Genomic DNA, 72089 nt, shown 5'->3' on the forward strand with positions numbered 1-72089 from the left:
AAAACATTTCTTTTTTGAAAATGGAGAGATTTTATTCAGAGAAAGAACAATATCTTACAAATGAGGTCTACTTGCAATGAGAGACTATAGGGATTCCCCGTTTTTATTGAGTGTCAGCCACAAGTAGGCTGATCTCAGTACATGAGACCAATTACAATTGATATTAGATATAAATCAAAATTTCATGATAACAAGGCCAAAGTTTCCAAGGCGAAGGCTGAGCTCTCGAGCACCACCCAATAACTGATGAGGAGTTGCCTTCAATCTAGATTAGAGTGAGCACCACCCAATAACTGGAAGAGGAGTTGCCTTCAATCAAGATTGGCCCACCAATGGAATCCTGGAAATGTTAAACCCTGACGAAGGCTGAATAACTCGGGTGTGGTGGAATGAATCAGCAACACTGATCAGTCTAGAGTAGGAGGCAATAGTCTCCCTCCATAATTCCACGAATTCTAGCCAGCCCCATGCACCCCGAAGCATTTCCATCACAATTTAGCTAGATGGAACCTCTAGGGGGAGGCATCCACTCCACCAAGTTAATGGGCTTGGGAACCGACATTTGTCCATAATCCTCCAATCTCTCTGCAAAATTCCACCATTCAGTGCCCAGGGCTGAATAAAACATGCCAGCACCCTTGCATATTCCAAAACAACACTATTTGACCTTGCTCTATCTCACCTTCCAATCTGTCCTGCATCTTAAAATGATTTTTCGCTCTGTTAAAAATAATAAATACATAATATTTCAAAGCATAACTGCATAATCCTGGGATGATATATATATCTCCAACAAAAGCATGTAATTTAAATGATGCCAACTAAGAGTGACGTAAGGGCCCATGACCTCACTCTTTAAACCAACATCTGTTCAGTTACCTCAACTTACAGCCTCATATAACCTTAACGCCAGAATCTCATTTTCATCAACAAGAAAAATGCATTTCATGAGCATTGTCATTTGTAGCAGCAAACATAGATATTATATAACTTTCTTGAGTTCCTTTGTGTACCATTCAGAAGTCTTGACAAAACCAAAAGTCCTAACACAAACAATGTCATCTCTTCTGAATCTTGTCATAACTTGGTTCTCATGAAACTATTAAACATAGAATTGGTTCAACTTGCAGATTTGGCCTTTGGCTCAATGGCCACATGGGGAGTTTCTAGTGTAAAGTCATATGCTCAGAACTCACCAGGAGAAGGGATATTGTACGGGCAAGCTTTCATACTCAAAAAAAAAAAGCAAAAACTAAAACAGGATCAACTCTTCAACACTCACAGCCTGCAAGCCCTTCCTCTCTTTATGCCAATAACTGTTTTTAGCTAAACAGACTTCCTTAGCTTTAAATTAGGTCATAACAATGTCATTTCTTTTGCATTTGGTCATAACCAGCTTTCCATGAATTTTTCACATAGGATTGGATCAACTTATCACTCTGTAAACCTGGAAACCTCTCCTCTGTTGATGCCAATACCAACTGTTGACAGAGTTAAATTAGATCGTTTTGTATTCAACAAAGTTCATGCTCAAAGACATGTTCTCAAGAATCTTTTTCCAAATTCCCATTCTTGGTATAAAGCCTTGTTGCACCATCTGCTTCAGGACCCAATCCACCTCATTCAATGGAGCTTGTCTACAAAGCCCATCAATAACCATTTTGTAAGAAAGAAAACTTGGATAAATACCTTTGGAAACCATTTGGACCATAAAATCTTTTGCTTCAACGAATTTTCCACAGTTAAGCAAACCATAAAGTAGAGCCTGATAAGACCCAGAGTTTGGAGCACACCCCTTTAGCTGCATCTTGTTGAGGAGCACCTTAGCTTCATCAATCCTCGCATGTTTACAAAGGCCTGATATTAAAATGTTGAATGTAACTGAATCAGGATAGCAGCCCTCGATCTCCATTCTGTCAAAAAGATCAAATGCTTCATCCAATTTATTGTGCTTGCAGAGGCCATGCATTATGGTTGAATATGTGGTAGCATTAGGCCTAACACCTTGTTTAGGAAGTTCCCCAAGTAATGCAAATGCCGAATCCAACTTTCCAACTTGGCACAAACCTTTTAAAAGGATGTTAAAGCTACAAGTATCAACCTTAACACCCAATTGAGAAGCACTTAGATATATCTCATGGATAACATCATACTGCTTTTCACAGACAAGCATGTTTAGAACACAATTAAACGTTTTCACAGATGGCCAACACTGGAAATCAGGCATTCCTAGAAGAGTTTTCATTGCTTGTTCAGGATGTTTAAATATGTTGTTATAAATCTTTATCAACCTATAAAAAAATTCATCAGAAAGCCTACAATTTTCACTTTTAGCTAGATTTAAGATATCTTCTATGGCATCAAGCATTCGTGCACCAGCAAGCTTCTCAATTATTATGCTATAGAGTGCTTCAGTAGGCTTGTAGTCCTTACGCTGAGATACTTTCCTTAAAGCAGAGAGAACCAATTTAGGCTCACTAATATTTATAAATAATTTTAAGACCTCGTTAGGTGCAAGCCAATCCTTTTGATCTAACCTACTCAGCACATCCTTGTCCTTTTGAAAACCATGGGATGTTGAAGACTTTGAAGGAACAGAAGAAATCTTGTGGCTTGAAACTTTGACTACACAGAGATGGAGTTTTTTCAAACGCCAAACAAGTCGAGGTATTCTACAAACAACATGTCCCACCATATCCCTGTGCAAAAAAAACCAATCAGCTAATACAAAACTTTCCCTTCTTTGAGCTCATAAAAAAAAAACACACTATGTGAGTTAAGAAAGAAATATGAAATAAAAATCAGCAAGCCCCTCGTGGTGCACAAAGATTTTGATTCCTGAAAGTGAAGCCTGACTTTACAACACTATCACCTCGAACTTAGATTCTTCTATTAGTGTGCATCGCCAAAAATTAGTTATTAGCAATATGCTGCTCAGTTAAAACTTTAAAAGTTAAATATATTCAAATGAATGTTTTTGTTACCCTTTAATGCCATAGATGTATTTATCAAGACAAAGAGAATGGCTGCTTAACCTATTCATTTTCATTTAAATCTCTTCTTTGGTGCTGTTAAATCTGATAGTGGTAATATGTAAGAACCAGTCACCAAAAGAACTGTGCAGATAAGGAAGGAAAACATTTTAAACTGAAACCAGGATCAGGATTTGACGTATAAGACCTTCATACCTTTTTCATCATTCTCTAATTTATGCTTTCCGGTAAATGGGGATATTCCAATACTGTTGCAGAGGCATGGGAAGCTTATTTGACTATTGTGTTTGCCCATTGTTTTGAATTTGAAGCAGGTCCACCAGTGGGGAGATCCCAGAATTATTACCCGATACCTTAACAAGAGATGTTCAGACCCATCGGCAATTTCTCATCAAATCTACGATTTGATCAAATCTACGATTGCAGAGCACTACGAGGAATGCATAGATGGTCAGCAGAGCATGTGTTAAGCTAGGAGAATCCAATCTTTTGCTCTTCAATATCATCATAATCAACAAAGATTTAATCCAATACTGAGAACAGTTATCGATGCTTAAAGAATGGTTTTTAAGGTAGCACGTCCATCTAAGAAGGGGATGCCGGGTCATGGCTCAAAAGGAGCCTGCTTGACTTCTTTCAAACACTTCTCCCGCAAGTTTACTCAAGGCCTTAATTAACTGCTCGAAAAATTACATCGTTTCAAAAAAATAGAATTTTGAAGCATGTTTTATGCTATTCAATAATCAACTAAAGGAATATTTGAAACTGCGACATAGCTTTGATGATTCAGTCCACTCTTCAACCTGTCATAACTGTGCAACGTCTGTGCCACTAATCTTTAATTTTTTGACTTCTCTTTCCATTAGAAAAGAAATAACTAATTTCAATCCTATATCCTCGTCTAAGAAAAAAAAAACAACATAAAATTAAAAAGAGATCATCCTGGGCATCAAAGGAAAAATATGACTTTTCACACAATTGGACCATACGACAATTTTAAAAATCAAGGTTAGAAGGACAAAGAAGATGAATAAACAGAGAGAAGAAGGCGGGGGAGAAGTTTGTACCGTTGTTGAAAGCGTTGGTACAGATTGAAGAGGACGGACAAGCGAGCAGGATTTTGCTGTTCAAAACAAAGAGTGTACAAGAACGACAAGTCTCTCAGACGGAGTCCAGGGACGGTAAGAGGGCAGGCGTGGGAAAACCCTTCCCTGCTCGCCCTATCTTTCCTTCTCGAGCGATATTTTTTTATTAATTGAACTTTTAAGTAAAAACAATTTTAGTCACCACTGGATTGCTCCATGCAGCCCACCTCTACTCCAAAACAAATGTACCTCTTCCCCCCTATAACTAGTGTAATTTTAAATAGAGGGATTATATTTGATTTAAGTTTAAAGAAACTTAATTAACATTGTCAATTTTTTCTACTTTAACATGTATATGAACATTGGTCCTACATGGATAAACCTAGAGGGGTGGTGATGGTGTAGAGTGAATAGGTCTGTCAAATTTTAATGGCTATTTTTATCTAAACTTCTATCACAATGCAATCAAGCAAGCAATAAGATCTAACAAACGGTCAACCACAATGAACACCAAGATTTATAACAATTTATAATCACTATTTTAGGTTGCTACTCTAATTCCTAGGAATCTCTTTCCCTGGAGTTAAAAGACACCACAAATTAGCAAAAAACTATAATTTACAATACCATGCCTCAAAGATCGAATTTATAGCACCGGTCCAACACTTGGACTCATAGCCAGCAACAACTAAGTACATGCACCTAGATCCTCATCTGTAACAACCACCCATCAGTTTATCTATTTTGATTAGTTTTATAACTGATCAAGGTTCACTTTCTTTTTAATTATGCACAAGATCTCTTATAAAGCATATTTTTGCAACCAAAGGCACAAATAACAATACACCAATTCCTATGTGAAAAATACTATAATAATAAGCAACTCAACTAAAATCTCGACTATGAATTTCAAAGTATAAGCGCATTGAGAATTGAAAAGCTCACTGCAGATGCTAAATTCTTGAGTGTCATACTTGAGGGAGGTTGTAGCAGAGAAGAGAAGAAAGAAGGAATGAGGAAGAAAGACGAAGGAGGGCAAAAATTAAGGGAGAAGACAATGAGGTGTGAAAGAGAAGAGAAGTTAGCAAGTTGGAATGGTAACTCACCCTTGCCTAAGGGGACAAGCTGCTCAACTTCTACTATTCATAATGACTTGCAATATAACAAAGGACTAAAATATCCTTATACATCTCAATATGAGTCAAGGTTGAAATAAATCGTAATTGTAAGCTATACCATTACATCAATATGTTCTATTTTCTTCAACACTCCCCTCTTGTTGGTGTAAAAAATAAAATATTTTGAGCATGGAGCATGGGGAGGCGAGAGGACCAACTACTATCGCCTTGGTAAATATATCTGCTCATTGATTCTTTGATGGAATGTAATATATAGATAAAACACTAACTTGTAGCTTCTCTTGAACAAAGTGTCAATCTATCTCGATGTGCTTAGTTCATTAATGAAATACAAGATCAATAGCAACATAAATAGTTGATTGGTTGTCACAATAACTTTTTATGAGCCAATTTGTAGGAAAATCAAGCTCAAATAGTAAATATTTAAGGCAACAACTCGCTTACAGAGTATATCCATGGCATGGTATTCAACTTCAACTCTTGACCTTGCCTCTATACTTTGTTTTTTATTTCTCCAATAACCAAATTTACTCCAACCATCGCATAATAGCTAGAGGTAGATTTCTTACAACCAATCAACATTTGTAAACCCTTTAATATTATCCATGACATTTATATAGTAGTCCTTGTCCTAGTTTTTTCTTCAAGTATTGAAGGATTCATTCTAAAGCCAACCTATTAAAATACCATTTTAGGTGTATTTTGATCATTTTGCATATTCTAATTTGTCTTAGCATATAGTTTTAGTTAGATAATTACATTAAACTATAAGGTTTCAAGTTTCATTCAAAATAGAGTTGTAGACTATGAGTTATATGAGTTTTTGTAACTAAGGGTATTTTTATCCTTTTGTAATTATCACATAAACGCTTAATAAAAGAGGGAGCTTGTGTTGCAACTATGGTTTCTTCTTCCCTTCCTCTTCTCTCAAATCTTCTCTTCCTTTTTTCTCCCTCAAGTCTCTTTCTTTACATAGTATCAGAGCAGTGAACGCAGTCTTGGGCGGATCTTCTTCAGTTTTGTAACTTCTTCCTCTTCATTCAACAACCCTATTGAAGGTTCTTCTATAACTTTTGGACTAGTAGGGTAAAAATTCAATCTTTTCTCTTTTATTCTTGCTATAATCTATTGGTTGCTGACTTCTACTCTCAATGCAGTGACTACTATCATTTGAAGCCCTTTAAGGGACCTACTTGAAGCCCTAGCTTCGTTATTGCCTGTAGCCTACCTTGGACCTATGTCATCCCTTGTCATCTTCCCTATTGCTTGCATCATCCATTATTTGTGCAATTAAGCCTCTTTTTACTCAATTTACTATCTCAATTGCAAAGTGCAACTGCTATCTATTGTTGGTTAGGTACATTGAGTCAAATCGTGCCCTAATTTCTTTGATTATGGGGCTCGCTTGCCTACACAAGATAAATTGAATCAGGGAAAGTGATCCTTTGTGTAGTTACATACATAATGCATTTAATTGTGATTTTTTTTGGGAAAATCAAATGGCTTAATCTAGCACACAAATTTTTGTTCGAAAGACAATTGAGCGTTCAAATGGCGAAACTCTCAACCTATTCAAATAACAATTATTAGATTGAATGGGTAAAACAATGTGAATTGGTCAAGGTTTGTTTTGATATTTTTGAAGGCTAGAAGGATGGTTAAATATATTACAGATAATCCCCCTATACTAGTTACTAAGGATAGGGAAGTAGGGGACAATCAAATTATGACATAGTTGGTAAACAATTTGGAGTCAAGATTTAGTGACCATATTTTGAATTGTCAGACAACTAACGAGATGTGGACTACCTTGGCTTCTATTTTATATCAAGAGAGTAATTTGTCTCAGATTTATGAGCTATATGTCATGTATTTTAATATGAAGTGAAGACATCGATGAGCAATAGATTATTTCACTGAAATGAGAGGGGTGTTACAAGAAATCAACACCTTTCCATCCTTTTACTACAAATATTGAGGGCATATATAAGAAAGAGAATCAGATTCAGATTGTCTGGTTCCTAGATGGTTTGGGATAAAAATAGGATGCTATTCAGGCTCAATTATTGGCCAATAAAGATGTAACTACTCTTGCCATGCCTTCAACGGAGTTCTTCAGGCAAAAGGTGAGGCGGTGAATAAAATTGAAAAAGATGTAAGACGATCAAATGTCATTTCACTTAATCTTTAGTTTAGGGTTTAGGGGTTAGGGGCCCACTTACCTTCCTGAATAAATCTTACAGCTAGGTTGGATGAGAGCACAGAGGGAGCAACAAAGGTAATTTGGCCTTATAGATAATATTGCAGGTGTAGTAACGAAGCCAATTGGATCCTTGATTCAGGCAGTCAAAAAAATCATAGAGTAGATTAGACCCCAGTTAAGGATCCACAACTGCTATTCCAGCTATGTTACAGAGCTAAAGTCGACACAAACTTGAACTTTGGATTCTCAGGGGCCAATCTCAGGCTGGCGCTATTAAAAACATTCATCGAGGTAAACTTATCAACTAGACCGAGACCGAGTGAGACCAATTATCAGCCAGACCAACCAGCCAACCAGGCTACGTGAGACCTAGAGAGATTAGCAGTAACATACTACATGATCATTAGAGAATACACTCAGGCCATGCTGAAGCGGAAGCAAAAATTGCAAAGTAAGGATCAACCACCTTGTTATCGTACCTGACAGGATATGTTATAAGCGAGTTTGACCTCTAAGGCATTACAACTCTTCTGTTGTGAATAAAACGGGTCTTCAAACCTAGTCTTCAACATATCTTGAACTCAAGTCTCTAATGAAAGTATCGAGACATTAGTGTACTAATCAGAGCATGAAAGTTGTTTGTCTCTAAAATCAATAACACCGAATTTTCATATGATGGCAGGGTCCTTCAGTTTTCAGCCTCTAAAAAACTGAAATGGTTTTCATAAACCTTAAGCCTTGACTGATGCAAGGACTCCCAAGCAAAGTAGCAAGCATACCAGCACATGAGTAGTAATTAATGGTACTGAAGGGAAGTATGAAATATCAACTACTTTCGAACAAAGAACAAGAGATAAACTTATCTTTGTCATGCAATTCCTCCATGCCGAAAGGCATGATTAGATGAGAAAGGTTTACTTGTTTTCACTTCAACTCAATTTAAATGCCTCTTAAATAGAAAAAAAAAATATGATTCAAGTATAACAAATAGGCACACCAATCCTAAGTACCTATCCAATGTAAATAGCAATTCAAAGGTCCTTAATTGACTAAATTTCAAAAGTCAAGTTCGATCAAATGGACTAGATTTACAATTGGTGAGACAATCCATGTAGCTCGTTCCAATATGATTTCATAATTTGAGGACACTAGTTAGAGAATTGAATTTTCTTATTCAGATTGGTTAGACCAAGTTCAATTAAAATATTTCCAAATATGGGAGCAAGAAAACTTGGATGTTGAAAAAGTCCTCTAATCAATCAATTATATGTAACAACCCATTTTTAAATGCCCTAGTCAATTAAAACTTCAAAACGACCACTTCAAATTATCTTGCTAAAAATGATCCGAGAGTAATAAGGCATGAATAGTAGCAATTATTAGGCTCAGCAAAAAAGATTTTATAATAAAACCACAATAAGTACTTTGTTATGTAGCTTTTTAAATCATAAATCAAAATCCTCCAAAATTGATTTTAAAGTATGGGAGTCTTTTGCATGTCATTTTTTCTCCTAAGAGTTGAGAGAGGAAAATTTTGGGCTATAAACAAGTTCTCAACATTTAAAGATTGAATCATTAAGCTTAGAAAGGGATGTTTTGTCCTTTTTGAAATCTTGATTAAACTAAATTAAAAAATTCCAAAAAATACTTAAAGTCTTTATAATGAATTATAATCACATAGATAGATCACTTGCAAATTTTGGTACCTATCTTGCTTAATAGAAGGATCCAATCTCATTTCACAACTTTTCTAAAATGCATCCTTCGGTCGACTCTTACTTGATTAATTGATTTTCTTTGGGCTTTTTTTTCTCATTCGGTTTCATTTGAATTGGACATCCTGTTGTGTGCACAAACAACTTCGATCAAACACTTTTCAGTCTCAACTTGTCTATTGTTTCTAAATCATTTGATTGACTTTCTTTAGTGTACCTTCTTATTCACGTCTTCATGTACTTTACTCATCCAATCATCATGTTGTACAACTTGTAACAATATTTTCTCTCTCCAATCATTTGGATGACTTACAATTGAATGATCAACTTTCTATATCTTCTTCTCCAACATTTGCATGCAACATGCGATTGATTTGATTTAGATGGTCAAATTTCTTCCTCATTCAACTCTTATTTTCTGGGCTGTTTTGCATAGGTCATCCGATTGACTAGGACCCTTTTGTGTGCCTTGCTTCTTTTCTCCTTTTTTTTCTCCTTCATTTTGGGTCTTGCTTACTTATTGTGCTTGAACTTTCTTGCTTTGGAAATGGTGTTGGTGGGGCATTTGATAATGTACTTTATGGCATGAGCTACCTTTTTCCCTCTTTAATGAGTTGTTCGATTGAATGAATGTGTTACTAGAAATTTTCTTTATTTTTGAGTTTCAAATAAATCTTGATGCATTTCATTAATAACTTGAGTATTTGTTATCATCTGTTGATTTTTTGGAAAAAAGAAATACTTCACTAACTTGTTGTAATTTGAGCACTTAAGCCTCTATTTATACTAGAAGAAACAAGTAAAATCTAATTACAATTAAATTACTTTTATCCTAGTTACACCAAAAGTTAAACACTACAAGATAAGTCCTAAAATAATTGAACAACTACACATAAATAGAAGCCTAACATAACTAAAACACTTTTAACTGAGAGTCTTCTATGAGACCTCATCTTGTGAGACTTTTGTAAGACTCCACCATAATAATGTTGGCTCTATGAGACTTTTTGCTATGAGAATTATGTGAGACTCTCTAATACCCACTCTTCAGCATTCCCTCTCAAGCTGGAGTTTATAACCTCAACTTGCAAGAGAAAAAGTTTTTTGGTCTTCAATCTTCTTTTGCTGATAAAATTCTTCATCTAACTCTCCCTCCCTCGAATATTTTGTCCACATAAAAATTACAACAACATGTGGAATAAATTACCTATTTCTTATACTTCTTTTTTTTCTTCCCCCCCCTCAAGCTAGGGATAAAAAGGACACAGAGGTTCAGTTGGGTCAAAACACAATATGAGAGAAGAAAATCACTCCTAATCTTATGACAAAGCTCCAAACATGAGTCAAAATGGTCATAGTCTAAAACACACTCTGCTCAATTTTAAAGGTGGAAAAATGACCTAACTTTAAGGGTAGCTCAAACACAAATCACCTTTTGGGTGAAGAATAAGATATTTTACTCAAGGTGGATGTTGGGCACACTCTTATACTTTTTAGGTAGTAGAGTTAGGCGTTGCTTTGAAGTGATGAAAATACAAGAAGATAAACTCAAAAAATACTAGAGGAAAACAACTTTAATTGGAAGGAGGCGACTATGCAATACTAATACTTCCAAATGAATCTAGAATATGATTTCTTTTTTTTAAAAACAACTAGGAGAGACTATAACTATAGAGCTTAATAAATTTGACCAAGTATAAATTTTTTGTTGTGACCCCAAGTTTTCGAAGTTAATTATACAAAAGATACACAACCAAGTACCAAAAATATAAAACTCGAAAACACATCGAAGCAAAATATTATATACCTTGAATGAACACATAATGAAGTGATTAAATCTAACAAAAACTATCTTATTAGATGAGAAATTTGGCTAAAAAGTCAAATTTTAGGAGAAAAGAAAACTCAATTCATGTCAATACAAGAAGTGATAATAAGAGAGAAAATAGAAAAAAAAGGAGATTTTTGACAAAACTGACTTTTGACACTTTTGATATCGATATCTCAAAAAATATAACTTAGAATCATGAAAAGTTTATTTCTTAAGAAACTAGACTCAAAGAGATTTAAATTGATATCCAATTTGACATAAAAAGAATCATTTTTGAATATTTTATGACCTCTTGATTTTCTTCGTTTTGTAGTTTAACCCAAATGAGTGAAATCAATACTAGCTCCCTTGTCATGATTTTTGTGGTTTTTTTTTTTTTTTCTAGGTAAGACTGGTTCACATGACCCATCAAGTCTTATGATTTAGCGGTTTACTCGCATAACTTGGCTAAGTCATCCAAGTTTAAGCTTCCCCCAAGTTTACCACTTAGTTCAACCAACTAATGTAGTCCATATTTTATAACATTGGAATCCGCCTTAAAATTCAAATTTATAATGATTTTATTTATAAAATTAATAATTAATTTATACAGAAGATGGAACAAGAAACAACTTTATAACTTCAATTCTTAATTCTCAATTATTTTATTGATATATCGTGGCCTGTGACGCGTATTTATGCTTTAAGAAATCTGAAAATATATTCTTCCTAGTCCGAACCCTTCACTCTCCCCCGTGCAGCGTGCTCTAAACGGGCCTAGAGCGAAACTTTCCCTACGCACCGACGGGACCGAAGTTCCCTACAGACTGGTGAATCGGCCTTGCAAAAACAAAAATACCGCGCGCCTTTTCAAAATCATTCGCCACCGAACACGGGACGAGGAGAAGCATCATAGAGTTGTCTTCCTTTGCAGTCGAAGATGATTCTGAGGACACCTCCCAGAAAACGGAAGTCGGAGTCTTTGGTGGAGATGGAAGAACCCGCTCAGGATATGCCGCTGGTTATATACGAAGACCCTGGCCCTGTATCGTTTCATGAATCTTCCGATCAGATGATGTGCACTTACCAGTGCCGTCAAATGGTAAATACTGAATGTTGTTTATTTATTTAGTTCTGTTTATCTCTACAGATTTTCCGTGATCAATTTTACTTGAACGATTTTTTCCTGAGAATCCTTGCTGTTGGAGGTGCTGAGTCGTGAGTTTCCTAATCACATGACTGTATATTGCTATTTAGAAAACTGGCATTCCTGATTTTTGGTTTCCGTTTCTGGATATTCGCGTGTTATTTTGGTTACTTTGTTTCATTTATTTTCTTAAAATCACGTTATTTATCAAAGGAGCCTCACTAATAACTTGTTCTAGGTGAAATCTGAGTTTCTGGATGCATTTGATACTGCTGGGAAACAAGTGCTGGAGTACCGCACGAAGCTGGAGGAACTTAATGCACAACTGTGCACGAGCGGTGGGATTGTTAAAATTTTGTCTAGCCTTAGATATCATTGTCTGTTCTTGGGAATGTGTCTTTTCACATTTTATTATTTTGTGATTGGTTTTCTTTTGTTGCAGAATCAGAAAAGAAAGAATTTAAGGATCGATTATGCATTTTCGAACAAGAACTTGCTGCTGCCAAAGGGCGCGAACAGGCACTACAAGAGCAGCTTATGAAAGAGGTCCATGACTCTCAGGAGCGATACCATGCACTTTTAAATCGTTATGGTGAACTCGAGGTATTTTTTGTTTGAACTATAAAATGAAAAGATTGTCCTTGAAGAGATTTACCGCAGTGTACAATTGTAAGAGATGAAAGTTTTGTCAATCAAAGTATTTTCATGGCAAAATGATTTTGTATATATCTTAAATGGGTTCATGGTATGGCCCCAAGCTTTTGGGATTTTTGATAAACTCAGGTTTGATATATATATATATATATTAAATAACAAACTCAGGTTTGATATATGTTCTCCTGTATTCAGTTTTATGCAAGATTCTGCTTTTTTTAGTTATTTGTTAAAGGAAGTTATATTTTTATGGTTATATACTGAAACTTGGGAAACGTTGATTGGAGTAGATGTTATTAAGTGAACTTATGGATGGAAAATTTACTATTCAATCCAACTTTTAGGCTAAACAAAGGGGTTATTGGGCCAGTCTGTGTAAATATTCTGCAATCTCAAAATATGGCATTTCAGTATCTTCTGGGAGGAAAGTTGGAAATTGATGTTTAGGTCTGAAAAAAGCTAGTCATTTTCTTTCATTTCTCGAATATTAATATTAAAGACTGATACCTTTCTCCTGTCATACAATCTGTATAATACATGTGTGTCACCTGGAATCCAGTTAAAACTCAAGAAGGAATCAGAGGTTCGAAAAAATGCTGAGACTTCAGTTGCTTCTTCTGAAGAGAAGATAATGCTGCTTGAAGAAAAGATGAGGCAGTTAACTGAAAGCAGTGAAAGAGAAAGAAAACGACTTTCTAGGGAGCTCTCAGATTTGAAAAATGAATCAGAACTCTCAATCTCCCGTATAAATGCTTCTGTGAGTGGTGGAAATTTTGACTTGTAATGGTTTATTTGATAAATGTATCACTTTTTTTTTTATCTTATATGATTCCTCTGCTTTTAGCTTGAACAAATGGAATGCAGAGCAAAGAATGCAGAAAAAGAGGTGGAGCTGCTAAACAAGCAACGAGAGGAGCTTGCAGAACAGCTTAAAGAGGTTATATTGTTGGTTTATTATTTATTTAACAGAATCAGAGACCTACTGAAGATTAATTTAAAAAATTCATATTCTTTAGATTGGCCATTATTAACTGGAGTACATGAGACCAGTAGAGGTAACCCAAGCCCTCTCATTGAAGGTCTTCTCCTGTTACTTCAGTTGATGATTCCATTTATTCCATCTATATTCTTTAGCAGTGAACGCTGTCTGATGTTTTAACCAATCTTTAAACTCAAATAAGTGGGCTAGTTGAATCAGTGAGATTCTGGAGCACAGGTCGTATGTGGCTTAACACTATTAAGCCATCTATTTCTGATGCTCTTTTACTTGATATGTATACATTTTAAGACTCATCATGTGAGCATAATACTGATCCTCAAGTTTGCAGTTTCTTGTTTGTTCAACGTCTGTTGTGCATTGTTGTCTTATTAGCCCTTTTGACATTTTCCCCAGAGTTCTTATCAAATAGCCAAAATGGAGCAGAAACAATTAATTTTAACAGCTCCTTGTCATGAAATTGCTACCTCAAACACTCAGATCTTGGTGAAACATCTCCAAGAGGAGCTTAGAAATTATGTAAGTGAATTGTTCTCTAATGGTATGATGATGCTTGGCAGAATGACTTGCAATTTGTTTGTTTTATGTTTCCTTGCATGGGCATAACTAGTATAGCACTGGTTTCATGACCAATACTTTTTTTGTTTTGAAGAAATTTTGCATTTATGACCAATACTCGTGGTGAACATCTTTCAGTCCTGCCATGTATTGCTTTTTTTTCTTTAAATGGTGCAAAGCTTTTATTAAGAAAGCTAAAACAAGACTAGTACAACATAGGATACATCAGAGAATACAACATAAGAATCAAGAACATGGTCTTTTCTATGTTTTTAGAGATCAAGAGAGACCCATACAAATGATACCTTGGAGGCAAACTCGCTAAATCTGGTGTCTCCCAAGCTATCCTTTGTACTGGGGTCTCTCTTGTTTTATTTCAAATGCTATTTTCTGGTGGTATGATGATGCTTGACCAAATGATGTGCAATTTTTCTATTAATGTTTCCTTTCAAGTGGGCATACTAGTGTAACACAGGTTTCATGACCATGTCAAAATCCATTTCAGCACTTGAGAGGATAAGAGAAAGAGAAGAAGAAGAGGAGAAGAAGGGAAGAACTGCCGCACATCTGGCAGTCTTGTTGGGGGTCTTAATCGACCCCAACTCCTTTTATTTATCACTTAGTGAACTACATAAAACGACAATCATGCTCACCCCTCATTACATTAACGCCTCTTAATACCTAATTACTTTCCAATTACTGACTTAACTGTGGTGAAACTAGAGGCTCTTCTAAATATAGATGGACATAAGTACATAGCGTAAAAGACATAAATACCCTTAACATTTTATTTCTCAATGCAAACATTACTCCTATTTGATAAAAGAGTAATGGACATGTGGCTGATAACATCTTTGGAGTTAAAAATCCATCCTTTTTTGCTTGGATGGGGCATAGGATTGGAGTATCACAAGCATCTTTATTTTTGAAGAACAAGGAATGAGGCCAGAGCAAGATTCTACCAATTCAGAAATTCTTCATTGAGAACCTTTAGTTGCAAGTCTAGCATTAGTGTCTTTGCAGTCTACAATTGTCATTTACACTACAAAGAGGTTTACCTGACGTTTGCATGTGTGGGAGCATGTACATACTCACTGAGTAAATTTCTGACAACAATTAATAATCTTGTACTCTTCAAGATATATTCAAAATATAGTGACTCTGATTGAGTTTCCCTTTGAGATATTGTGACTCTGTTTGACCCTTTGTCCACCATAATGTCCCTTTTCTGTCTTTCATGGCTTTGACTTTCTTTGTATTACTCATGCTGCTAGAGATAGATTAACCTACTTTGAACTCAATTCTTTTAAACAGTAATTATTTGTATATTGGCTTTGTCTAAATATTAGGAAGCTGAAGTGCGGGAAGCAAGAAAACTGAAATCTTCTCATGCGAACAATGAATTACTGAAAGAGAAATTACTGGAAGAGAAGAGCCGACGGGAGAGGGCAGAAGAGGAGTTACTAAAACTAGAAGAGATCCAGCTGAATGCAAAGAAGTTAGAGGATGAACTCCTGTCTTGGAAATCCTTACTCAAAGAAATGCCTGAAGTCGCATATCGTGAAGACATACCCAAAATGTTTGGCAGCTTGCAGAAGTGCGTTTTCATTAGTCATTCACATATTGGTTTACTTTATCCTTTGTGATCTACTTGTTTTGATGTAAGATAAGAAGGGTTTAGCTGCAAGGATGGTAAAAGTTAATAGTTTAGGTTGAAATAAATTATTGCATACCAAGTTCGTAAGAAAGATTATTTTGAACTATTAAAGTTAAACTAAACAACACAAAAACTTCTAACAATATACTAGAGAAGAAAATTTTATTTGATAGTAATTTCCAACTATTGGAAGTTATAATTAGGTTTATTTTTTGGGATAACTTTTTTCTAATGAAGTAGTTTCCTAGGTTTTTCTGGGAGTAAGGACATTGGTGTAATTTTTATATTGTTTAAGTTATAAATAGGGGAGAGGAGTCTACAAACCTTAAGCTCTTTTATGGCTTTTAATTTCTGCAAATTCAACTCTAACCCAATCTCTTTTGTTTTTGAGAAAGTGTTTTTCTGGAGTTTCTAATTCAATAGTGTTAGTGGGAATTAAGGCAACGAAATGTTGCGACGAGAGGAGCGAGAGAGAAGGAAAAGACAAAATCTATGAGAGAGATGATGGGAAGACGACGGGACACAAGAATCAAAAGACTGACGAGCCGTTGCAACGACGGCCGGCGAGTCGACGAGCATTCCTGTTGCTCATCGAAATAGATCTACCTGAGATTGTTCGGGGAGATGAAGAAGTAATATTCGCAGCTCCCGATCGGAAACTCCTTCTGATCGGGACCCCCATCTCCGATGGCAATCCAAAGGGCGAAAAATCCCCCTTCCTCACTCTCTCCGCAAAAGGTGACGACCTGCAACTTCCACAGAGGAAGATCGAGAGCCTCCCGTAGCCGTACGACCCCCTCTCTGTCACTATTCTGGTGATTATGAGAGTGATACCAAAGAGAACAACTTGACCAGAGGTCCGACGACGACAACACCTCCGGCTGGACCACTGTTCACCGCCGGAGCCAAAGAAGATGACCTCCCCGTGGCTTTGCGACCCCACTTCACTTTGTTTTTGGTCCTACGGCTGTCACGGTCACTCGGGTGAACCTTCAGAATGCCGAAAGTGTCTGCATTGTAGTAAAAACAAGAGAGCGCATGCCTTCATCACTGTTCGTCTATCAGCCGACACTTCTTTCCTCATTGCCTTCTCGGCAGCAACTGTTGAAGATATGAGGACGTCGCCCAGAACCAGAGAATTCTGGTCCGGGCCCTTGAGGTACTGTTTTCGTATGATCTGCTGAGGGAACCGCGCCAAATGCAAAATTTTGCAGTACAGAGACTCCATGACCATGACCCGTGTAACCATCCTAGAAACAACCAACTCCGGCTTTGGCTGGAGTCAGCTAGCCTGTGCGATCCACCGTTTCTTCCGCCCCCATCACCGCCCAGCACCTACACTCCTCGACCAGACTACACCCTTTTCCCCCTTTGACACCTTTGCTTCCAAACTTGACAACCCAGGTTCCCACCAACCCTTGCCCCGCTTCCGACCTGGCAGACCCCCTGACCCAGAAATCAGTCCCGACCCTTACGCCCTCCCCTTCATCCCCAACTCCACAAAACTCAAATCCCTACCCCCTGCAAAATCACGTGACCATTTCAATCCCTCCAAACTTGATTCACCATGGTTTTGATAGCCTTCTCTATGCTATCTTGGTCTCCTCCAACATGTCACTAGCTGAGGGCCAGTTCATATCGGACTAGTTTCAATGCTACTTGCGCCTGCACTACAGCCCTTTGGCATCATACCTCTTTCTAGGCGAGTGGATAGTCACCTTCCACTCAATTGATGACCGCTGGATGGCAACTCAGGTTGCAGTCTCTACCCCCATTGCTTCTGTCCGTGACTGAAGCCCCTCCTTGCATCACCGAGGCCTCGGTCAGTGGGTTTAGATTGCGGGCCTTTCGCTCGAACTTTGGGAGAGCAGCATAGTTAGCCTCATTGCCAGCCGCTTTGGTACATTGGTCAGGTTGGACAGTAGCACCGGTGAACACCGACGACTTGACCGAGCCAGACTCTTCATCAACCCCAACCGCGTTCACTCTGGGACGACCTTCCTGTGTCTGGACGTTGGTCAGTCCCACCTTTGGCTTGGTATCACATTTGGAGGACTTGTGGAGACTGTTTCCCTCATCGGCACCAGCAGTAGCGACCTTGTACCTGGTCAATAGACGCCCCCAGCCCCCTACCACTGCTGAGCCTCCGAACAACCTTTTGCCCCTATGTCCCAGACTACCTACCTCACCATTCCCATCAGCACCTGACCTCCCGTAGAGATTCTCCCACCACACTGGTACCCCTACCCCTTACCTGGCATCGCATCGATACCATGACCCCCCCCCCTTCCCCCTGACATTTGGCCCGCTCTTTTCCCACCCTGTGGCTCCTCCGGTCGGGGTGGCTACCAGCACCTCACACTCGTACAACAACCTGATTCCCCCACCCCCGTTCTTTTATAACCATCCCCATGACCCCCTTTTTCAACTAGAACCCCTCTGAAATACCCCCTCACACAGCATCATCCCCAGTCTCTTCCCTCCCTCACCCCTCCCCCCCCCCCCACCCCCCCCACCCCCCCCATCACCTTTTCTGACAGCGAGTCTTCATCAGCTCCCCCTCGTCTGAGACTAGTCAGCCCAGGTGCCTTGTTACTAGATCACCCCCTCATCTGGCCATCTACTAGCACCGTCGCCGCACTGCTGTTCAAGCTCCCCCTTCTGAGGAGGCCAGTGGCCCTCCCCGCCAGCCAGGGGAAATGGTTCATGGGGACCTTTGCTTCCTCCCACCGGATGACAGAAACCGGCAGTTCTACTTGGCTTTGCTGAATGAGTGCCACCAGTTTGATGAAGAAACATGGGGTTGTATTTCCGAGTTGGCTTGAAGAATGGGAGTGGTTTACAATGATAACCCCTCTGGTGGCAAGACCACATCAGGAGTTTGCAGAAAAGACAAGAAATGATTATTCTTTCTTGGAATGTTTGTGGGATTGGATCTCCTAGAATGCACGCTACTATTCGGAATCTTCTTTCCAGAAGTTATCCTTCTATTGTAATCCTCCAAGAATCTAAATGTCAGAATCCTTCCAATTCCATTATACATGACCTCTGGGGTTGTAATAATTTGGAGTGGCTTGCTATCAATGCTATTAGTTTTTCTGGTGCCCTCTTTCTTCTTTGGAACTCCTCTGTAGTTGAAGTCTTAGATCACGTGACTGGATCCTTCTCTATTGGTATTAAGTTGTGTGACAGATGCACTAGATTCACTTGGGGGCTTGCTGGCATTTATGGCCCTACTAGGTATAGGTATCAACACTCTTTTTGGGATGAGCTTTCTGGCCTTCTGCCTCTCTGGCCCATTCCTTGGCTCCTTGCCGGAGATTTTAATGCAACCCCCTTTTGCAATGAGAAGTCTCTCCTTACCTCCCGGACTACCACAACCCTGAGGCAATTTGCTGACTTTATTAACGGTTTTGAGCTGGAAGAAATCAGCCTCTCTGGCAAGGCGTTTACTTGGTCTAATGGTTAGAGACCTCCCATCCTGTCCAAGCTTGATCGTTTCCTTGCCACTGGTGATTGGCTCAGACTCTACGGCAACACCTGTGGGTCGGTCTTGTGTCATGTTGGCTCTGATCACTATCCTGTTCAGATTGATACCAAACTTGATAAATGGATGCCTGGCCCTTTCAGGTTTGATAATTCTTGACTGTTGGACAAGCATTTTCCTTGCAACGTCGCCTCTTGGTGGGAAACCTTTGGGAACCCTAAATATGTTGGCTGGATTCTCTCGCGCAAGTTTATGCGTCTCAAAGTGAAACTCAAATCATGGTCCTTGGAGCGTCGCATTTCTGCTTCCTCTCAGAAACCCTCTCTCCAGTCTCAGATTGCTGCCCTTGATATGGTTGAGGAGCAAAAATGTCTTACTCATGTTGAGTTTCTAACCGCATCTCTTCAATGTAGTTTTCAATCTATTCTACACCCTAAAAGGGTTCAGTGGAAGCAAAAGGTCCGTTTCAAGTGGTTGGCTGAGGGTGACACTAACACAAAGTTCTTTCATGCTATCTCCCCGACCCGTAGGACTAATCGGGTCACTTTCTTGTCTATTGACAACAAGGTTACCTTGGATAAGACCTCCATTACTGATGCTTTTCTCAGTTTCTTTGCAAATCTATACAGGAAGGAGTATCACCACCTGCTTAGACTTTCCAGCCTTCGCTTCACCGCGAGTTTCATTGAGCTTCCTTTCTTTGACTTGGTTGGATGTTGAGGATGCGGTCTTGGGACTTCCCTGGGATAGGGTCCCGGGGCATAACGGGTTCAACAGGGAATTCTATTAGGCTTGTTGGCCTGGCTTGAGATCGGATATCATTTCCATGGTTCGAAGTTTCTATGATTGTGGAATCGCTTTTAAGAGCATGAGTGCTTCCCTTATTGCTCTGGTCCCCAAGAAAGCTAGTGTGGAATGCCCTCAAGATTATCGGCCGATCAGTCTCATTTCAAGTCCTTACAAGATCATTGCCCGCATCTTGGCCCTTCGTCTCAAGGTTGTTCTTCGTACCATCATCCACATGGGTCAGAATGCTTTTATTAGAGGCCGTGACATACTTAACTCAGCTATGGCCACACATGAAATTGTGGATCATTTTACCAAGTTGGGTCGGCCGTGGTTTGTTCTCAAGTTGGACCTTGAGAAAGCATTCGACTGGGTTAGTTGGTCCCTCTTGGACGACATTATGCAGCGTATGGGGTTTGGAGACAAATGGAGGTTTTGGATCCGCAGTTCTATCTCTTCGGCCTCATATTCCTTGCTTCTTAATGGCACAGTCTGTGGCTTCTTCCAGGGCACTCAAGGCATCCGTCAGGGAGACCCCTTCTTCGCGCTCCTCTTCAACATCATTGTTGAATACTTATCCTCTATGTTCTACTCTGCTCGCAACATTGGTTGGCTAGAGGCCGTCTCTGATTAGAGTTGTTTTGACACCCCCTTGCTCCAATTTGCAGACGACACCATATGCTTCGGCGTTGACACTTTTGATCAGGTCCGTAACATTAAGGCCCTTCTCGGCCTTTTTGAGATCACTTCTGGTCAGAAAGTTAACTGGGGAAAGTCGACCATTATGGGATATCATATTGATTCCCCCTTGTTTCAGATCATGGCAGAGACTTTGGGATGTCTGGTTGCAATTGCTCCCACATACTATCCAGACCTTTCTCTTACTGACAGCAAACCCCAGATGGGGCTATGGGCTCTGGTGATCGAGCGGCTTGAACTTTGCCTCTCCTCATGGAAGGGTAGGATGCTCTCCAAAGCGGGTAGATTGATCCTCTTAAACTCATGCCTCACGGGTATTCCTAATTACTTCCTCTCTTTCCTGGTTTGCCCCACCTCTATTAGCTGACACATCGACATGATCAAGAGACGTTTTTTGTGGCGTGGCACTGGAAATGAGTTTCACTATCACCTTGCTAGTTGGGATGAAGTGTGTAGGCCAAAGTCTTTGGGTGGGCTCGGGATTAGATGCACCAAAGAAATGGGGCATGCTCTATTGCTCAAATGGTTTTGGAAGCTCAACTCTTCTTTGAGGGCTTCATGGAAGCCAATGGTTTCTTTCAAGCTTCGACGTCTTGGAGATAGATGGATCACTGATGGCAACTATCGTCATCTCTCCCCATCTAGAAGGCCATGTTTCATTTGTTCTCCACTTTTCGCACTACCATTCAGTTCTTTGTTGGGGATGGTTCCAGTCTGCGTTTCTGGATGGATTGGTGGTCGGATGATGGCTCTCTTGCCTCATCTTATCCACCTCTGCTTCAACTCACCACCAGCCGTGACTTATCTGTCTCTGACACTTGGGGAAATGGCTCATGGAATCTTTGCCTTAGATGTGGCTTTACTGATGAGGAAGCCATTTCTGTTTGTGGCTTGATTGATAGTCTTGGTAGTGTTATGGTCTATACTTAGACAGCTGACCGGATGATTTGGCTCCCTAATGACAGTGGGCGATTCTCGGTCTCCTCGTCCTACTGCCATCTTATGGGATGGAGTCGGCCACCCGCCCCCCACCCGGTAGCTTTTGTTTGGCGCCTCTCGGCCCTGTCCAAGGTGAAGTGTTTTCTCTGGAGTGCCTGCCACAACAAGATCCTCACTGCAGACATCCTTATTAGACTCAATAACACCACTCCCGCTTCTGCGGGACGGAGGATGAAACTGTGAGTCACCTTTTACTCCACTGTGGCTTTGCCTGGAAGGTCTGGACTTACATGATTGATAATATAGGTCTCAACTTCTGCATCCCACTTGACTTGAGCACCATGTGTCGTTTATCTTCTAGGACTTGCCTTCCCAGCCTGGGCAAGCTTCTACTGGTTGTCCGCATTGCTTTCGTCCCTTAGTGTCTTTGGAAGGAGATGAATTCCAGATGGTTTGACTATATTTTTTGCTCTACTGCTGAGGTCTCCTACATCGCCATAAGGCTCATCTCTACATAGATCCGCACCTGAAAAGAATTCGCCTGCTTCTCTTGTTCCCCGGTCCTCACTAATTGGAAAATTATTGCTCAGATGTTCGTTCCCTCTGCCCCTCGCCGAGTTGCTGTTTGGGAGCCTCCTCCAACTGGACATTATAAGCTGAATTTTGATGGTAGCTCCTTTGGGAACCCGGGTTTAGCCGGTTTTGGCAGGGTGATTTTTTATTCGGGCGACACTGCCATACTCTCTTACTCTAGCCCTCTCGGAATTGCTGACTCGACTACTACTGAGCTCTCTAGTCTCCTTCACGACTTGCGTATTTTTCAGGACCGGTTCAGTGGTCCCCTTATTGTGGAGGGAGACTCCAAGTTCGTCATCGGATGGTGCTCCACCTCATCCTTCCCCCATGACATCACTGACAAATTTTTCTTGATATTTTGGGCATTGTATCCACCGTTTCTTGTACTTGGTTTCATGTACTTAGATCAGCCAATTCGGCTGCTGATTTGTGTGCTAAACTAGGCCCCCCCTTCCCCCCTTCCCCCCTTCAATCTCGTTGTTAGGGACTTCCTTGATGTATCTTCCCTTTCTTTGAAATAAAATTATCATCATTTAAAAAAAGTGTTAGTGGGAATATAATACCGCATGGGGCTAATATCATGAAAGTTAGGTGTTATGAATTTGGAGAAGGTCTCCTTTTGGCAAATTCTTGGATGGACTTTGACCCAACTTTAATAACAGAGCATGATATTTGCATTTTTGGGCGAAATGTTAGCCCCGTATGGTTTTTACTTTGTTTTGTGTCGCTCATGTCTCAGCCCTGTTATCTGTTAGTAGGCTTGAACGTGGGGGAGTATTAGAAGGGTAAACCTACATGGGTTAATATTCAAAAAAAACATTAAATTATTAGTTGGGAAAAACCTCCTAATTTTGACTAGACAATTTGGGATTAATGTGGACTAAAATTTGAAAAATAGTAATGCCCTCTTTGGGTTAGGAGTTTCTAATTTGATTTTGTTTTTTTCTTCTAATTAGTATTTTTCTAATTAGGATTTACCTATTTTAGATTAGTAGTTTTTAAAAGGAGTTTGGGTTAACTTATACTTGCGATTTAAGGGTTTTCAAACTAATTTATGTGAACTGAATGCTTAGGAAAGTCAAAATCCTTGTTCTAATGAGCTTTTATGTAGAAGTATGTAGAGCAGGCTGTAAAATCCCACTCTTTATGTCTTGGGAAACACATCTTATTTTGTTTACAATGGTTAATAGTCTTAGATCTATTACTTTTTCTTCATTGCAATTTATCTTCAATGTTTTTATAAATCCTCTGTGAGATTAAGTTGCAAATCAAGTGCAAACAGATTATTTACTCCACTCTCAATATTTTAAAAGAGAAAACTGAGTTCTATTGTTTCCACACTTCTTCCTACCCCTTCACCAATATAGGGGATTTACTCATGTTCTTCTCATAAAATAACATGACATGGTTGATTTGTCGTAATTGTTCATTTTATGCTTTTAATTTTAATGTAGGGAGGTCTTTGACAACATGATGAAGGTTGGGGAGGTGAGTGCGCATCTTAAGGAGCTGGAGGTTGCCTTGGAGTCATCAAACTTTAGCAAACAACACTTTGAAACAGAGAATGCATTAATTAAAGAGCAAGTGGACAAATTAGCATTGGAAGTTAAGCGGTTGGAGTTAATGGTCAGTACCAGGATTTTTATTGGATCCTGCTATGTTGTATGCCTTTGTCTATTTGATGTTTTTTTTTTTTTTATAAAGATGTATTTATATTAACAAGAGAAAATTTACAAAGGAAGAGGGAGCATATCCCTAACAATAAGAGATTGCAGGGGCGCTCCCTTTTTGGCTAGCACATCTGCTACCGAATTTGCAGATATCGGAATGTGAGACCAAATACAAGAGAGTAGTGAGGTAATATCTAAAATCTCCGAAAAGATGTCCCAATGGCGCCACAGTGGAGGGGAAGCACACTCGCACCATCCAATGACCACCTTTGAGTCCCCTTCAATGTGAATGGGACCACTGCAATTGTCTCTGAAAACGCGAAGCCCATTGAGGAGGCCATAGAGCTTAGCCGATGTTGAATCGGAAATGCCTAATGGGCTGGCATAAGAGCAACACTAATTGCCAGATGGATCCGAAATAACTCCCCCAAAACCAGCGATCCCCAGATTGCCGAGAGAAGAGCCATCAAAATTCATTTTTCGGTAACCAGCTTCTGGGGGAGTCCACTCCTGCATGACTTGAACCTTGGTCCCAAAGTGCATCTTTGCCAAATTGCTCCAGTTATCACGGATAGAGGTACCCTTGAAGAAGGAAAAAAACTTCTTAGTTACGAGCCATGTGGAGATTTGCCTTGACACCTTGTCTGGTACTCTTACCTCTGATTCACTTCTAGCATTGAACTCCTCCGGTTACGCTCATTCCAAAGCCCCCACGGTACGAAACTGGCACAGGCGGAGATCATCACTTTACCAAGACCAGGAAGGGGAGAACCAATGATCGACTTGTTGAAGGAGATCAGATCAGCTGTCTATTTGGTGCTGTCTACATGTTCTGACTCTTTGATATATTAATTATTTAAGGGAGATTAGTGTTGGATGAATAGGCCACCGAAAGTTGTAGATTTTCTGGATTCATTGTCTATATAGTTTTAAGTCCAGTATCCTTGGGCGTATTTCTACTCTGTTTTGTATTTTGTTCATTCTCTCTCTTAATGAATCTCTCATTTTACTAAAAAAAACAGCTAGGTACTGTTAAATGCTAGTTAGGGCACCTCTTTGCTCTGTTTGGCATTATTTTGTGAATCTAATTCTAAACATATCATGTTTGTCATTTACATTTACTGACAAATTTTCGTAGTAAACTTGTACATCATATGATTTGATCATGCATACAGAGATATTGAACAAAATAAAGATTGGATCTTTACATCTTTGAAAGTGAGGGAGGAGAGGAGGATGAGCTGAATGCGAGAGCTTTAAAATTAGGACTCTCCAACCCTCTCGTTTATGGTGTAGAAGAGGTGGCGCAACAAAGTTGCCTTCGCTATGAAGACTAATAAAAGACGTTGACTTGAAAGACAAAAAAGAAAATAGGAAAAGCTATCTCGTATTTACACCTATGTGTATCCATTTAGTGATTGGTCTGGTAGTTTCTGTGTTGAGAAACGAGAGGTATGGTGCAGCAATCTTGTAGTCATCATATCAGTTTTGTTGTTCTGGTTTATATTCTTTGAATCAGGGGTAGTTTAGGAAGCTAACTTAAAGTTAGTTTATTTGCTTTATATGTAAAAGGATATATATTTATATATATATGTATATATCTTTTAAACAGATTTCTGTTCTTATGGAGGAGAAGGGTCGATTATTACCTTAATCCAGCTGTTGATGAATCGACACGAACCTTCTTTCCTGCTTCTCTTGTTTATTTCTCTCGTCTCTTTACTTCTACTTCTGGATTTTTAATAGTTTTAAAGCAGCAGCAATCAGATCAAGTGTGATTCCTGATATTTCTTGCTTCTTCCTCTTTTTTTGGAATTTTTTTTCTTCTTGACCTGTGATCCTTCCAGGTCTGTAATTTCTTTGTCTGTGTCACCTCTAGGTTGCCTATTCTTGCTGTTTTAGTGCTATTACCTAATGGTAATGGCATAAATAATTACTTTCTTAATAAAACATATTTTCTGCCTACCTTCTCTATGATTGATAATGAGAAGGTTATTTTCTGCCTAAAGCTCTCCTTTTTACATTCTTATTGTTTGAGTTAGCAATTGTTGGGCTGATCTCTTATTCTGCCCAACAATTTGATCTTATCATGTACTCTATGGCCCTATGAAGGTGGTGGGGACACAAGTATGCCCATCGGGTCCTAGTGGATCCACCAATTATGATTGAACTTATTTTTATAGTTCCTTTTTTTAGTTTATCTTTCTTAATTTTACTGGATTTGATCAGATATTGATTTTATCTTAAAATTTTGATTTTATTTTTTGTTTATCTTTCCTGATTTTATTGGATTTGATCAAATAGTGATCTTGTCTATTTTGAATTTTAAATTTCAATTTTAGTTATTTATAGGCTATAACAACACATTGGAGGCAGCTTCAAAGATGAATTAATAAAATCTCTGTTTCTGTTCTCTCCCTTCTCTCCCTCTCCTTTCTTCTTCTTCTTCTTCCCCTTCTTCTAAATTATTCCTTTCAATTCTCCTATTTCTCATTCCCAATTCTTCTTTCTTCTTCTCTATTTTCTCTTCCTTTTCCCTTCAAATCCAATAGCTAACTGACATCGCATATGTCAATTAAAATTCGCGCCTTGTTCTGCATCAGAGGGTTTCTTGGCTGCTTTTATAATTAGAGTGTGTCTATGTCAACCTTTTTCTGTCCTTAGTTGTGAGTCTGGGTTGTTCTTTTTGCTTTCTCTTAGAGTGAGACAGTAGGTATTATGGTTGATTCAAATGATATGAAACTTGCTAAGGTTGATGAGTGTTGAAAAGTAAGTATGAAAGTCTTTCATGATTCTCACTAAAAAAAGTCTCATAGAACAATAATTAATATGGCATAATTTTGTAGGAGTCTCATGGGAGGAAGTCTCACAGAAGTGTTTTAGTTACATGAGTTTTAGTTATTTTGGTATTCTATTTCCGTTCAGTTCTTTAATTATTTTAGGACTTATCTTTAGGAGACAAACTTGGAAGTAATTGGGACATGGGTAGTTTAATTGTAATCCGATTATACTTGTTTCCTCTATTATAAATATAAGACTCATTATATTTAGCTAATATCAAGTCAGTGATTTATTTCTCTTCTAAAAAAATCCAACATTGTATCAGAGCAGGGTTTGTAAATTGACATAACGTCAATGTACAAAGATGTTGTATTTCTCTCTTCCAATTAGGTTTTAGTGTAGTTTATCTTTTTGCGTTTGCCCTAGTTTATTTTTTTCTTCTACTTTCGTCCCTTTTTGTAGGTTCCAACTCACAAACTTTGAAGTTCTTTTTAGTCTTTAATTGCTTCTATTAATTGCTAAATTTAAATTTCTTTTCAATTGCTCTTTTTTTTTTTGCGGTCAATCTCCTTCCTCATAATTTCAGTATGTGCAACACCCACATCAAAACTCCCGTCTTGCATAAACCCGTAAGTTCCCCAACTCTCACACTTTGAAGTTCTTGTCAGTCTTTAATTGCTTCTATTAATTGCTAGATTTAAATTTCTTTTCAATTGCTCTTTTTTTTATTTTTTATTTGCTGTCAATTTCCTTCCTCATAATTTCAGTATGTGCAACACCGACATCAATACTCCCGTCTCGCATAAACCCACATTACCCCTTATTTTCTTCAGCATAAACCCACATTACCCCTCATTTTCTTCATTTGAATCTCATTGTCTCCACTTCTCTAGCTCTCCTTTTGTGCCCTCTTTTTTATGTTCTCTCTTCTTCTGTTGTTGCTGCACTTCCTGGTTTTTTATATTCACGATCTTCACTGTTAGATAGTATAAGTGGGATATGACCGAATTTGTGACTTGAAGATTCTTCTTAGTTTAAAATGGACAGAGATAGAGAAAGAGCTGCATTAGGAAGGAAACTGAAATTCAAATTGCTAGATCCTTCATGGTTTGGGACCTGAATTTGAGAGTATTAGAGCCCAGATGTTAGCAAGTGCTGGCATCCCTACACTCGAGAAGATCTATTCTCGTCCTCCAAGAATGATTGTGCTTTAGCCCTTAATATCACCTCCAATGACAGTAGAAGTGAAGGATCTAGAGTACGTGGGGTGGGTGGCCGAGTTCTGGACTGTGATGGTGGTGGAAAGGATGAGGAATGAGGAGTGTAAATTTGTCCACTGCAGGAAAACAAATAATTATTCCAGTCGATGCTGGAAAAATTTGGGGAAGCCAGCCTGGGTAATTCCATTCTCCAGAAACTAGAGAATCTGTTGAAGTTAATGAGGTTGAATCTGTTGTGGGGATTTAAAATGATATGTAGAAACCTGAGTAGTTGATCACCACCCCTGCAGCTACTCAGCCTTGTCCCCCATATTCAACTAGCACCACTCTGGCCCACTCAGATATGCCACTTTTCATCCTTTATTGCTTCGTCTTTCTTTAAATCTATTTATTTAACTAAGAATTCCCATTAAGTTGTTCAGTAACATTTGTTTCTTCATTCTCTATTCTGGGACTTGCAGACAGAGAAGGTAATTGGTGGTGGTGTCTGTGTGGTTGTGAGAAATAGGGTCTCCACTAGTTTGGAGATGTTCACGATCAAGATCACAAAGCCTCAAGTGTTGAGACCTCTCCTTATCAATGGTATCTTCGTTTGGGATATCCATCTCAGCCCAAACCTTACCAACTCCATTTATCCTTCAGTTATTCTTTGTTGTTTGATTGTGAAGCATGTAAACGTGGCAAACATCATTAGAGAGTCCTCTGCTCCAAGCAATAACAATGGAAGTACCCCTTTTGAGTTGGTCCAATTTGATGTTTGGAGACTATGTAGAGTGTCTAGTTATTTTGGTTAGAAGTATTTTTTATCTTTTATTGATGATTATAGCAGAGTCACATGGGCATACCTAGTCACATAGGTGTACCTTTTAAGACAAATTTGAAGTATTTGATGTATTCTTGAAATTTTCTAGTAAAAATAAAAACTGAGTTTGGTGTTCCCTTTCGCTCAGATAATGGACTTGAATTTATCCTCTTTTTGTGCTAAAAATGATATGATTCATCAAACTTTTTGTATCTATAACCTTCAGCAGAATGGGGTAGTAGAGAAGAATATACTAGATGTCACTTGTACTTTACTTTTTTCTATGCAGGTTCCCAATAGTTACTGGGGAGATGCCGTTTAACTACATTCTATTTCATACATTGCATGTTCTCTTATGTTCTTGGGGGTCATATTACTATTCACATGCTAAAACCTCAATGTCAGTTTTTTGAGTTTTGTCCTTAGTGTTTTTCGTTCTATCTGTTGTGTTCATGTAGTTGGTAGTGCCATTGATAAACTATTCCGAAGAGCACTTAAATGCATCTTCTTGTGTTACTCTCCTCAACAAAAATGGATACACATGCTGTGATCCTAAAGGGAAGAAAGTTTACATTTCAATTGATGTCACCTTCTTTGAGTTGATTCCCTATTTCTCCTTGGCTGATGAGTGCTCTTCTCATTATCATCCTGATATTTTTCTTTTGCCCATTCCTGTGAGAGAGGATCCTCTAGAGTCTCCAGTTCAGAAAATAGACCATTATGTGTGTTGGAATATTTGTTTGTATTGACTGGGCTAGTCCTTATATAAGATCCGTGGGGTTGCTTTCCTAAAAGGTTCGAGCCTTGTAGTGCACTGGTTTCAACATGGTATCAGAGCTAGTTGGTCCCATGTTCGAGTCCCACTCCCACCGAATTTTGTCCCAGGTATTTCTGGTGAATTTGTCCCAGGTTTTTCCGGTGAGTTTGTCCACGGGTTTTCCCTGTGCGGGGGAGTGTTGGAATATTTGTTTGTATCGACCGGGCCAGTCCTTGTATAAGATCCGTGGGGTTGCTTTCCTAAAAGGTTGTTCGAGCCTTTTAGCACACTGGTTTCAACAATGCTTATATTGGTGGTGAGAAAGGAAAGCTCCTACCCAGCAAGAAGTTCTAGAGACACATGGTGCTTGATCAAGAACTCTCTTCTTAGCCATCATCATCATCATCATCGTCTCTGTACATATCATTATCCTTTATCTACATATGTGTCTTTTCATTCTCTCTCCTGTATATGATCCTTTGCTTCTACCATATCTTCTTCTTCCATTCTGAAGTCTTTGCAGGAGGCCTAGCAGTGTTCCAAGTGGAAAACGGCAATGTTGAAGAGATACATGCTCTACATTCTCACATTGGGTGTCACCTATTTTGAGACTGAATGAAACTCTCCTCTTGTTTGTTCCTCAAATTCAATTTCTTTTCCTCAATCTTTTTTTTTTTTTTTTTGGGTGAAAAATGATGATAATTTCATCAAGGAGAAAGAAGATATAAAGATTTACAAGAAAGGCCGGTTGCACTCTCTATAGAACAACATAAAGGCAAAAGAAAACATAGAAAATGCATCAACCATTAACATATTGCACAAAAGAACTGTTAACAACAAGGGACTCCAATGAGATGTGTGAGCAAGGTTGTCAGGTCTAGCAATTCACACCACATGATGCCAGGAAATCCATAAAGAACTTAATAGAGCGTATCTAATTGTAATAACTGAGCAACATCATGGCGGAGATCCTCTGGATTCAAATCAATTATCCATAGACGAATCTATTTCCACAATCAAAGGGCTGGAAAATAACCCCTAAAAGAAAGGGCTAGAAAAATACTGACAGTGACACTAACTTTAATGAATCTTGTCTTCGGCCTACACATTTTTTGTCCAACTTTGAGATTCTGTGTTTAAGTCTCATGCATGCTCATATCATGCTGACGTAATTTTTTAAATGAACTAATCATTTATCTGCTTTTTCTTTGCAATTTTTTTTAATGGCTTCTCACGTCAATTGCAGCTTTGTTCAGTTACTGAAGAAAGAGACCAACTAAGAAAGGAAACTATGGCATGGAAGACCCAAAAGGGTGGGGAGGTAGAAAAAGGAACAATCAATGTTGATCTTGTCAAGGTTTCAAAACTTCGATTTTGTCTTATCTATTTAACATGGGTTTATCTTATGTTTTGATTTCACTCCTTATAATACTTGTACATGCCATTCCCCCATCCAGGAACTTGAATCATCCCTTGCTACGAGAGAATCCATTATAAGAGAGTTGGATGATAATCTACGAGAACAAAGGGAGGTTGGTAACCGTCAACATCATGAAATACAGCTGCTGCATGAAAAGCTCAACATTGAAGCCAGAAAAATGAAGTCACTGGAACGGGAAGGTGACCGGTTGCGTGCAGAAATCTCTCTTTTGGAATCTAAGGTATGTTGCATTTCATACTGTCTGTTGCTTATTTCTAGAATCCCACTATTTTATTTGTTTCAATTTTTTAAATTTTTCTATGAATTACTTTACATTAGTTGTAGGACAAAAATCAACGTCTATTGTGCTTTTATCAGTTCTGGGGATATTAAGGGGGTGAATGTGTTACCTTATAAGGAAGTAGGCTAAAGATGGAATTTAATTCAAGAGGATTGTAGAGTTGGTTTACTTAGAGTTTCTATAATTACTTTAAATGGGGAGTTCTATTTTTTTTTTTTTTTTTTGAGAAAGATGTATTTATATAGACAAGAGAAATTACAGAAGAGGGAGCAGATCCCTGACAACCAGCGATTGTAGGGTAGCTCCTTGCTTGGCAAACACATCTGCTGCCAAATTTGCGGATCTCGGAGTGTGAGACCAAATACAAGATAAAAGTGAGGTAATTTTAAGAATCTCCCTAAATATATCTCAATGGCGCCATGGGGGAGGGGATGCACACACACACCATCCAATGACCACCTTCGAGTCCCCTTCAATATGAAGGGGACCGTTGCACTTATCTCTGAAAACACGAAGCCCATTGAGAAAGCCATGAAGTTCCGCAGGCGTAGAATTGGCGATTCCTAAAGGGTCGACATATGAGAAAAGTTGGTTGCCAGAATGATCTGAAATAACCCCTCTGAATCCAGAGATCCCGGGATTACCAAGAGAAGAGTCATCAAAGTTCAACTTAAGGTAACTAGGTTCAGGAGGGATCCATTCCTGCATAATTGGGACCTTTGTTTCAGAGTGCATCATAGCCAAATTACTCCAGTTTTCATGGATACGAGTACCCACAAAGGAGGAGAAAGACTTCTTAGTCAGGAGCCAAGAAGAAAAATGTTCCACCACTCCGTCCGCCACATGATCAGCTGCTTCACTTTTTCCATCAAACCTCCTTCGATTGTGTTCATTCCAAAGTCTGCACGGGATGAAACTAGCACAAGCAGATAACATCACCTTCCCGAGGCCAAGAAGGGAAGTACCAAGGAGCGACTTACTGAATGAGAGCAGATCAACCGCCATGTAGAATTGCAACCCCAACATGCTAAGAATGGAAGTCCACACCTTCCATGAGAAGATGCATTGAAGCAGAATGTGACTTGTGGTCTCGACATCAGTGTTGCAAAAAGGGCACAAGGGTCGATTGAGGGGTGACCTCTTCTTCTAAGCACGTCTGTCGATAGAATCTTGCTATGACAGGCACTCCACATGAAAAATTTTAGCTTAGGAGGAGCACAAAGACGCCATACAAAATAGATCTCATGTTCCGGTTGAGATGGATTCCACCCATTGATGAATCCGAATGCAGATGATACCGAGAAAATGCCTCTTTTGTCCGGCCACCAAATGAGCTTATCTGCCACTGAAGGACGAATTTTTACCGAGATTATAGAGTCCATTAAGTGGCTGGCCTCCAACGCTTTCGTATCTGAAAGACCCCTTCTGGGATGGAGGCTCATACCACCCCCCTCAAAAGCATCCGCCACTGATATATCTCTACGGGTAGAGAGGAGAAACATGCTTCTAAAGGCATTCTGTAGCGGCTCCTGCCCCATCCATAGATCATCCCAAAACTTGAGGCATCTACCGTTTCCAACATAGAATCTACTGGCAGAAGAAAATTTTGGAAGAAGTAGGTATAGTGCTCTCCAAATTGAAGTTAGACCTCTCCGATTACCCCCTGACATCCACCAATGAGCGTTACCACCAAGCTTGGCAAGAACCATTTCCTTCCAAAGGTTTGAAGAGTGAGTATTGAATTTCCATAACCATTTTAGGAGCAGTGCTTGGTTCATATCCTTGGATTTCCGAATCCCCAGGCCACCTATATTTTTTGGCAAATAGACATCATCCCATCTAACCAGATGATATTTAAAAGTATCACTCGATCCCCTCCATAGAAATCTTCTTTTGAGCTTATCCACAGTCTTACATATGGATGTAAAACAGGGCATAAAAGATAGTGCATAATTTGGAATACCTGCAATGCCAGACTTGAGGAGGATGAGCCTCCCAGCCTTACTAAGTAAACGCCCTTATCCAGGTTGCTAGCCGGGATTCAATTTTCTCAACCACCGGATTCCAAAGACTTTTGCAAATGCGGCCGTTGAATAATGGCAGGCCTAGATAGGTTGTCAGAAAGTGGCTTGTTGTACAACCGAATAAGAGGCCGAGCCCACACAACTTCTGATCCAAAATCTCCATTTTTCGCCAAAACCCAATTTTTCGATTATCTCATCGAGCAGGATTTAATTGACTCCGTCGAAGGCCTTTTCTAGATCAAGTTTCAAGGCAATTCTGGGATCCTTGTTACACCGGAAATGATCAATAAGCTCATGTGCTGCCATAGTAGAATCTAAAATTTATCTTCCATTGAGGAAAGCTCCTTGCCCTCTGTGTATGACGGTTGGGAGAAGAATTTTTAAACGGTGAGCCAAAATTCTAGCAATGATCTTGTAAGTGCTTGTGATGAGACTGATTGGTCGGAAGTCCTCCAGCTTCTTCGGAACCAAGGCGATAAAAATGCGCCAATACTGCGAAAGGTGACACCATTTTTGAAGAAGCCGTGAATCATTGCTAAGTTATGCTCCTTGAACCGGGGCCAAAATCTTTTTAGAAAATTTTCATTAAAACCATCAGGGCCCGGTGCCCTATCAATTTCCCTGCCTAAAACGGCACGCTCAATTTCTCCGGCCGAGAAAGGTAGCTCTAATAAAGATGCGGCGGCAGGAGAGAGACGAGAGAAGCTGATGTGTTGAAACTTTGGCCTATTAAAACATTCCTCTGAATATAAGTCTGTAAAAAACTTAAGCAACACATTAGTAATCAAGGCTCGGCACGACGTTACCTCATTATTAATACATAATGAGGTAATTCGATTAAACTTTCGTTTTGTAGATGCCATGACATGAAAGAATTTTGTATTTACATCTCCCTCCTTCAGCCATTTAAATCTGGCACGTTGCTTCCAACGAATCTTCTCTTGATGCAAGATAGTATTGAGATTAGAGTTAAGAGAGATTCGGGAAGAAAACTCCTCCTGAGTTAAGTACCTTTGTTCTTCCGCAAGGTCCAAGTCTGCAATCTGAGAAAGGAGAGAAGCCTTCTCAGCAACCAGAGTGGTACGGTGGCAAGTGGCCCATTCCTTGATTTTACCTTTTAAGAATCGGAGCTTCAGAGGAAAACCCCACACTCGTCTGCCCAAACTTGGGCCTTCCGAGCACCAACCATCAATAAGAGCATCAAATTTTTTTGCAAATAGCCATGAGTTTTTGAAACGGAAGGGTGAAGATCCCCATTTCTTGAAAGAGGTGGTCAACATGATAGGCCAGTGATCTGATCCCACCTTGTTAAGAACACGGCCAGAGACATTTCCAAAGAGTTGCAACCAATCTGGACATGCCAGAAAACGGTCCAGCTTTGATAAAATTGGTTGTTGTTGGCTGTTCGACCATGTATTATTCTTTCCGGAAAGTGATATCTCATCCAACCCACATCCGCCAATGAAATCTAAGAAACCACGCATAGAGGCAGATATGCGGATGGCCGGAGGTTTCTTCTCATTACAGTATCGGATAACATTGAAGTCACCCGCAAAAAGCCATGGGAGTCTCCAAGACTGATATAACTCACCGAGCTCTTCCCAAAAGAGGGCACACTCCCGATATCTGGTCAGGCCATAGACTCCCCCCACACACCACAATCTGCCAGAGGAAAGATCCCTGGGCTGGATGCCCAAGGAAAAACGACCTTCAGACACCGCTTCCGAACACCACCAATACCCCTAACATTCCAGGATAACACAATCATCTGTAACCAATTTTCATTACATGCAGAGGGTGGGGGCTCTCCCCGTAAGAGGAGGGTGTCAAGCCTCCTTTGGATAGAAGAAGATAATGGGGAGAGAATCTTCTTCTGAATTCATTGCCATTTTTGAAGAACAGAATTGAATTATGAAAGGGGGAGGAAACTTGTTGGTCTTCTCCTCATGCAGAGGGTGGGGGCTCTCCTTGTGAGAGGAGGGTGTCAAGCCTCCTTTGGATAGAAGAAGAAAATTGGGAGAGGGGAGGCTTCTCCCACTTTTCAGTTTTGTTTGAAGGAGAACAAACTTCCTCCTTCAAATGGAAATGGAAAAAGGGAGTTGGAGCCCCTTTCTGAACCTAAAATGGAAAGGGGGAGGAGGGGCTTGTTCCCCTGTTTCATTTGTATTTTGTTAGATTTGGAAATAAAAGAGCAAACAATAGGAAATTTGACAGTGAAAAGGTGGTCCAAGATAAACTGATCAAACCCTCTTACCGTATTTATAATGCTAATTATGAGGTTTCCGAGTTGATTAGGACACTGATATAAAAATTCAACTACAACAGAATTTACATGAGTTTATATTTAGTAAGACTCTTATTTAGTGTAATATACTCCAACACTTTTCCAGCTGACGCAGATCATAGATGCCCAATTTGCTACAGTCGGATGCTCAACTTGCCAAAAATGAATGACTTGCAATTAATTATGTGATTAAACATCCGAGTGAAGTGGACTTTGTCCTGCACCCTGTCTCACAAAAATTCATTACACAAATTCTTGGTTGTGTATGCCTGCTTGAGCTTTTCAATTTTCAGATAGATTGTTGGACCAAATTTCATTTACTCCAACACAACTCCTCAAACTGGGTAGAACATAGCATGAAGTCCCCAACTTGAACAAAAAATGTAAGTGGACCAAAATAGGAAGCTTCAGATTGCTCTTAGCTTTTGATTTCTTCTTTCTCCATTTAAATAATAACACCATCTCAAAAAGTCCAATTGGTCAGAACCAATAGCAAATTGTGGTGGGCAAGAAAAACTAATGAGGACAAAGATAGGGTTTCTCACAACCCCAACTAGAGGCATGACAACATAGAGAAGAAAAAGTGGTAGAAAAAGCTGGGTGATACAAAAGAGTGAATTTCAAAATCAACAAAGACGCAATATGTGATTACCTACAGAAAGTAGTAAAAACAATCTGTTCAAAATATTGTAGAAGGGCAGTTTGATGATTTCTCACTGTCTGCACCTCCTTGGAATAGGCTTATCTTATTCAGTATGTTTGATAGTTTATGTAGTTTAGGTTTAATGTAATTAAAAGGTATAATGAAGGAGATATAAGGGTGTAATTGAGTTTAAGTGAGTAAGGGCATTATTGTCTTTACACTTGTTTTTAAGTTATAAAAGGTGATTAGGTGTCGACCGGAACCCTAATCACGAGAGATCCCTCTCTCTTGCTGCCTTCTCTTCTTCCCTTATTTTCTTCCCTTCTTTCTTCTCTTCTTCTCCCTCTCTGAGTCTGTCTTATTCCGTAATTTCACTTTGTATCAGAGCAGTAAAACCTAGTTACAAGTGCATGAAACCTTCCTCTTCCTTCCTTTGAAGTCTGCAACTTCTTGAAAGGGGCATTTTTCAAAATCTGCTTTGACTGGTTCGTGAAAATCTGAACTTTGGCGTTTTTCTTTTGCCTTAACCCTAGTGTTGATGGCTGCTACTACTATTTGAGCAGTTTTGAGACTATCTACTGCCCCATGAGGGTTTATTTAGTGAAAAATACTCCTTTCTGCATTATGGGCGACCCATACTGAGTTCCCTGCCTACATCATGTTGGATCTTGCTGATGTCAACCCTAGTTTCTTGGATATCTTTGTGGCATGCAGTTTTAAGTGCATAGAACTTGATTTGTATCCTAAAGGAGAGTTCTTTATTTGGATTTCCTTCCATCTACTTGTTGCGAAACCCATTATTGGGCCTTGCCTACCTGTATCATCATTGGGTTGGCTAACGTCAGCCCTAAAAGTTGAAGTTTTTGTGGGATTTCTGAGTTTTACCTTCAATAGTAAGGGATTTGCGACCTTAGAGCAGATTGGTACTACCAATTGATAAAACCCTAATCTTTCTAAGAAGTGGGCCCATAGTACCTGTGCAGCTCTTGATTTTGTGTTGATTTGGTGCTATCTACAGTGCACATTTGTGGCATATATGGCTGATTCTGGTGAGGTTATTACCCCTTCAAGGGACTCTGGGAACTTAAAAGGGGAAACTACTACTATAATTACTTTTGAGAGACTGTATGGCCAAAACTATCCGAGTTGGTCAAGATCTGTCAAATTATACTTGAAGGCTAAGAAGAAGACTAAATTCATTAGGGATGATCCTTCTGTTTGTTTGAATGATGACTGGAAAGTTGAGGACGATCAGGTTATGACCTAGCTAATTAACAACATGGGTTCCAAGTTAATGAATCATGTTATGAATTGTGGCACTGTCATGGACATTAGAGTCTGTTTATGCTTGGGAGAGCAACTTGTCCTAAGTTTATGAACTCTATGCCTAGACGTTTAGCCTCAAGAGAGGTCAGAGGGCTGTCACGGAATACTACAGTGAGCTGGTCGGTATATTGCAGGAGATGAGTGTTTTTCATCCCTTTGCTGTTGATGAAAGGGAAACGAGAAACAACTTGGACAAGTGCACATTGCAAAAGTTCTGGACAATTTGGGACCAGAATTTGATGCCATTGGGGGCACAACTATTGGTCTAAAAAATTAGTTGCTAAAGATTTTACTTTTAGGGCCTAGCGATGAACGAAGGGAGCGAAGGGAACGAGAGAGCTCTCAATGTGAGAGACGAAGAAGCACAACAAGCAAATCGGGAGAAGGATTCGACCAAGGCATCACAACTATTGGTCTAAAAAATTAGTTGCTAAAGATTTTACTTTTAGGGCCTAGCGATGAACGAAGGGAGCGAAGAGAACAAGGAAAGAGCTCTCACTGTGAGAGACGAAGAAGCACAACAAGCAAATCGGGAGAAGGATTCAACCAAGGAGGGGAGGCGGCACGATAACCTCTGAGGGACCGTTGGCGACGGTGGGATCCCATCGGCCGCCATGCGGCCAACTTGAATGACTCTTACAAAACCTGATGATGGATGTGGATTGAGACGCCTTTCACTAGGGAAAAAAACTATTCCCAATGAAGAAGACGAAGAAGGTGGTTGGCAAACGGCCAACCGACGCAAGACCACTAGACGACGAGCTTGAGGCTCCTCTGAAACTGCGAAACCGATTGCCACCTTTCGGGTCGGAAGTACCATGTTCTCTTTCCAGAACGCCTCTGATCGCGCCTGACAAATGGCAAGTAGTCCATCATCTCTATTCCATTCATTGCCAATATTGCTGTCATCACCCAATTTGATGCTGTCACCTAGTCACCTAAATTGACAATGACATCGAGGAGCTTTGGACCGGAAATTTCGTCTTCCTCCTATCCGTCTACAAGTACAAAGGCAAGTGAGATTGCAAGATCACCCAATTTTGTGGCAAGCAAATCATGGGAAGAGTTTATATCCTGGAGGCATCAAACTTTGGTTTTGGACGAAACCAATTCAAATCTTGGGTTGTTCGAATAGCCGGCTTTGATGAAGGAAAAAAAACCTGAGAAACCTCAAAAATTTTCTTTTCCGCCTTTGAAACCCCCAGGCTCCAGCTCACTCTCCCCGCCACTTACCCCCTTGCCACCACAGACCCGCCCACCCAACCCTCCGACCCTTTCTCCACAATAGGGATCATGAAGATTCTGTCCGACATGTATGAGAAGCCTTTCGCAAATAATAAGGTACATCTCATGAAAAAACTCTTCAATTTAAAGATGACAGAAAATACATCAGTTGCATCGTATTTGAATGAGTTTAGCACGATTGTCATTGACATCCATTCAAATTAAATTTGATGATGAAGTTTGTGCTTTAATTATTTTGGCGTCTTTGCCAAATTGTTGGGAGCCTATGAGGGCTGCAGTCAGCAACTCTGTAGGCAACAGGAAGTTGATTTTTAATGATGTTCGGGATACCATTCTTGTCAAGGAAGTTCGTAGAAAGGACTCCGGAGAATTGTCGACATCTAATTCTACCCTAAGTGTTGATACTAGGGGCAGGAACTTCGAGAGGAATTCCAACAAGGGCAATGGTAATGGGAAGTCAAGGAATGGTAGAAGCAAGTCCCGATTCGGAAGAAATGTGGAATGCTGGAATTGTGGCAAGTCTGGTCACACAAAGAAGAATTGCATAGCACCAAAGAAGGATGAAAAGAAAAATGATGCTGCAAATACGGTGATAGAAGAGGTACAAGATGCTTTACTCTTGTTGGTGGATAGCCCTATTGACTCTTGGGTGTTAGATTCAGGAGTTTCTTTTCACACCATCGCACATCGTGAGATCATGAAGAATTATGTTGTTGGAGATCACGGGAAGGTTTATCTTGCTAATGGAGAACCTTTGGATATTGTCGGTATTGGTAATGTCAGTTTGAGGATGTCAAACGGGTCAGTGTGGAAAATTCACAAGGTGAGACATGTACCAAAATTGATGCGTAATCTAATCTCAGTAGGACAACTTGATCATGAAGGTCATAGTGTGATTTTTAATGGTGCTGCTTGGAAAGTCACAAAGGGATCCATGGTTGTTGCGCGAGGAATTAAAACTTGAACTCTTTACATCACTTCCAGTTGCAAAGACACGGTTGTAGTTGCTGATGCTGTTACTGATTCTGATTTGTGGCATTATAGGCTCGGTCACATGAGTGAGAAGGGAATGAAAGTGCTTCAGTCCAAAGGGAAGCTACCAGGGTTGAAAATTGTAAATAACAGTTTGTGTGAAGGCGGTATCTTAAGCAAGCAAAAAAGGGTTAGGTTTTCTAAGGTTGGAAAGGAGCAAAAGACAACAAAGTTGGAGTTAGTTGACACAGATGTGTGGGGGCCTTCAACTGTTACTTCTTTGGTGGTTCCAACTACTATGTGACATTTATTGATGATGCAAGTAGAAACGTATGGGTTTATTTCTTGAAAAAGAAATCTGTGAAAAAGAAATCTGAAGTCTTTGATACCTTCAAGAGATGGAGAACAATGGTTGAGAATGAGACATATTTGAAGGTGAAGTGCTTGTAGTCAGATAATGGGAGAGAATATGTAGATGATGATTTCAAGCGATACTGTGCCGATAAGAAGACCATTCCTGGAAAACCTCAACAGAATGGTGTGGCAGAGATGATGAATAGGACTTTGAACGAGCGTGCTAGGAGCATGAGATTGCATGCGGGATTGCCAAAGATGTTCTGGTTTGAGGCTATTAGCACAACTGCCTATTTGATCAATAGAGGTCCCTCAACACTATTGGATTGCAAAATACCAGAAAAGGTTTGGAGTGGCAAAGAGGTAAACCTTTCTTTCTGGAAAGTGTTTGGTTGTATTTCTTATATTCATATTGATTCTGTTGCTAGAAGTAAACTTGATGCTAAATCTAAAATATGTTTCTTTATAGGCTATGGTGGTACTGAGTTTGGTTATCACTTCTGGGATGACCAAAGTCGAAAGGTTATCAGAAGCAAGGACGTGATCTTCAATGAAGGTGTCTTGTATAAAGACAGGTTGTGAACAAATTCTGAGAGCACAAGCAATGAAGCTAAGAAGTCTAAAGTGATTCACTTGAAAGATCTTCCAGTTATTGAGATGGAGAATATTGCTCAAGAATATTAGGAAAACATACCCCCAAAATTAAATCAGAACAATCCTGTGACTAAAGTTAGGAGATCTGCCAGAACTAGCAGACCACCACAGAGGTACTCCCCTGCACTTAATTATATTTTGTTGACTGATAAAGGTGAATCAGAGAGTTATGAGGAGGCCGTGCAAGTTGATGAATCAACCAAGTGGGAGTTAGCTATGTGGGATGAGGTGGATTCATTGTTATCCAATCAGACATGGCAGTTGACTGAGATACCAAAAGGGAAGAAGACCTTGCAGAAAAAATGGGTGTACCAAATAAAAGACGAACATGATGGCAACAAGCGGTACAAGGCAAGACTGGTGGTAAAAGGTTTTCAACAAAAAAAAGGCATTGACTACACTGAGATTTTCTCTCAGTAGTGAAATTGACTACGATTGTTTTTTTTTTTTTTTGAAATGATACTGAATTTTATTAAGACAAAAGCTCAAAAGAGCAATTTACAAAGGAGGGAAGCCTTCCCAAACAATTGGAGATTGCTGGGAAGTTCCAAAATTTGCCAATTTATTAGCCAAAGAGTTGGTTGATCTAGGAATGCGATTCCAATTACAATGAGTAGAAAATACAATGTCAACAATACTATCAGTGATGGGCTAGTGGTGCCAAGGGGGGGGAGCTGTCTTTGGAACATCAACTAATAACAGTCTTTGAGTTGCTTTCAATGATTAACTTGCCATGGAGACGATCTCTGAAGATTTGGAGGCCGAACAACAGAGCACTTACTTCAGTAATATTAGAATCGGCAATGCCCATCGGACCAACATAAGAAAGAATATGGTCTCCATTGTGACCTCTGAACACTCCACCTACTCCAGCCGGCCCAGGACAACCAATAACACTATCATCAAAATTCAGTTTAATGCAGTCGCAAGGGAGAGGATCCCAGATGGCCATACTCGGAGTTCTACAGGGGCCAGACATATGGGCAATCAAACTCTAATTTTCCCGAAGGGAAACACCCAATAGAGCGGCAAATTCCTTCCTTGTATGAAGCCAACTCGAGATGAGGCCAACGGATTGAGAAGTCGTGTTGTCCGGGGTGCTAGCTTTGGAGTTGAATCTCCGGTTGTTCCGCTCGAGCCAAATGTACCATGGAACATGCGCAAGACAAGTCGAAAGAACTAACTTGCCCAACCGAGGAAGGTGAATCCCTCGAGGAAGGTGAAGCCTAGCATTAATGGTATCTTCTAGGTGGCCTCAACTTATTCCCATATCAGAGAAGACTCCAACATTTCTGAGTACAAGGCAAATCTTGCATGGAAGCTCTCTGTGCTCAACAGGATAAGTTTTTCATATGGACAGCCATCAGAGAACTTATCCTCACAACTGACAACCTTCAAAAGAGGGGCTTCACCGTCTCCAACATCACTTGCCCTCTATGTGGTGTATGTGAGGAGACTGTTCGGCACACTCCTTCATTGTGGGTACTCATGGCATGGATAGATGGCAATTTTTAGAAATTTGGTATTCAGGTGGGCCTTCATCAAGACCTTTTTGGCACCTTCCAGATGGTATTGGGAATGCGTATGCCAAGAATTGGCAAGCTGCTTCTATCTGCTTGCCTTGCTCATATTTCGTGGTGTCTTTAGTTGGAGCGGAATACTAGGGGGTTTAACCTCAAATTCAGAAGCCTGGAAAACAATGTCTCTTGTGCAATAGGAATGATCTCCAACTGGTTGTGTACTAGGAAGGAATTTGCGCCTCAAGCAGGAATATCCCTTTGCTGGAATTTGAGTCTTCTGGCTCATATGGCCTGTCCTCAAAAAGTGCTGGCCATGACCGAATGGGAGCCTCCCCCTAGTGTCAGCATGAAGTTAAATTTTGATGGAAGTGCTTTGGGGTACCCGGGACCAGCCGGTGCGGGTGGTGTCTTTAGGAATCACAGAGGTGAAACTATTCGTTCTTATATGCGGCCGGTTGGTATTGCTGACTCCAACACCACGGAAGTGGCTGCCCTTCTTCATGGGTAGGAAATTTTCAAGGACCATCTTCATGGAAAATTGATGATTGAAGGGGATTCAAAAGTTGTCATTAGTTGGTGCTCCAGCACCGCCTCCCCACCTTGGCGACATTGGCTCACCATTTCTTCTATAACAGACATTGTATATTCTATTTCTGGTACATGGAGCCACATTCCTAGGTCAACGTAGTATTTCATGAGAGGACCAAACACATTCAAGTAGATTGCCACTATGTTCAAGATGTAGTGATGAAAAAGGAAGTTGCTACTCCCTATGTTCAATTACGTGATCAAGTCGGTGATGTATTCAATAAAGCCTTGGGTAGGTGTGAATTTAGGACATTTTGTAACAAGTTGAGACTACCAGATATATATGCTACAGTTTAAAGGGGGATTGTTAAATATTGTAAAGGGTAGTTTGATCATTTTTCATAATCTGGTTATATCAAGGAGAGTACCAGTAGTTTCAACAAGTCTATATTTGTTTATGGTCCAATTTTTATAACATTTGGACATGTATCTATGAAGATATAAGGAGTTCTTGTATGAGGGGTCAAGAGGTATTTTTTTTCTTTACTCACTCAAGTTAAAAGGTCCCATCCAAAAAGCTGTATGCTCTTTTTCAAAATTCCTTCTTTCTTCTTCTCTTAACCTTTTCTCTCTCTCAACACTCTTTTCTTCAATAATTGACACCTTTTTATTTGGTCCATTCTAATGTATGGGGCCCACATCAGGTTTTTAGTCCATTTGGTTTCCCATATTTCTTAACATTCATAGATGTTTATAGTCGTGTGACTTTGGTGTACCTCCTTTGGGAGAAAACATAAGTATTAGCTGTATTTCTCAAAATTTATATTGAAATAAAAACACAGTTTGGTACTTTTATCCATGACTTTCATTCAAATAATGGCCTCTCCTCTATGATCTATTTGGAAAAAGCGGCGGATGACTCAAACATGTTACTGATCTACCAGAATTTGATATCCCTATTCTCAATTTGCTGATGACACCTCTGGTTTGATGATGGCACTTTTGGAAAGTCGGATCAAGGCCCTCCTTGGTCAATTTGGAATCACATCGGGGCATAAAATCAGTTGGCACAAAACCGCACTCATGGGGCTACCACATTGATGATGAGTAACTCCACTCTATGGCAGCTTATCTGGGATCTCTCTCTAGCCACGCTTCCCAGTACCTACCTGGGGCTCCCCTTCTTTGACAGCTGATCGTACAAAAATCTGTGGTCCCCAATCATTGGGAAAATGGGAATGTCGACTAGCCCCACCTAGAGAGGAAGGTTCTTATCTAAAGCCGTGAGAATGCCTTACACATTGATTAGCTTTTATTTGTGCTGTATACTGTTTAATTGCTGCAGCTTGTCATTTAGCTTTTGTTTCTCAACATCTTTCTCCCTTGGTATTCTTATCGTCCTCATGCTAACAAAATCTTTTTCTGGTTATGGTAAAGCAAAAGTTTTTCATTGGGTAATATATCATGTTAAGATGTTCAAAACTTCACTTGCTACATGTAATATGGGCATACTTATTGTGGAGGCCAACTGGCATTCATCCTCTTTTATGGGTTTCTATGTTACAGTTGGGCCATGGTGACTATTCTTCTGCAAACACAAAGATTTTGCGAATGGTGAATACATTTGCTGTCAATAATGAAGCAAGACATATGATTGAGACGTTACAAACCCAATTGCAGAAAGCACAGGAAAAGCTTCGAGCAATTGAAGATTTGAAAGGACAGACATGTATGTCGTGCTCTCTATCTTGAACTTTCTGGGCTAAGTTCCCTGCAGTTGTAGCTTTATCGGTTGGCTGTGCCAGTGTGCTACAAGGATGCGTCCTGTAGATGATCATGTACTTCTGATTTGAACTTAATTTCTGCCTCTGAAGAAATTTAGTTTGTCTACTATTACAGCATGTGGTGTCTTTTGCCTTTCCTATCAGTGAATGCATTGTCTGGCTTGTAACTTTTTTATTGACATTGAGTCTAACATCATTGCATTTGAGACATATATGCTCTTTGCTAATGAATATACAAATATGCCTGTTTGTTAAGTATCGTATATCTGCCTGTACGTCCTTAATTGCAATAATAGATATTAGGTGCAATATGATTATTTTGCTGAACTTTACCTTTGTCATCCAACTAGTAGTATGATTTACGCTCATGACTTGCATCTTGTGTCTTGTTGATGGTGGGTGAAAAATTAGGGTTTAATTTTATTGTTGATTTTGTTCTGACTCTGATTACCTTTCTTTGTTAAAGGTCCTTTTCTTTTTCTTTTTTGTCAGATGCTGGAAATGTGATAGAGTCTGATTTATCTGAGGTGAATGCACGGCTCAGAGGAGAAATTGCAACATTAAATAAACGTGAAGAAAGGTGATTGGTAATCTGAAACTAATTCTGATTTTTGTTTCAATTTCATTATAATTTTTTAAAATTTTGCATGATACATGGAACAGGTATAAGGCGGTTTTTTACGAGAAAATCCAAGTATTTAGAAAGGCTTGTTGTTCTCTTTTTGGTTATAAGGTATTCATATCCCTCTTTTTCTTTGGGAGCAGATCAGTGTTCCCTTCAGGTTTTAGTTGGTCTTCATGTTGGTACATTTCTAGTCATTGCTGCATTATTGCTGGTCTTGATCCACATGTGCACTTCAACTGTTTTATTTGCATATTTCTCAAATGTTGACCTAGTCATTTTTTCACCCCAGTTATCAAATTTTTATTCGAGCTATGGAGCTTGTTTCCTTAATTCCTTTGTGAAGAAAAGGTCAAATTTAACATAATTACGAATATACCCCTAATTAAGATCTCTCTATATCCTCTCAAGCTAGGGAATAAATATAAAAAAACCCTAGCTTGCTGCAAAACAAATGAATCCTTCTTTGGAAGTGCTCTCATGAAAGCAACACCCAACCAATTTGACGACCGAACATGGTGATTTGCAGTTTTGCCACTCATAATTGTATTTCTAATAAAATGACTATCCACCTTGATATGTTTTGCTCTCTTATGGTAGACTGAAATGTTGGCTATAGATATAGCTGTATGATTCTCACAAAACATACTCATGATTCACTATCATTGAATCCTGAAAAGCATGCAAGGGTAAGAGAAAATAAGTGCAAGTAGAGGAAAAATGAAGAGAGAAGAAAGAATGGAAGAAGCAGCCAGAAAGGAGCTGCATTAACTAGTGTCGGGAATTGAGACTGATCCTCTTAAATTCATCACTAAAGTGGTTTTGGGTAAAGGACAGAAATGCCCTTAAGTACAAGAATCCCTATACCTTTCTCTATACACATCAGATTCTAATGAAATTTGAAATACAAACATATAGAAAGTAACTATCATGCTAGGAATATGACACCTATCTGACATGGTCAAATGACCAAAATACCCTTGTGTCTATAATTTAACTCCTATTCAAGCTGGAGAGTCAATATAAAATAGTCTTAGCTTGTTAGAAATTCCCAAGTGTTTTCGCTTTCCGAGAGGTTTAGTAAACTCATCTCCAGGTTGCTTTGAAGACTTCACATATGGAGTGACTATTTTCCCTTGCATAACTACGTCTCTAATAAAATTACAATCTATCTATATGTGTTTCATTCTTCCATGGAACACAGGTTTACTTGCTATTATTATAGCTGCTTGATTGTCATACTTCATAACTGTAGGTTTTGGAACAAAGAACCCAAATTCAACAAGAACGGACTTAATTCACATAAGTTCGCTGACTGTGTGAGGCATTGCCCTATATTTGGCCTCAACATTAGATCTAGCCATTAAAACTTAATTCTTGCTTTTCCAACTCACCAATTTACCTCCAACAAAAAAACAGTAACCAGTAGCAAATCTCCTATCCATTTTGTGCCTAGCATAATCTGCATCAGAGTATCCCAATATACCCATCCTCTTATTTTGAGTATACATTAGGCCTTTTCTAGGGGCACATTTTAAATATTTTAAAATTCTCTAAGCAGCTTCAAAATGTACTGATCTTAGGTTTTCCATAAACTGACTCACCACTCCCACTAGAAAAGATATACATGCCTAGTGATTGTAGCATAGATCAATTCTCCTACTAGGTGTCTATACTACGTCTTATCCTTGAGGATGGGACTATGAGAGTCATGAATGTCAGTATTCACTTCCATGGGAGTCTCCACTGGCTTAGCACCCAACATTCATACTCACTCAACTTATGTATAATATACATTCTCTGAGATTGAACGACTCCCTTCTTACTCTGAGCCAGCTCAATGTCAAAGAAATATTTTAGCTGTCCTAGATCTTTTGTTTGAAAATGTGTTTTAATGCGTTTTCACTTTCTCGATTCCTTCCAAGTCACTTCTGGATAAGATAATGTCATCAACATACACAACTAAAATGACAATAACTGTCTTCCTCTTGAGTACTAACACCAAATGATCACATTGATTTCTATAAAACCAAATCTTGTCACCACATTGCTAAATTTTTCAAACCACGCTCTAGAGCTTTGTTTGAGTTTGTAAATAGCTTTCTTCAACCAGTATACTTTGGCTCTCCTCCTGAGCAATATACCCCAGAGGTTGCTTTATTTACACCAACCCCGACTAGAAATGCATTCTTCACATTTAACTGAAAAAGCGACCACCCTTGATTTATTGCCATTGAAACCGAAATGCAAACAGAAAGTGAGTCGAGCAATAGGGGAAAATGTTTCAAATACATCAACCCCGAATGTCTATATAAACCTTGGCTACCAATTTGGCCTTGTACCACTCAATAGTTCTAGCTATGTTGTATTTGATAGTGTAGAGTCAATGGCCCTTGCAACAGTTGCCTCAGTAGGTGGGTCATAAAGACTCCATGTGCCTCTAGATACCAAAACATCCATCTCCTCGTCCCTAACACGTTTCCACTTGGCAAAGCCATAACATCCTACATTGAACAAGTAGTAGAAGACAAAGACAACGACTTTGTAAAGGATTTGTATGATGGGGACAAGAAATCAAAACACACATATTCAGAAATAGAATGAGAGGTACACGATTGTTTACCTTTTCGAAGGCTAATGAGAAGATCCAAATTAGATAAAATCGGACCTTGTTCTTGAGGAGCGAGGTCATGAGCTGGAATGTCAGTTAGAAGGCAATGATGCGGGTAATAGCCGACGAGAACATTGACTATATACTTGAAGTGGTGGAGAGGATCCTGCATGTGATAGATCCATAACAATAATAGGAACTAGGTTATCTAGACAAGGCTTAGATGGAAATTGAAACTCTGTAGAAGACGCAAAGTATGGGGCGTTCTCAAAAAAGAAGAAACATGTCTTTTTTTTAATTCGATCATAACACTTATATCATTTTTTATGATGTAAGTAACCCAAGAACCAACTTAATGGCTCAAGGAGATAACTGATCAGTAGACGTATTGAATAAATGGACAAATCATGTAGATCTAAAGATACGAAGAACAACATCAAATAGTTTACACTTTTGTTTTAAGATTGCATGGGAACTTGTCCTTTTAAAACAGATGAAGGCATGCGGATAATCAATTAACACGATGTTAATATTACGTCTCCCCTAAAACGATTTAAGAACATTCGTATGAAATAATAATGTATGGGTCACTTTGAGGAGATGTCAGTTTTTATGCTCAACAACTTCGTTTTGCTGAGAGAATAAGCATATGAAGTTTGATTAGTAATTTCGCCTAAAGCACAAAAAGATGCAAACTGCTTATTAAGAAATTTCAGGCCATTTTTAGTATGAAAAATATTAACACATGCACCAAAATGATTTGTTATTTCATTGAAGAAATTCACAAATACATCATAGACTTTTGATTTTTCTCATAGAAGATACAACCATGTAACTCGATTGAAGTCATCTATGAAAGACACAAAATACTTAAAACCAAATGGACTGGGGACTCTACATGGACCCCCATATATTAGAATGAATTAACTAAAAAATACGAGAACTATGACTACACCTAATTGGAAAACTTTCTATGATTTTTCCCAGTTGACGTGACTGAAAATGTCAACATGCAAGGATGGAAGGAAGACATCTTATTGACGAGGAAACATGTTGTAAGAACGACATTACCCCAATACGACTTAGGTACATTCATATGAAACAACATTGTATGTTCCACTTCCAGCAGATAACGATTTTTATGTTCTGCAACTCCATTTTGTTATGGAATGAACAAACAAGAGGATTGATGAATAATCCCTTGATTTTGACAAAATATATCAAATTTCTAGTTCATGAACTTAAGCCCATTATCAATAAGCAGTACACGAATAGAAGTGGCAAACTAATATTTTATTTCATTGTAATAGTTTTGAAATATATAAAAAACTTAAGACTTCTCCTGAAGGAGATACATCTAAGTACATCTATTGAAATCATCAATAATTGAAAGAAAATACTTATAACCAAATAAACTAGTAACAGTATAAGGACCCCAAGCAGTAGAATGAACAATGTCGAATAACTGACTACTCCTGTGTTGAGAAATAGGAAATGGTGTCTGATGATGCTTGCCCAACTAGCATGATTCGCACTAAAATGAAAGATTGGAAGGAAATGCAGGAAAAAGCTAAACTGGTTTTGCCTGAGATGGATGACCTAACTGTAAGTACCACTGTAGAGGTGAGACTGCAGTAAAGCCTGCAATGTATTATTTGGTAAGTGTCACTTCAAATAATAGAATTTGCCCCTCTTACATGCGGATCCGGAAACACATAATAGGTAGGATAAAAGATTAGTGAACAATTCATTAATTTTGTCAATTGACTGACCAATAATAGATTAAGAGTGAACTTGGGAACCAATAGCACAAAGTGATGAGATATGAATGATGCAGGTGTAACAATACTAACTCCTTGGACTGACGAGATACAATCATTGGCTTAGCCCAGCTCCACATCTCTTCGAAGCCTCCTGTCATTTGCGAATGGATCCCGCCTCCTACTGGAGTCCTTAAGCTGAACTTTGACGGATCTTCTTTTGGTAACCCTGGTTTAGCCGGCTTTGGTGGCGTGATTCGTGATTCTTTTGGGAACCAAATCGTCTCTTTCTCCGGTCCTCTTGGTATTGCAGACTCCACGACGGCTGAGCCTCAAAGCTTTCTTAATGGGCTTCGTCTTTTTCATATCATTGCTTCGGACCTATCCTGATCGAGGGAGACTCTAAGGTGATGATCGGTTGGTGTGAGAATGCCTCTTCACCTCCGTGGCGCCATTGGGATGCCTTTTTTGAAATTCTGGATATTGTTAATCTCTTTGATTGTTTCTGGTCTCTCATTCTAAGATCAGCAAATTCCATGGCTGATGCATTAGCCAAGCAAGGAGCCTCCTTGCAATCTCTTGTTGTCAGGAGTTCGCTCCTTTTGTTCTCTTAATAAATTCACATTTCATAAAAAAAGAAAAGAAAAAAGAGAGATACAATCATCAACTAGGTAACATATTTAACATCAAATGACTCTTTAAATTGGGAAACAAGGACGACATACATGACATATGAGTTGTAGCTCCTGAGTCAAGTACCCATGTGGACAATGGACACACATGAAGAGCAGCCATACCTGAACTAGCCAGAGTGGCTATAGGAGTAAAAGTCTGAGCCAAAAATGCTGAGGAAGTGGCAACTAAGAGTTTAGCCATTTGTTGCAAAGTTGTTGTTGTTGTAGTAGTAATTGGTTCGTTTCATCAGAAGATCCTAGTACGTTTCGTTAGAAAACCTTGTATAACAATTTTTACCACCTCAATACGAGTCTCACTACTATCATGATGGTTGAGTTTGCCCACACTTGTTTACCAAACTTGATCTATCACTTATCTAAGAAATGGTTTGTCTTGCCACAATAATTACACTTCCTTTCAGACTTGTCATCACCTCGGCCTCTACCCTGACCAAATCCATCTCTACCTCAACGTTCTAGCACTGTTACGACCTCTAGAAGACTGTAAAATCAGAGGTATTAAGTGCAGAGGCATCCACCGTCTTAACTCCTTTTCTTCTTCTGGGTACAATTTTAGTTTCTGTTAAGTTGTGGAGCCTAATTAATGCCTTAACTCATATGACATGCCCTTGCAGGACTCCCGTTATGGCCATCTAGGATCTTTCCCCTTGTGGCTACATCAAACTCAATTTTGATGGTGGTACTATTGGCTGTCCTCGGCTGACTGGAGCAGGTGATATTTTCGGAGGCAACAATGGAGACCCTATTCTTTCTTATGTTGGGCCGGTGGGTATGGTGAGGGACCTCTCTTGCTCAATGGCTGATTCTTGGAGAGATCGCTTATGGAGTCTTACATTTCGCCGGGGATTAAATGATGAGGAAACTACGGCTTTTTGCTCTCCTCTCCAGACTCAGCAGCACTACTATTCGTGAGCATGCAGTTGATAAACTGACATGGAAACCCAACATTAATGGCCGATTCACAGTTGCATCCGCCTACTCTCACATTAGAAAACAAGATTACATCATGCATGAGCACAAGGCAAACCTGGCATGGAAGCTTTTAGCGCTTAATAAAATCAAATTCTTTGTGTGGATGGCCATCAGGGAAAATATCCTCACCTCTGACAACCTCCACAAAAGAGGTTACACCGACCCCGATTGCACTTGTCCCCTTTGTGGTGTGTGCGACGAGATAGTCCAGCATGTTCTCTTACATTGTGACTTTTCATGGCAAGTCTAGATGAAGATATTTCAGAAGATTGGTCTCCAAATGGGGCTACATCAGGACCTTTTCGGCACCTTTGAGATAGTTATGGGGATACGCCTTCCTAAGCTGGGCAAGATAATTCTCTTAGCATGCCTTGCACATGTCCCATGGTGTATATGGCTAGAGCGAAACAATCCGAGATTCAACTCCAAGGCTAGCAACCCGGATAATATAGTTTCTCAGGCAGTGGGCCTTATCTCAAGCTGGCTACATTCTAGGAAGGAGTTTGCTTCTCTATCGGGCGTCTCCCTTCGAGAAAATTGGGGCTTGATCTTGCACATAGCGGGCCCCTGTAGGAATCCGGTTATGGCCACCTGGGATCCCCCCCTCCTTACAACTGCATCAAACTCAATTTTGATGGCAATGCTTTAGGCTGTCCTGGGCCGGTTGGAGTTGGTGGTGTTATCAGAGATAGCAGTGGAGACCCTATTCTATCCTATGCAGGGCCGGTGGGGATTGCTGATTCAAATACTGCTGAAGTGAGTGCTCTTCTATTTGGCCTCCAAATCTTTAAAGAGGGGCTCCATGGCAAGCGGATTATTAAAGGAGACTCAAAGATTGTCATCAGCCGGTGTTCAAAAGAAAGCTCCCCTCCTTGGCACCACTGGCCAATCACTGATTGTATTGCTGACATTGTGTCATCCATTCATTGTAATTGGAATCTCGTTCCTAGATCAGCCAATTCTTTGGCTGATAAATTGGCAAAATTCGGAACCTCTCAGCAATCTCTCATTATTTGGGAAGGCTTCCCCTCATGTAATCTGCTCGTTTTAGCTCTCATAATAAAATTCAGCATCATTTAAAAAAAAAGTGCTCTTCTATTCGGCCTCCGAATCTTCAAGGAACGTCTCCATGGCAAGCTAATTATTGAAGGAGACTCAAAGACTGTCATCAGTTGGTGTTCAAAAGATATCTCCCCTCTTTGGTGTCACTGGCCTATCTCTGAGTGTATTGTTGACATTGTGTCTTCTATTCATTGTAATTGGAATCTCATTCCTAGATCAGCCAACTCTTTGGCTGATAAATTGGCTAAATTCGGAACTTCCTAGCAATCTCTCATTGTTTGGGAAGGCTTCCCCCCTTTGTAAATTGCTCTCTTGAGCTTTTGTTTTTTTTTGATAAAGATGTATATTTATGTATTAACAAGAAAAAATACAGAAGTTATAGGACTTCTTTCTTGAACTTTTGTCTTAATAAAAATTAAGAATCATTAAAAAAAAAAAAAAACCTTGATTGTCCTCAGCCTTTTAGTCATCATTAATAGGTATTGGAGGATCTTCTCTAATATATTTGGATTTTCTCTTGGCTTTCAAATACATTCGGACAAACTTAATCCAACTAAAGATACTTATACCCATTCAATTTTTTTGAAGTGATAGCAATAGTATTTTTTCCATTAAAACTACTAACTTCCCTTGATGGAGTATACATTTCACCAGAATCAGCCATATAACCACTAAAACAGTCACAATTAGGCAAATATAGCTTCATGCAACAAGAATGGCGCAAGGTTGGTATGGGTCCCACTTCTAAAAAATTAGGGTTTTGTATGCAATCTGTGCCAAACCCCAAATTGACACAATTTCCACCAATAGAGAGTTATTATATGCTCAGAAATAAAAAAAATCAGACATAATTAGGGTTGACATCAGCTTCCAGTGGGATGATAGTCACACCATGTATAAGGGACTTCCCCAAATCAAAAGCCCTTCTAGGACTCTTATCTCGTCAATAACTGCACTTAACAACAATAAAGACCGACAACCTTAAGGTTTTGGCAAAAAAAGAGAAGAAAAAATCCACGTTTTGTTGAACTTGCAGGGCACAAACCTTGAGAGCTCTCCTTCTAAGGTGACACCATTTTCAATGGAGGAGAAAAACCTAGATTAGAGGCTTCCAACTACGATTCCCTGTTTTGATACCATGTCCAAATGTAAATTAGGAGGATAGAAGAAGATAATTTGAAGAAGAAAAGAAGAAATAAGAGAAAAAAGGAAGAGACTTTTGAGAGAAGTCTTGTTCCCTTATTCTATTTATTAAGTGGGATTAGGCATATTACAAAAATACCCCTTACATACTTAAATCACTTAAATCACTTAAACCCTTATATCGTTCACTCTAAATACGTAAATTACATTAAATTAAGTGTGGATACATAATCAAACATGTAGAATAAGATGGTATAGAAATTAGAAACATCTGAAGATACAAAATGACCAAAATACCCCTCAGTAGTTTTTCTAACAGATGAGAAGAATGAAATTTGAGAAAAAAGGGTAAGAGAGAAGTGTTTATCTTGCTCTCTCGCATATTCTATTTATAATATCTGTTACACTTAGAACCATACCTAAACTAAACTAACCAAGTCCTAACTACACTTGTATTAAAGCTACTAATATCTATCTATCTATCTATCTATCTATATATATATTGTGTTTCAAGTTGGGATCACCGCCATTACCTCCCAGCTTAAGGGAGAGAATAAAAGGAGAAGTATGAAGGATGAGTTAGGTGACAAAATCTACAATAAAAAATTTCACGTGTTGTTGTAATTAAATTTTATGTAACCAGAATATCCATGACAGGGGGGTATAGTATGAAGATTATTTTTTGTAAAAACCAAAAATCTTTTTCATTGCAAGTTGAAGTTATAAACTCTAGTTTGAGGGGGGAGCGTTGAAGAAAAGGTATGGAGTCTTACATGACTCTCATAGCAAGAAGTCTACAGAGCTAGAATTAATATGGAGTCTAATTGGAATTTCATGGGAAGAAGTCTCACTGAAGAGGCTAAGTTAAAAGGTGTTTTAGTTATATAAGTTTTCTATTTATGGTAAATTGTTCAATTGTTTTAGGGCTTATTTTTAAGTGTTTGACTGTGGATATAACTGAGACATAGGTAATTTAATTGTAACCTGATTCTACTTGATTCCTTTATTATAGATAGAGGCTTATTATACTTAGTTATAATCAAGTCAATGAAATTATTTCTCTTTCCCAAGAATTCAACAAAATGTCCAGGGCAACATCCGTCAATTTTGACTGGGAAATTTTGAGCTGAACTTGGTTGATTGTGGTCATGCGTCCCATCTATGGTCTTTGGCTGTTTTGGAATGACTTTGAATTTACATTATAGATAATTGTGTCTTCTTGGAGAGATGAACTGTCTTGAGCACAATATCTTTCCTGAATGCACGTCATTTACTTATTCATAAGAATGAACATGAAATGTGGTACTTGGCACTCAAGAGTTCCACATGTTTACACTTTCCCAGAAGACTGGTCATGCACAATATTGCATAAAGCCCTGAAACATGTCCACAACTTTCTATTTGAAAGAATGGAAAATCATAGGGTTTTCTTTATCTAGAAAGCTCCATAAGCTAAATATAACTGGTGTCGTTCAGCTTTGCAGTTCTTATTGAAAGTGAGATTTCAAATTGTGAACTCCTATAGGTTTCATCTGATTGTTTGGTTTTTGTATCATATTTTTGTTATTTTGCCTTCGCTATGCAGATTGTAATGGTTGAACATCAGCGGCCCAATGGCATTCCTGTGACTCGGTTTACGCTCCAATCAGCTTATGCTCAAAATGATGATGTAACACTTGAATTTGAATATGAATCAGGAGTTACAAATATTTTGGTAAATTGTCATTTTTCCTCGGTTGTGTTTGCTGTAATAGTAAATTAATTTAAAACCTGATAATTTCATGTTTTATTCATTAGGTGAATGAATATACTTCACGGCCTGAGATATCCCAGCAGGTTTATATGAACTTTATTTTCTTAACATTCTTTTTTCTTGTTGAAGTTTATGTAATATATATATCACCAAATGTATGTTATAATAACTGGTTGCGTGTTGTGAGGTGAACAAGTGGTAATTTATTGATGGGATGGGACCTATACTCAGTGCACAACTGTCCCATGTCATCAAATCAAATTGTATTATGCTGTGGTTTCACTTATTTGTCATATTAATGGTAACCCAGAAAGGTTGAACTCGGGTCAGCCGGTTTGGCCGAGTATTGACCTAAGATGATGTTATAATAACATCATTAAAAAAAAAAAAAAAACTAGGGGGTGAGCCTCCATTCTCCCCTGATTCTTTGTTGTGCAGAGATTGGGAGAAGGGGCCTTTTCTCGTCCACCTTTCTTTCTGGAGGCAGGGGAGGGGTCTCCACACCCACCCCCCTTTTCCATGTGGATCTCTGCATAGCAGCAGGGAGAGAGTGGCACCTCGCCATGTGGAACCTCTGAATGGCAGGTGTCCATCCCCAGTTGGCGTTCAAAGAGGGGAGAGAGGGCGCACCCTCTTCATTGTCTACATTGTTCTGGCCTGCTAACCAGTGAAATCTGTTGGTCAACTGGTTTTTGATTGGTTCCCGGGTCAAGATATTTGCTTGGTTGTCTCAAATTCTGCCAGCCAGTCTGGTTCTGATCTTATAATACTGTTTAAGGATACAAGATTAACAATTTGACTGGAGCGATGAATTTTTCAGGTTGAGATTTTCATCCATAAGATGAACTCTATTGCAGCATTTACAGCCAACTTGACCATTGAAACCTTCAACAGGCAAACTTTAAGTTGAAAGCATCTTGAAGGACTGGAAGTGTATGTTCCTCAACCAATTCCCTTTTCCATCTGTTTCTTTGCTTCCCTTTGTTTAACTCTTTTATGGGGCTGTATTTTAGACTGTCTTTGGGCCTTAAAAGAAAATTGCATGTAAGATGGGTGAGAAGTACAGTCGTGTGATACGTATGATGATAAGCTTGGCCTGTTATCTTGACTTAAAAGGCCATGTGGCAACTATCTAATTCTTTCTGGAGTTTGTAGCATTAGCTTGCTTCTCCTTTTTCACATCTCTGCCATAGTTTGACTTTTATTTTTATTTTGCTTTTTTTTTTTTGTCATTTGGGAATTTCTGTAGCATATCTGTAGTGTGATTTGTATTATGCTGAATCCTGGACTCCAGTTTTAATTTTCTTTTTGTATTTTTTTTCTTTTTTGAGAAATAAATGTCGATATTAATGTCCTGGTGCTTGGAAAGATTATCTGCTCTGTGAGAATGATATCTTGCTGCCTATTTTAGATTTGAGGTTAATAAAGATCTTTCAAATGATTCATAGCATGGTCTATATGATATCTACATGAAATATGGTACTGAGTATTGGGTTGGCGGTGTATAAATGTCGTATCCCCACAAGCTGTATAAGAAGATAGTTAAGTAAGAACACAGTAAGTTTATGCTTCTTTAACTACCTTAGTATGGGGTCTAGTGCCCTTGTAGGCAAGTAGCCAATTATGCATGTCATTGAAATACCACAACAGTACAATTGTTTGTAAATGATTGCAAGATGCATACTCTGTATGTTAGTATTCTTAACCTTGCGACTTGTGAGGAGAGTGTGTAATGCTCATATCTATAATTAAGCAGAAAGCTGTTTGAGCAGTGATTGCATTGGCGGCTTGTGTGGGATGGAAAGCATCCCAGAAGATGAGCTTGTTTCTCTTTGGACAAGGGTCAGAAAGGGGGAGGCAAGTTATCTGCCGTTGGTTCCTTCCAATCCCTCAGCATCCCCGATCAGTGGTGCTGAAACCTGCAGCATCAGCATAAAATTTGAGTAACTTATTTGGCTGAAAATTTGAGCCAATTCGACTGAGATGGTTCGTTCTGGCTGAGACTGTAGACTCTGAAGGTTAAAAGGAGATGGGTTTTGTTTGGGTCAGATCGAGTCAGGATTGGATAAGACCCTATCGCAGGTGTGACTAGGTGGATCTTACCTTAAAATATGGCACGATAAGGCTAAGTTGAATTTTGTATTTGTTCTGCTAATGGGCTAGTTCTAGTCTTCGTTATCAGATTTCTAAAGTGGCTCTGGAGACTTGCGGGTGGTAGAGGGTCGAGCTGCTGATATGGAACTGAACTAATAGGATTCGTGAATTCACATAATTCATGACATTAACCTGTCTGTCTAGTTGGAAACCGGCAGGTGATGGTCTCCTACTTTGACGAAAGACATCAGTGAAAACTCCAAATGAATAGAAATAGTGATTCACATGTTGCAGGGTTGTTAAACGTGGGCTCCTTATGTGTTGCCATAGAAGGAGACTGCACCAGAAAATTTATCATTAAGCTGCTGAGCCAGTGATCAGGGATCCACCTTAAACATTCCTATGATCTGGTTGACGAAGTCTAGACAGCAGGAATTTCCTTGAGCGAAAAGGCTGTGCAGTGCCTGCAACACCAGTCAGTTGTAATTAAAAGGCTTTGCTTCATCTGGAGTTCAGCTGAAGCTTAATGCAGGTAGAATGAGTAAGTACTTCCAACTGTCTTGCTTAGTGATTGAGAAGAAGATCTAATTGTTGAGGCGTGTAGTTGTAGCTAGATGTGTAGAGGGAAGGCATGAGATAGTTGTTGAGGTAGTCATTGCTGCCGAACCCCATCACAACTATGGACTAGGCAAGTTGAAGACTCAGGTTCCCTGTGCTCATCATACTACTGAGATCTTTTTAAGTTGTTCTCAAACTTTATCACTTGCTGGCTGAGGCTGAATCAATCCCCCTGTTATCATTCTCATCATCATCATTATCATCATTGGTATTCTTTCAGATCCTACATTGCTGCTAGCATTTCCCACTTGAGCAGCTAATCTGTCATAAGTTTTTCATTACCAAATGAATTAGATATTTATTGTGAGTATAAAATGTTTGAATATTTTTTTTTGCCAGACGTGGTTGGAAATTACCTCACATTATTTAAATCTTGTGAATATTTTTGAAATTGTTATTCTAGATATCCAACGTACTTCAAGATCAACTAAAAGGAAACAAGACGGATATTTTTGCTCAAATGCCCCTGAAATTTCCTGCCAGTATTTGGAATCTTTGGTCCCCTGAGATACGCATGAATGGACGGCGAAATTGTATTTCATGTTGAGATGGACTGAAGGAACCCCTGAGTCACATTGTTGTATGAATCCACTATGATCATTTTGAATCAATCTTCAACACGTCCATGTCTGATGGAGTCGCTGGATTTTATTATTGATACTGATTGATCCTACTTAATTGGCTCATTGCTTTGAATTTAGGTCATGGATGTCTAGCGTGAAAAGAATTGCTGTGGTTCTGAGCTAATATTGAAAGTTGTTATTTGTACTTGGATTTATGGTGCTGAAAATATTTTGGAGGAAAAAAACGTTGATATATATTGAAAAATCATGCATAATTACGATTCTTCAATTTTATTTTTGGCTATGATTTTTGTTTTTGGACCAAAATACACCTGAAGTTCACTATATGAACTAGTCTGTTTTCAATTAATTTTTTATATATATTTTTTCTAATTTTATCTTTCCCAGTTACTTTTATTTACTGTCTTAAATAGACAGATTAATTTGATTTCACAACTTATTAAATTAAATATGAATTAACTATACGTTTGGTTAGTATTTTAGTTGGGTTTATGTGATTTTAACTATTATTTTATGATTTGTTATGACTCTTTAAAGATTTTATATTGTATAATGTACGGCAGCATTCTTTTATATGAGTTAAAATAGATATTTAATACTACATTAATCAATTTTTTAATGCTTAACGAAAATTTATTTTCTAAGCTACAGGATAATCTTTTTCTTCATTTTCCTTCACCGCTTGCTACGGCAGATTCAATGTGGTAAATTATATTATCTTCCAATAGGTCTGTTCAATTTATGATAAAGAGAAATACTTCATTAACTCGTTGTAATTTGAGTACAATAAGTTTCTATTTATAATAGAGGAAACAAGTAAAACAATAAGTTTCAATTACACCTAAAGTCAATTATTAAAAGATAATTCATAAACAATTAAACAATTGAGCATAAATAAAAAACTAAAATAAATAAAATACCTTTAATTGAAATTTATCTATGAGACTTCCTTCCTTGAAACTCCTCTTAAACTCTATCATATTAATTTTGGTTCTATAAGATTTTTTACAGTGAGAATCATGTAAGACTCTTCCATACCTACTCTTTTACCAATATACCACCTCTTGGATGTGTGAGCTTTCTTCCTTGGACATGTGGGCTTGAGCCCACATTCTAACACTCTCCCTCAAGTTGGAGGAGAAAATACATCATAAATACCAGGTTTGCCACATATAAAAGATATGATCTTAGACGTAGCTGGTTTAGTAAGAATATTCCCTATTTGCTCTTGTGATGAAATGTGTTTTGGGGAGATTATACCTGCTTGAAATTTCTCTTATATAAAGTGGCAGTCCACCTTAATGTGTTTGGTCCTTTCATAGAAGACCGCTTTCGAAGTGATATGAAGAGCTGCTTGGTTGTCATTATATAAACACATATAACCTCCTTTTTAAATTCCTAATTTGGTAAGAAGGGACTTGATCCATAGGAATTCACTGACCGTGTGAGCCATAGCCCTTTATTCTGTTTCTGCACTAGATCTCGCAATCGCATTTTGCTTCTTGCTTCTCCATGTAGCCAGGTTCCCTCCAACAAGAGTGCAATATCCAGAAGTGGACTTCATGTAATCAGGTGATCTAACCCAATCTACATCTCAGAATCCTTCTATGTTGAAGTAGCCATTTTTTTTATAAAACAATCCTCTTCATGGGGCTTCTTTTAAGTATCTTAATATCCTTTCCAAGGTTTGCCAATGGGTAAGTTGTGGTTTATGCATGTACTGACTCACCACACTTATAGTTTACCGTGAGGTAGATAAGTTTGTCCACAAGTCTTTGATATTGGCCAATATCTATATCTTCTCCAAAACTTGCACATAATTTAATATTCACATCCATAGGTGTGTCAGCTGGGTGGCACCCCATCATTCTTGTTTCTTCGAGGAGGTCTAAGACATACTTCCTTTTAGATAACATTATCACTTACTTGGGACTGAAGAACTTCTATGCCCAGAAAAATAATTTAGAAGTCCAATATCTGTAGTTTTAAATTCACAACATATCATGTTTTTTAGTTCTTGTATGTTATTTGCATCATTGTCGGTTAAGACAATATCATTAACATACACAACCAATAATATCTTTCCTTTTGAGGTATCTTTAATAAAAACCGAATGATCTACTGTGGACCAAAGAAATCCAAACCGTAGTAGTGCTTGTTAAATTTATCAAACCAGACCCGAGGGGATTGTTTAAGCCCATATAAGGACTTCTTTAAGCATCATAAAGACTCCCCCTCAACCACATAATCACGTGGTTGAATCATATAAATTTCCTCACGTATATCGCCATTTAAGAAAACATTTTTGACATCTAGTTGATAGACGGGCCATGAAGAGTTAACGACAAGGGATAATAGGATACGTACCGAATTTAACTTGGAAATATGAGAGAAGGTCTCTTCATAATCCACTCCATAACTTGAGTGTACCCTTTAGCAATAAGGCGGGCCTTAAGGCAAATAATGGACCCATTCAGATTATGTTTGACGGTAAAAGCCCATTTGCAACCCACCGTTTTCTTACCTGTCGGAAGCAGTGCTAAGTTCCATGTCTGATTTTCATATAAGGCTTGCATTTCCTCATCCATAGCCGCTTTCCATCCTGGATGTTTTAGGGCCACCTAATAGGACTGTGGACTATAGATGAAAGAAAGAGATGCAAGGAACTGATAACATGTGAAAGACAAACGATGGCTACACATAAAGTTGGATATAGGATGAGAAGTAGTACAACTATGAGGTTTGTTGAATTTATGGACAATAGAAATACTTCATTAACCTGATTTAATCAAAGTACATGAAACTCTATTTATAATAGAGGAAGGTAGTAGAGTCCAATTACAATTAAACTACTTTTGTCCCAATTACACCCAAACTCTAACACTTAAAGATAAGTTTTACATTGATTAAATAACCCAATATAAATAGAAGACTAACATGACTAAAACACCTTTAAACTGAAACTCTTATGTGTGACTTGCTTCCATTATAATTATGGTTCTGTAAGACTTCTTATTGTGTAAAACTCCTCATTGTGTAAGACTTCTCATGTTACCTCACATGGTCATGGTGGGTCCCACCAGCTCGTGATGATGGTGAGCCAATATCTTATGGTCTTGGACCCATCTTCCAACACTTTTGAATATGTAGGCCTTCCTTGGTAGTGTAGGTTTGGGCCCATCTTCCAATACTCCCCCTCAAGTTGGGGGTGAGAGAGTATCATGAACTCCTAGCTTGCTGCAAATGATGTATAGGATCTTTTCATACAAATGGCAGTCCTCCATATCTTCCAACACTCCCCCTCACGCCGATGGTCTCTTCCATGAGGTCCAGCTAGCATAAGATAAGTGAGAGTAAAATCACTCCAAGCCATATGACATTGTCTATACGCAATGCTCAGAAGTGTAATAAAACTCCTCCATCACTGTGCCCTTAATAGGATAACGACTCTCAAGTCGTAGGAGTAATAAATACCAATTAAGGGGGGTAACATATGTAGTAATAAGCTCCTCCATTACGGTGTCCCAACCCGGGCATCCACACTCACAAGTTGAAATGGGTGATAAATGCCTATCATTCACAAGACGACGATAAAAGACGTGATACATGATAAATGTCTGTCATTCACAATATGACAATAAAAGACGTGATAAGTGGGTAATGCCTACCATTCACAAGATGAAGATAAAAGACCCACGTGTATATATATATATAAGTCTCAATGGACTTAAAACACCTAACCATGATGGCCTTAAACTCCCAATCGAAGCAACACGCAAGAGGTTGGTCCAAAGAGGTTTGTGAGTCAAATAAAGGATGGTAGGAGAAAGGTTACAAATAATCAATGGGTAATGGATAAAGTGGAAGATAGTATACTGAGGGTACTGCTTCTTCAATAATAATGTCTCATCAACAAAGACACAATAACTGTAGCTGAAAAGGGTCTGGGCCCATATAACACGAACCAAAATAATAAAAACCTTATAAAAGGACCCATAAAATAATCCGATGCGAGTATCTGTACCAAATAATATGTTGACCAAGGAATAAGCTGTCAATACTTAAAAATAATAATCCATCCGGAGAAATAGAATCGAGTCTAGTTGAATCAGGTATCACTAATAATTACGACAATTATTATTGTGAGTCAGGATTCTTGGTCTTCAATTTGTTTTTTGCTCTTTCTTGTACTTCTTCTTGTACTTCTCCCCCTCAAGCTGGGAGGTAATGGCAGTGATCCCAGCTTGAACCAAATAACATAGATGTAGCAATAGGCAGTAGTATAGTAGTAGATAACTGGTAAATGATAAAAGTCATTAAGAGTAATAAGGATAATTCGGCTTAAATTTGGATTTTTCAATGCAACAAGATACCAATATGACCTTTGATTCTTCCTATGAGAATATATCCTTTAATATAGATCAGATTGACATGAAATTTTCTCCTTCTAAAACTAGACTTAAATACCATTCATACAAGTATAGCTCCTCTTCATAAAATATACTTCTATTGAGATATATAATCTAGTAGATTTCAGTCTCTGTAATCTGGCCGAACTAAGTACTCATTCTCCTTTTGCCAACATAATCATTAAATCTTCGAAGATCAATATCTCCTTATAAAGAAATTAGATAGAGAATTGGTTTAATATGTAAGAAAATTTACTTATAGATATTTCTTTTGATATATATTTATCCATATAAAGTCTCGTTCTTGATAGCATAAAATAGCTCAGAAATTGAAACTTTTTGCTGTTGGTCGAACCTCTTTTGCAATCTGACCTTTGCTGCTTCAAATATCAATTTCTCTTTATAGATAATTCCGATAGAAAAAAGAAAAACTTTTTCCTTGGAAAATAGACTCGAATATCTTTCTGTCAATATATAATATGCAATATGAAAAATTCAGTATAGAGGAGAAAACGCAAATCAAACAACGGGTATAGGGACTGAAAGAGAAAAAAAAGATAAATACAAACTTAAACTACTAGAGATAATAGCTCATAAAAGGATCACATTACCTCTGTGGGTTGACCAAGTCAGCTAAAAAAACTTGCTTTGATACCATGTTGAATTTATGGAAAAGATAAATACTTCATTGACCTGATTTAATCAAAGTACATGAACCTCTATTTATAATAGAGGAAGGTAGTAAAGTCCAATTACAATTAAACTACCTTTATCCAAAATACACCCAAACTCTAACACTTAAAGATAAGTCCTAGCATAATTAAATAACCCAATATAAATAGAAGACTAACATGACTAAAACACCTTTAAACTGGAACTCTTCTGTGTGACTTGCTTCCATAATAATTCTGGCTTTGTAAGACTTCTTATTGTGCAAGACTTCTCATGCCACCTCACGTGGTCATGGTGGGTCCCACCAGCTCGTGATGATGGTGGGTGTTGTGGACTCAATAGCACATCGAGTCACACAACGAAGAAGACAACAACAACTCACTCAATAGGATTTAATTCTTATAATTCTTTGAGTAGGATTTATTTCTTATATTGTTTTAAGTAGGATTTATTTCTTATATTGTTTTAAGTAGGAGTTATTTCTAATTACTTTATATGTAAGGGCATTATGGGGAATTATTGTAACCCTAACCCTAAAACTCCCTATTTAAGGGATAAGTATGAATGAAATAGGTAAGCTTTGAGATTTTAGAATAACCTAGTCTAAATAGGTTGAGATCACCTCTTGATCTCGAGTTTAGGGTTTACTCCAAAAATCCAACCTATCCTTCACCCTCCATTGCCATCCATCTTCACCCAAATTTATCCACCATCATCCCTACTAAGAAAAGGAGCTTCCTGCCCCTTTTCCAATCCCAAAGAGGAGGTCTATCCTCACTTTCGGCAGCAGCAGTAAGAGAGGCCCAATTCCTCCCTTACCAAGCAGCAAAGTGAGGATTTTTATCCTCAAATCTTGAGCAAATCCTAGTGCAACGTGGGAACTGATCATAGCATCAAAGAAGAGGTATTAATCTATCCCAAACTCGTGTTTCAAGTTATTTAAGAAAGAAGGATTGCATTCTTAGCTAGAGCAGCAACAAAGAGGGCCAAACCCTCTTTGTCGTGACCAAGAAAAGAGAGCACCTTGCTCTAGCAAGGTCAACATTGCTATGGGGTCTTATACCTAGCACAACAACTCGGTAGGACCCTCAAAAGAGGATCTTTCCTCCTGGCCAAGCACTGGTTAAGGAGAAATACTCATACACAGACCCTTGACGTGAAGTGAGTAAATTCTGAGTGCTGGATTCACAAATCCCACGCTGTGTTACTCGATCCATGACCCGGGACCGTAACAACTTGGTATTAGAGCATGGTAACATGGGGGATCATATCAGCAATGAAGAAATCCAAATCAGGATACAAAAGATAGAAAATAGCTTTGAAATAGCACAACCAGTGTTGGGAAAAGTTTGTGGTTTGGAAGAAGAGATGAGCCGAATCATTAGCATGCTACAGGAGTTGAGGACAGAGAGACATCAGAGTCCAGAGGTGCGAGAGGTTGCTCAACCATATCACAGAAGAGGGGAGCAGTGGCCTGGGCGCACTGTTGTCCAAGCACCTCAGCATGGAGGCACAATCCCAAGGTACACCAAGTTAGAGTTTCCCTCTTTCAATGGTTCTGTGGATCCCGTAATTTGGTTGCATAGATTTGAAATTTTTTTTTTGAACCAAGGGACTACTGAATGGGATAAGGTACAACTAGCCTCTTTCCATATGACAGATGAAGCCATGTTATGGGTGACTCAAGTAGAGAAAGAGAGACCGGGAATGACTTGGGGCGAATTTAAAAATCTATGCACAGTTAGATTTGGGCCTCCTGCCAACAGCAACCCCTTGGGAGAGTTAGTCTTATTGAGACAAACGGGTTCGGTGGAACACTATCAAAAACTCTTCCAGGAAAAGTTGGCTCGTGCTGGAGAGAGGGTAATGGTTGACTAGTAGGTCTCCTTATTCACAACAGGTCTCAATGAGTATTTACGGCTAGAGGTAGAACTACTTATGCCCACGAATCTAGCTCATGCCATGAATATGGCCCGAGCAATGGAACAACGACAACAGTTGCAGCAACGTAAGCCGGGTTGGTTGGGTGAGAGGAACACTTCCTCCACGTGGCAAGGGCATCGCTATAATTCATCTCAGGGAGCATCTACAGCAGCACCATCCAGACACACTCCGACTACGACTCGGGTAGCCGATCCCCGCCCTGGTAATTCCCTACCGAGCTTTATAAAAAAATTGACAAGTGCGGAGATGGCAGAAAGGGGGTCCAAAAATCTCTGTTATAACTGCGATGAGCAGTATCGGGTCGGACACCAATGTAAATGATTATTTTGGCTCGAGATGGAGGATTCAGAGGATCCAGAGGAACCAGAGGAACCAGAGGATATTATCGAGGAGGAACCACCAGAGATATCCTTGCATGCTATTACTGGGCAGAAATCGCCTACTACAATGCAAGTCCGAGCTCATGTCATCAACCGAGAACTGGTGGGACTAGTCGACTCGGGGAGCACACACAATTTTTTGAGTTTGACAGCCGCACAACATCTCCAGCTCCAGATACACACTCATCCGACAGCCACCGTCTTAGTGGCCAATGGCGAGAAGGTCCCTAGCTATAGGATTAGTAAGGCGGTAACTTTTTTCATTGGATTTGCTTCATTTAATGCGGAATTTTTTGTTATTCCCCTAGTGGGATTTGATATGGTTTTAGGCATTAAATTGTTACAAACATTGGGGCCCATTCTGTGAGATTTTTCGGCTTTAACCATGAGCTTTGATTTGGCCGGAAGTCGGGTGCTCTTACAGGGCTGTTAGGTGGACAGGGCCCACCGCATACACACTTTGCAGACACAGGATCAGCGTTACAGTACTAGTGATGGTTTGGTTGAGGAGTTCTATGACCTCTTCCAGGAGCTTTCGGGGTTGCCTCCCATGAGGCACTATGACCACAGGATCTCTCTGAAACCAGGTTCTGAGGTAGTGGTCGTGAGACCATACCGTTACCCACACCTTCAAAAGGACGAGATAGAGCGTCAGTGCCATGAGATGTTGAAACAGGGTCTTATTCGTCCCAGCCGCTCCTCGTTCTCTTCACCCGTCTTACTTGTGAAGAAACATGATGGGACATGGAGGTTCTGCGTGGATTATAGGGAGTTGAACGTGCAGACAGTAAAAGACAAGTTCCCGATTCCGGTAGTGGATGAGCTTCTGGATGAGTTACATGGGTCGTGGTTATTCACTAAACTCGACCTCCGTTCGGGATACCATCAGGTCCGGATGCACCCCTCTGATATCTAGAAGACGGAGTTCCGCACGCACCATGGCCACTTTGAGTTCGTCGTCATGCCGTTCGGGTTATCCAATGCACCCTCCACTTTTCAAGCTTTAATGAACGAGGTATTTAGCCCCTATCTTCGAAAATTTGTTCTTGTATTTTTCGATGATATTTTGATATATAGCAAGTCGGTTGAGGAGCACTTGGCACACTTGAGGATTGTTTTCGACTTGTTAAGAGCACATCAGCTCTATTTGAAACACTCCAAGTGTTCTTTTGCGGCTTCACATGTGGGATATTTGGGACACATTATCTCACATGAGGGGGTTACGGTGGATCCCGAGGAGATCCGAGCTATTCACGAGTGGCTGCAACCACAGTCGTGTTCTGCATTACGGGGTTTTCTGGGTCTTGCGGGCTGCTACCGCAAATTTATTTAGAACTATGGGCCAGTGGCAGCACCATTGACGAGTTTACTCAAGAAAAATTCCTTTATTTGGAATGAGGCGGCCACCACATCATTTGTGGTACTCAAAGCTGCCCTCGTATCCACGCCAGTATTACAACTTCCCAACTTCGACGAATTGTTCGTGGTAGAGTGCGACACTTCGGGCGTGGGCATGGGGGCCGTTTTACAGCAGTTGGGCCATCCTATTGCTTATTTTAGCAGACAGTTGGCAGTCTGCCATCACAAACTGGCAGCCTATGAGCGCGAATTGATTGGGTTGGCCAAAGCGGTCCAACATTGGAGGCCTTATCTCTTTGGCCGGGCTTTTCTCATACGCACGGATCACTACAGCCTTAAATTCTTACTAGAACAATGTTTGACGACGTCGCCACAACAGCACTGGATTAGTAAGTTGTTGGGGTTTGACTTCTCGGTGGAGTATCGTGCGGGGAGATTAAATAAGGTGACAGATGCCTTGTCACGGTGTTTTGAAGATCAACAGTCGGTCTATTCTATCAGCTAGCCGAGATTTCTCATTATGGGCTTGGTGCGAGAAGCACATGCTACTAACCCTGCACTACAGGAACTGCATCAGCAGATCTCAGAAGGGACAATGAATGTGAAGTGGTCCATCCAGGATTCACTTATTTATTACAAGCATCAGATTTTCCTTCCACCTGAGTCTGAGTTGATTCCAGCTATTCTCTCAGCCTACAACGACAGTACACACGAGGGGATCCAGAAGACCTTGCACAGAATTCGAGCTGATTTTTACTTGCAAGCCATGAAACCTTCTATTGCGACTTATGTGGGCGACTGTCAGGTATGCCAGTGCAACAAAGTCGAGCACTTGAGTCCAGCCGGTCTTCTCCAGCCTTTGGCCCTTCCTACGCAGGTTTGGGCCGACATTTCAATGGATTTTGTGGAAGGCCTACCCCTGTCAGCTGGCAAATCCGTACTTTTCGTAGTGGTTGATCGATTCTCCAAGTACGGGAATTTTATACCGATGGCTCATCCGTATACAGCAACACGGGTTGCTCAAACTTTGCTGGAGCAGATAGTCCGCTTACATGGCATTCCAGAATCCATTGTGAGTGACAGAGATGCAGTTTTCACGAGCACCTTTTGGCAGGAACTGTTTTGCTTGAGTGAGACAAAATTGAAGTTCTCCTCCGCCTATCATCCACAGACAAACGGGCAGACTGAGGTGGTGAACCGCACCATCGAGATGTATCTACGGTGCTTGGTGGGGGATTGTCCGCGGCAATGGGTTCAATGGCTTCCGTGGGCCGAATACTGTTACAACACTTCGTTCCACTCTGCATTGCAATCCACTCCTTTTCGGGTTATATATGGCCGGCATCCACCTCGCCTCCTCTCGTATAACCCAGGGTCCACCCGCGTGGACACGATTGATCAGGCACTCATAGACAGGGATCTACTGCTACAGAATATCATAGAACGGCTACGACGTCCCCAAGCTCGAATGAAGGATGTATACGACAGAGGCTACCATGAGGTCTCTTTTGAGGTTGGAACGTATGTGTGGCTACAGCTCCAGCCCTACCGTCAGTAGTCTCTAGCGGGACCTCCACGTCATAAGCTCTCAACCAGATTTTTTGGGCCGTTTCCCATTCTTCGACGCGTGAGACCAGTCGCCTATCAACTCAAATTACCGGACACAACCAGAATTCACGATGTGTTTCATGTCTCTCTTTTGAATCCGCATTCCGGAGCATAGCCTACATCCACTCCATTCCTACCACCGGTTGATCATGGCGAGGTTATTCTTAACCCAGCTGCGGTGTTACGTGCACGGCTGACCAATGATCATTGGGAGATTCTCGTTCAGTGGACGGACACTGACCCCGACGCTACAACATGGGAACGTGTGGACATCGTCAAACAAGTCTACCCAACTTTTGAGCTTGAGGACAAGCTCTTTCTCCATGGGGAGGCAGATGTTGTGGATTCAATAGCACACCGAGTCACACAACGAAGAAGACAACAACAACTCACTCAATAGGATTTAATTCTTATAATTCTTTGAGTAGGATTTATTTCTTATATTGTTTTAAGTAGGATTTATTTCTTATATTGTTTTAAGTAGGAGTTATTTCAAATTACTTTATACGTAAGGGCATTATGGGGAATTATTGTAACCCTAACCCTAAAACTCCCTATTTAAGGGATAAGTATGAATGAAATAGGTAAGCTTTGAGATTTTAGAATAACCTAGTCTAAATAGGTTGAGATCACCTCTTGATCTCGAGTTTAGGGTTTACTCCAAAAATCCAACCTATCCTTCACCCTCCATTGCCATCCATCTTCACCCAAATTCATCCACCATCATCCCTACTAAGAAAAGGAGCTTCCTGCCCCTTTTCCAAGCCCAAAGAGGAGGTCTATCCTCCCTCTCGGCAGCAGCAGCAAGAGAGGCCCAATTCCTCCCTTATCAAGCAACAAAGTGAGGATTTTTATCCTCAAATCTTGAGCAAATCCTAGTGCAGCGTGGGAGCTGATCATAGCATCAAAGAAGAGGTATTAATCTATCCCAAACTCGTGTTTCAAGTTATTTAAGAAAGAAGGATTGCATTCTTAGCTAGAGCAGCAACAAAGAGGGCCAAACCCTCTTTGCCGTGACCAAGAAAAGAGAGCACCTTGCTCTAGCAAGGTCAGCATTGCTGTGGGGTCTTCTATTGAGATCTTTCCTCCTGGCCAAGCACTGGTAGGACCCTCGGTAGGACCCTCAAAAGAGGATCTTTCCTCCTGGCGAAGCACTGGTTAAGGAGAAATACTCATACACAGACCCTTGACGTGAAGTGAGTAAATTCTGAGTGCTGGATTCACAAATCCCACGCCGTGTTACTCGATCCATGACCCGGGATCGTAACAGTGGGTCCATATCTTATGGACTTGGGCCAATCTTCCAACACTCTTGAATAAGTGGAGCTTCCTTGGTTGTGTGGGCTTGGGCCCATCTTCCAATAAGGTTATTTTCTTAGAGAAATGAGCCGAGTATCAAATTGTGGACCAAATGGAATAGGGGAAGGACTTACCTTGGTAGGATCTGAAAACTCCATAGGTGTGGTGTCTGCCAATGCTTCAGGCGGAGGAGTGACATCGACATTAAAGGGCACAAATGGACGAGGAGTGGTAGGAGGGAATGACAAACCCAGAGGAGCATCATTCGAGGAATAGAACGAGGTGTCTTAAAAAAGGTCACATCCCTAGACACAAGTAACCGCTGAAGCGTATGATTGTAACAGACATAACCTTTTTGGGTACAAGAGTAACCCAAAAAAATGCACTTCATAGTGAGTTTATTTTCTAAGGAGATGTGATATGGACAAAACAAGCACACCCAAAGACCTTTATAGGAAGAGAAAATGGGTCTTCACTAGGAAATAATACAAAATATGGAGTCTTATGACCAAATACAAATGAAGGTAACCTATTGATAAGGAAGCAGGTTGTAAGTATAACATGAGGCCAGTAAAAGTAGGGTACCTTCATGGACTAAAGGAGACCCCAAGTAACCTCAAGGAGATGACAATTCTTTCTTTCGACAACACCATTCTATTGAGGTGTGTAGGCACAAGATGTTTGATGGATAATGACATTACTTTTACAGAAGGACGAAAACTCACTAGACAAGTACTCTTTAGCTTTATCAAACCTAAGTTCTTGAATTTTCTTGCCAAACTTGGTTAATACAATAGCATGAAAGGCCTTAAAGATAGTAAATAAGTCAGATATTTCTTTAAATAGATATAACCAAGTAACCCGGGTAAAATCATCAACAAAAGTAACAAAATATTAAACTTGAAAAATGTTGAGAACACTCAAGGGTCCCTATACATTAGAATGTCCTAGAGAAAAGGGAGCAACACTTTTATTGGTAGGGCGAGGAAAATATGTACTCCGCTGGTGTTTGCTTAATTGACGAACATCACAATTTAAAGTAGACAAAGACTTTAAAGAAGGAAATAAATGTCGAAGAGAAGATGTAGAAGGATGGCCAAGTCGGTTGTGCCAAAGTTATGCCTCAAATGGAGAGGATGAAAGTGCAGCTAACGGAGGCAGGTATAAAGCTTTCCTTTGCCTCTCTTGAACCGAAATATCAGTGGAGTATGGTTGAGTGATCTTCCACACCCAAAAATCGAGCCAAAATTCATGAATATTGTCTCCTTGCTTAGTATTGAGCATGTTTTGCAATACATCAAATAACTTTTGTAAAGAAGCCGTACTAGAGTATAACTTAGTACAAGTATCCAAAATTTGTTTGGCTGATTCTAAGTGGACAACATTGTTGGCTATATGCTCTTCCATACTATTAATAAGCCAACTAATTACCAAATTGTCATCCTTAACCCACTCTTTAGATAGGATTGATTTTCTTTATCAATCGGTGGAGAAGGTTTGGTTAAGTGAATGAGAAGGTCTCTAATAATAAGAAACCTTCTTATCGATTGAGACCAACTAAGATAATTGGATAATCCCTTTAAGGGAATAGTAGTAATTTTGAGTATGTCACTCTTACTACTTGTATTTCTTTTAGCCATCTTAAATCAACCAATGCTTAGTAAAACACAAACAAGAGGAAGATATGATGAAGATCCAATTAAGATGGCGCAATTGCTATAATCCAATATTGAAGAACTGATATAGAGTTAAGTAGAACTGATACAATCCAATA

The 72089-nt window shown here is 39.4% G+C and overlaps 2 protein-coding genes across 3 annotated transcripts; one reads left to right on the plus strand and one right to left on the minus strand.

Moving 5' to 3' along the window:
* Positions 1 to 45: 45 nt before the first annotated feature.
* LOC137946100 (pentatricopeptide repeat-containing protein At3g14580, mitochondrial-like) lies at positions 46 to 4216 on the minus strand. The gene is made up of 2 exons (XM_068792282.1): positions 4061 to 4216; positions 46 to 2699 (listed from the first exon to the last, which is right to left on the minus strand). The coding sequence occupies exon 2, from the start codon at positions 2693 to 2695 to the stop codon at positions 1499 to 1501; it is 1197 nt and encodes a 398-aa protein (XP_068648383.1). The 5' UTR covers positions 2696 to 2699; positions 4061 to 4216; the 3' UTR covers positions 46 to 1498.
* Positions 4217 to 11730: 7514 nt separating this feature from the next.
* Positions 11731 to 58869, plus strand: LOC137946147 (mitotic spindle checkpoint protein MAD1). 2 transcript variants are annotated; one of them, XM_068792349.1, is made up of 17 exons: positions 11731 to 12047; positions 12331 to 12430; positions 12535 to 12695; positions 13306 to 13503; positions 13591 to 13683; positions 14140 to 14262; positions 15651 to 15898; positions 23900 to 24071; positions 30922 to 31032; positions 31133 to 31336; positions 44513 to 44675; positions 45223 to 45310; positions 45394 to 45463; positions 55181 to 55309; positions 55393 to 55431; positions 56169 to 56281; positions 58464 to 58869. In XM_068792349.1, the coding sequence occupies exons 1-16, from the start codon at positions 11886 to 11888 to the stop codon at positions 56256 to 56258; spliced, it is 2151 nt and encodes a 716-aa protein (XP_068648450.1). In that variant the 5' UTR covers positions 11731 to 11885; the 3' UTR covers positions 56259 to 56281; positions 58464 to 58869. The 2 variants fall into 2 exon arrangements, with proteins under 2 accessions (XP_068648450.1, XP_068648451.1); XM_068792350.1 differs by lacking the exon at positions 58464 to 58869 and having other exon boundaries at positions 56169 to 56793.
* Positions 58870 to 72089: the final 13220 nt, after the last annotated feature.

The sequence above is a fragment of the Aristolochia californica genome, unplaced genomic scaffold, assembly GCF_029961685.1.
Source record: "Aristolochia californica isolate CCGP_79_NKW_82.1479 unplaced genomic scaffold, dmAriCali1.0.hap1 SCAF_12, whole genome shotgun sequence".
NCBI classification, from domain to species: Eukaryota; Viridiplantae; Streptophyta; class Magnoliopsida; order Piperales; family Aristolochiaceae; genus Aristolochia; species Aristolochia californica.

What these genes read in the sequence shown, in the direction of transcription:
- LOC137946100 (XM_068792282.1), bottom strand. Translation starts at nt 2,695, where the DNA reads ATGGTGGGACATGTTGTTTGTAGAATACCTCGACTTGTTTGGCGTTTG.
- LOC137946147 (XM_068792349.1), top strand. Translation starts at nt 11,886, where the DNA reads ATGATTCTGAGGACACCTCCCAGAAAACGGAAGTCGGAGTCTTTGGTG. An exon ending in ATGTTTGGCAGCTTGCAGAA is followed by an intron (nt 15,899 to 23,899) that starts GTGCGTTTTCAT and finishes ATTTTAATGTAG; the next exon opens with GGAGGTCTTTGACAACATGA. An exon ending in TTAAGCGGTTGGAGTTAATG is followed by an intron (nt 24,072 to 30,921) that starts GTCAGTACCAGG and finishes CGTCAATTGCAG; the next exon opens with CTTTGTTCAGTTACTGAAGA.